Source organism: Echiichthys vipera (genome assembly GCF_963691815.1).
Source record: "Echiichthys vipera genome assembly, chromosome: 4".
NCBI lineage: Eukaryota > Metazoa > Chordata > Actinopteri > Perciformes > Trachinidae > Echiichthys > Echiichthys vipera.
Window position 1 is genome coordinate 11,267,696 of NC_139829.1, and position 72,089 is coordinate 11,339,784.

General features: G+C 42.1%; 2 protein-coding genes across 3 annotated transcripts in view; both read right to left on the reverse strand.

Annotated features, from left to right (window-relative positions):
* Nucleotides 1–43,700: 43,700 nt before the first annotated feature.
* Nucleotides 43,701–52,407, reverse strand: ubac1 (UBA domain containing 1). The gene is made up of 10 exons (XM_083911758.1): nt 51,971–52,407; nt 50,768–50,888; nt 50,598–50,671; nt 50,343–50,450; nt 50,074–50,176; nt 49,039–49,147; nt 48,657–48,918; nt 48,044–48,130; nt 47,648–47,786; nt 43,701–46,086 (listed from the first exon to the last, which is right to left on the reverse strand). The coding sequence occupies exons 1-10, from the start codon at nt 52,106–52,108 to the stop codon at nt 45,971–45,973; spliced, it is 1,257 nt and encodes a 418-aa protein (XP_083767884.1). The 5' UTR covers nt 52,109–52,407; the 3' UTR covers nt 43,701–45,970.
* A 1,258-nt stretch (nt 52,408–53,665) lies between these two features.
* The window catches only part of notch1b (notch receptor 1b), a 44,123-nt gene continuing 25,699 nt past the window's right edge, over nt 53,666–72,089 (reverse strand). The window contains exons 14-34 of one of the 2 annotated variants that reach the window (XM_083912632.1): nt 71,938–72,083; nt 71,663–71,776; nt 70,812–70,931; nt 69,681–69,833; nt 69,303–69,531; nt 68,620–68,821; nt 68,144–68,297; nt 67,836–68,020; nt 66,747–66,879; nt 65,457–65,714; nt 64,638–64,750; nt 63,817–64,391; nt 62,801–63,235; nt 62,513–62,661; nt 60,064–60,277; nt 59,654–59,744; nt 59,205–59,367; nt 57,440–57,738; nt 56,834–56,984; nt 56,619–56,716; nt 53,666–56,491 (exon numbers count right to left, since the gene is read on the reverse strand). In XM_083912632.1, coding sequence (XP_083768758.1) covers nt 55,154–56,491; nt 56,619–56,716; nt 56,834–56,984; nt 57,440–57,738; nt 59,205–59,367; nt 59,654–59,744; nt 60,064–60,277; nt 62,513–62,661; nt 62,801–63,235; nt 63,817–64,391; nt 64,638–64,750; nt 65,457–65,714; nt 66,747–66,879; nt 67,836–68,020; nt 68,144–68,297; nt 68,620–68,821; nt 69,303–69,531; nt 69,681–69,833; nt 70,812–70,931; nt 71,663–71,776; nt 71,938–72,083 — 5,320 coding nt within the window. In that variant the 3' untranslated portion in view covers nt 53,666–55,153. Of the gene's footprint in view, nt 56,492–56,618; nt 56,717–56,833; nt 56,985–57,439; nt 57,739–59,204; nt 59,371–59,653; nt 59,745–60,063; nt 60,278–62,512; nt 62,662–62,800; nt 63,236–63,816; nt 64,392–64,637; nt 64,751–65,456; nt 65,715–66,746; nt 66,880–67,835; nt 68,021–68,143; nt 68,298–68,619; nt 68,822–69,302; nt 69,532–69,680; nt 69,834–70,811; nt 70,932–71,662; nt 71,777–71,937; nt 72,084–72,089 lie in introns of both variants that reach the window. The other variant, XM_083912631.1, reaches the window with a different exon arrangement.

A 72,089-nucleotide genomic window follows, 5' to 3' on the forward strand; every position in this document is an offset into this window, starting at 1 on the left:
GGTGTTTTTTGGGGGGGGGGGTGGGGGGTTCAAGACTTTATTATATATGACAGACAGGAAATGGGCTGAGAAAGAAAGGGGGGGGGGGGCCATGCAGCAAAGGGCAGCAGATCGAAGTCGGACCCGCGGCCGCAGCCGCAAGGACCTTCATCCTCTTTACATGGGGCGACTGGTCTAACCACTCAGCTACCGGCCGACCCTTGAAAAAGTATTTCGACAAAATGAATATGAAGGGGCAGGGGTTAGATGGATCTCTTTTTTCTTCCTTGCCTGGACCAGTGTCTCCTTGGATGCTTAATAAATCTTTCTGAGAAATAAGACAGTATCTGCAGAAATATTGTGAGAAACTGAAATTTTCAGTAAATCCAGCAATGCAATGTGAGCCCAAGTTGACTCCAGCAATGCAGTAAATAGTCCCTTTAACAACAGTTTCATCTGCCATTGTAATCCCGTCATCCTCCAGTACTTTAAAGTCGGCTAGCAACTCTGAGAAAATGGCTTGGCCAAATTCTGTGTGTCCTTCTCTCTACACAGCAAAACTAGCAGCATGTGATCAGTATTTGTTTGAACATGGGAGGGCAAATTAAGTAGTGAGAAGTAGGGATGCTCCGATTGATCGGCAGCCAATTTTTATCGGCCGATATGGACCCTAAACAGGTTGATCGGTGGGCTATTTTATACCCCTGACGTAAATTACCTGCGACTGTTTTTCCGCGCTCATGAATGAGGCTGGCAGTTGCAGCATGAGTTCTCCGGTCTGGAATTTTTTCACAGTTTCCGAAAAAGATTTAAACTTGCTGTTTGCGAGGGGGTAACCAACAACGACAATTTAACACAACTTACCTCATCCAACATTTGAGAATGCGCCAAACAACAGAATACGGCGAGTATGAGAAACAAGCCCGGGCAAAACAAACCCCAAAGACAGCCGTCACTCAGCTCACCGTGAGTGAAGCGTTTAGACGCCTGGAGCCTTACAGCAGGGACAGTAAAAGGTGGAGGGATATAACAACAAAGCTTATGGAATTCATTGGACTTGATGAGCAGCCTCTTTCTGTGGTGGAAGACACAGAGTTCGATGGTTAATGTTAATCCTGGAGCCACGCTATGCCCTCCCCCCACCCCCCCGAATGTAAATACCTAACGGATGTAAGTCTCCCTCAGCTTTACGAGACCGTTTACACACACACAGACTTTTGAAAGACAATGTCACATCAATCCGTTTCACAACTGATATTTGGACTTCGAGTGCACGTCCCATGTCGATGTTTAACTTCACTTAAAGGAATGACTCCTGACATTTGTTAGCTTCCTTTGTCCAATTTTTTTTTTGTGTAATCAAGTGTAGCAATTATAGCAGTATGGCTGGGACTGGGTGGGGTAGGGAAGGGTACACAACCTTGAGTCAGTGTGAGTGGTTGGCTGGGTAAGAGGGTGTTCACATCTACACTCCAATGGGGGAATGATGGCTGACCTAGAGTCGTAAGTGAATCTTTCTGTTGGTCTTCCTCTTCGCCGGGATCTTCTCACATTGTCTCTTTCTCCTATGCTGCCATCATCAATCTCTTCAACTTGATCGGGACCTCTCTCCCCTAACTTAGGCATATCATGAGCCTCCTCTATGTCCTCAGGACTCTCAGCTTCTTGCCTGACAGAAGGACAGAATTATCTCGCTGTTGCACAGAGCTTAGGTGGATTTCAAGGACCCTGTTGTGGCATGGTAGGTCCTTGTTGCTGAGGCTTTACCAGTCCATAGCATGGGAATCTGCCCCGGACGTCATGATGGTAGGTATACTCTTCTTCATCATCAGAACTATCTCTTACTTGTCTGTCAGCAGCGATTTGATAAGCTGCTCGCATCCTTTCTGCCCACTGCTGTGCAAAGGTCTGATAGTTGTGGGCCTCACTCTGTCTTCTTGGGCTAAAGAACAAATCGATAGATAGACGTGGTGCTCTACCATACAAAAGAAAGAACGGAGAGTATCCGGTGGCTTCATGCCTCGTGCAGTTGTAGGCATGCACAATATGAGGCAGATGATCTTTTCATTCACTCTTCTTTTCCTCTTGTAGGGTGCGCAGCATTTGAAGAAGTGTTTAATCTTTCCATTGGGTTGTGGATGGTAAGGCGTTGTGCGTGAATGAGCAATTCCTGACAGTTGTTGTAGTCTTTGGAACAGGTTATCCTCAAACTCAGGTCCTTGGTAGTGATGAAGCTTCTCAGGGTACCCAAAACGAGGGATAAAGTCCTGAAATATCTTTTCAGCTCCTGTCTTTCCTGATTTGTTCTTCGTTGGGTACGCCTGAGCAAAGCGCGTGAAGTGGTCGACTATGACAAGGATATACTCGTACCCTCCCTTACTTGGCTCCAGGTGTAAGGAGTCAATACAGACTAACTTAAACGGTGCACTGGTCATGATGGATCCCATCGGGACCTTCTGAGGAACATTGGGACGTTTTTGTTTGATGCAAACACATCTCTTTGTCACATAGTCCTCGACGTCTTGCTCCATTTTGGGCCAATTAAACCTTTCTCGGGCAAGATAGGTCACCTTCTCAGCCCCTACATGCCCCATGTCATCACGTGAATTCTTCAGCACCACAGGTTTTAGTTTTTCAGGGAGGACCAGTTGTCTGTGTTGCTCCGTTTTGCGGTAGAGTATCCCATTATCCACTTTAAGCTTGTTCCACTCATAGAGCAATCTTCTTGTCTCTCTCTGCATGGCTCTTTCATTGGGATTCCATACATTGAGTTTCAAGGACACAACTTCTTTGATTGCTGGATCTTCTTATTGAGCAACCCTGATGTCTTTGGGTACGACATTAGAGACACTATCTGGCATCCCAGCATTTTCATCTTCACAATTCAGCTGCAATGCAGCCACCCAAGGAACATCATTGTCTTGGACTGCTTTGTATCCTTGCCACACTGCAGACACCACCTCTGGCGGCACTATTTCTGTATGCTCACTCATTTAATGTTGAAGGTTCAATGGCCACCTGCACAACATATCAGCATCTGCGTTCATTTTCCCTGGCCTATACTTTATTATATATATATTTATATATTTAACCTTGGGATACTCAGGATATAGGTCAGGGGACTATTATCTGTATAGACTGTGAAGGTTGGGGCGTAATACAGATAATCCCGGAATTTGTCACATATGGCCCATTTGAGTGCCAGAAACTCAAGTTTACCAAAGTGAAGGTGGTAGTTCCTCTCGGCAGGTGTTAATGCTCTAGACCCATACCCAATGACACACAGTTTGTTTTCCTGGCGTTGATATAATAAGGCACCCAGGCCTGCATTTGATGCATCTGTGTGCAATACGAATGGAAGACCAGAGTTTGGGTAGGCTAGGAGGGGGGGGTAGTCAACATCTCCACAAACCTTAATACCACACTCTGACGTTCCATAGTCCAAATAATAGGTGTGCGGGAGGAAAGTTGTCCTTAATTGCTCTTCTTCACTCGACCCTTACCCATGCTGCTCTGGGTTTTGGTGGTATCACTCACCTCTGCTGGGCTCTGGAGGAGTTCAAACAAGGGCCTTGCCATTCGTGAAAATTCTTGGATGGATGCCCGGTAATAGCTTAAAAATCCAAGCAGCGTCCGGACCTCTCCAACTGTGCAGGGTTTCTTCTCCTTCAGAGCAATCACCGCTTCCAGATCCTTCTGATCTATCTGGATTCCTTCACCTGACACCATACGCCCAATGTAGCGGATCTTCCTCTTAAAGAGCTCACATTTTGCAGGACGGAGCTTGATGCCGTGCTGCCTCATCAGGCAGAGAACTTGTCTGAGGTGGTCCACGTGTTCATCAGAAGTTTTGGAGTAGCAAAGTATATCATCCAAATATGGTACACAGCACTCATCTCTAATGCCCTCTAATACTCCCTCCATGCATCGCTGAAATCGCGCTGGTGCATTCGTCAGTCCAAATGGGCTTCGCACCCATTCATAGAGCCCCCAAGGGGTGCTAAAGGCTGTTAGGTATCTTGATTCCTCACTTACAAAACCCTCATGGTAGGCACTGTCCTGATCCAGGATGGAAAACCACATGTTGCCTCCCAAGTTGTCCAACAGATCCTGTATCTGTGGTAAGGGATGTCGGGTATGGTCTTACGGTTGAGCTCACGAAAGTCTACACATAAGCGCAGGCTGTGGTCCTTCTTGTGCACGCACACCACCGGGGAGGAATTAGCTGACACAGATTTTCTGACCCAGCCTCTGTCCAGAAGATTTTGCACATACTCCTTGACCTCCTTATACAAGGGTTTTGGAATAGAGTTATAACATTTTCTGACCGGGTTGTCATCTATTGTGCTGATTTTCAACTTCAAGTCAGGAATACAGCCAATTTCCCCCTCCTCTTGAGTGAACACGTCAGATTCTTCAAAAAGCATTTGGCGTACCACTTCCTGCTCACACTCGGTAAGGTGGTCTAAAGCTACTGGGGGATGCCATTGACAGGGTATTATGTGGGCTTCTTTGTTCCCATTGTCATGATCAGCAGCAGTGGCACTTATTTGTGTTGAGCATAGGTGAGTAGCACCAGCCTGGTTAGTTGGTGTCTGGGAAGCTGGGAGAACACTCACTGGTTTGATGCTCATAACCTCTTCAATGAAGCCCAATACTGTTTTTGGTGGTAGGAATATGTCGTGCTGTGTGGGATTTTGAATTGGGACTCTCACAGTTTTTGAAGCACCGGAACATCAACAAGGGCAGAAAACAGCTCCAATCCAACTGGTAAGCTGCTTTCCCAGGCTGGCTCAAATAACATGGTCCATCCCTCTGGCAACATCCTGAGACGACAATTCACCTCAAAGATTTGGCCGCTTTGAACAATGAGTCCTTTCTTCCCAACTTTCAGTACAGGATTTGATGGTTCTTCCTGAAATGACATTTCATTAAGAGCAGAGACAAGAGTTTCAACAGTATGCTTTCGGACACTCATTGCCTCCGACAGCAAGTCCAGTATGCCGATGCAATTTGGCTGTTCATTGTTTTCCATGATGATCTGCTCAATCACATTAAAACCCAGGAGTGGGTTAGTCACACGCTTCCACTCACTAAAATGGGGACATGAATTGCTACTCTCCCGTGTTTTTGACTTTTTATCTCCAACAGGACTTCAATCCACCCTCCAAATCAAAGCCGCTAATGGTACAACTGTCCCATTAGCGGCTTTGATTTGGAGTAGGATGTCTGACAGTAGGCTTTCAAGGGATTGAATTTTGGCATTTGGTAGGGTTTGATCCACCCAAGACTTCCCCACCATGCTAACCTGCGCTCCACTATCCAGCAACATCTGAACTTTGACCCCATTTAGATGACAAGAGAGCATACATCTACCACCAATCAAATTAGCTATGCGTTTCCCTTTTGCTGTGTGGTGTTGTCCGTGTGACTGGGTTGCTGGTTGTTGTTTATCTTCAAGACATGAGTTTATGGTGACAAGGGACTCTTCACTTGCTCGGGTCACTCCCTCCCCAGTGACCTCGCTCGGTTTCCCGACAAGCTGTTTTTCAGGAGACAACCAATTGCTCTGTGCCCCTCTTGTCCACATTGAAAACAGTGAGTGCAGCTTTCATTTCCTTGTGCAATACACTGCTGCCATCTGCCTTCAGTTTCTGGCTTAGCTGATTGTTTTGGGTGTGATGGTGTGGCACAGGTGTTTTCTAGTGCTACATTCGCAACTGGTGTGAGACCTTTCTCTAGACTTCTGGCTAAAGATGAGACTTGTACTGTCAGCTCATGTATTGCAGCACGATTCCGTGCAGACATCCGCCTGCATCTGGACAGCATTCTGTTTGTCCCTGTCCTGCTGTGCTGCGTTTACACTGACTGCTTTTTGTTTGTGTGTCTGTCCTAAGTGGTTTTGTCTTTCTGTGACCTCACTGACTGACCGTGTTATCATCTCTAGAATGAAGTCATCAGTGATACTCATGTTTGAGAGGTGTGGTTTGATATCTTGTCTGATGTGTGAGCATTTCTCGTTCATCCCCTGGTAAAGTGAATGGAGGAACACTCCCTGCACAAGCAAACAGTACACGTTGTTTTAAACCCATTAGCCTGTACATAAACTGTTGTGGGCTTTCTCGGTCATATTGTTTTGCGTTGCTCAGCTCCTAAAACAATTCTGTACTGCTTTTGTCTCTGAGGTGTGCCCTGAGAAAACGCTTAAGTTCGCTTACAGTTAGGCCATCTTTGGTAATGAGCATGTCTTTAAAGGTACCATGCTTAATTATCTTGAGCACTGTTCTAATTATCTCAGACTCTGTGAACCTTTCAGCTAGCCTTTCATCAATTTGTTTACACAGATTGTTAAAACTCAAATCAGAATCTAAATCAGACATTTGACCACCATGAATCTTGTATTCTCTACGCAACAATTATGCAGCAACATCTGTCAATTTTACCAAACCAGTTACCTGATCAGCACCTACAGGTATAAGTACTGTCATACTCATCACTGGTGCCACTACTACTGGTTCAGGCTCTGGTGTTAGATCAGTGTCCTCCTCATCAGGTGCTTGATCATGTCCATCAGTTGTCTGAGTCGCTTGCAGCTCATCACTGAGGTCATGCAAGGCAAGCAGGCAAGCCATCCCTTGGTCCTCAAGACTCCTCAGTTCTGTTCACTTCTCAAAAAGTCAACAATAAAGTCAAAGAGTTCCACATTTGTCAATTCAGCGCCGGGCACCTCTTCATCCAACTCAACTTGGCATGCTATTGTGAGATTGTAGAGTAGGCCTGTGTTGGCAGAGCTGGCAAGCTGATGTAGTTGTTGCTGAATTTCCCATCGCAGTTCTCGTAGAGCGGCCATCTCTGGATACCTGAAGTCCGTCACTTAGTTCGCTGGCTCAGGAACAGGACCTCAGGATCCCGCAGTTCTTCAATAATTAGCACCGTCCACCAGGAGTCGCTTATCCCGGACGAGCCCCCAAAATTGTTACCTCCCTTACTTGGCGCACATGGAAAGCTACAAGTTATTTTCCTGTAGTGAAAATAACAGAGACACACAGGAGTTGGTGTTAACTTCACAGCAGAAGGATTTATTCTTCCCCTCACAAAATCATACTTCAGGTATCAAACATCTTATGTGCCTGTAGACTTACATCTTTTAACTAATGGCCTTGACTTTAGTCCTTAAAGTTAACATGGCCATTCAACAACACTAAGCTGGAGCAGTAACAATTGCTTCACATTCTCATTTAATGCACGGTATAATTACAGTATTAATCAGTTAGGCTGCTTAGACCTTATACACATACACTCAAAAATCAGATAAACAAATAATCATTTTTCACATCAAGAAAATATAATAGATGCACTTGTTTTTGCGGTCTCAGTATCTGTCTTACAGTGCAAAAGTTTATCTAAGTCCATCAAATAATAATAATAACTTCCTGGATGAAAACTGCTTCATCGATTGCATGCATTCTGCGTAACGTGTGTTCAGTTTAATCAGGAGTATTCCTGTTGCTTCGAATTGCTTTTCCCGCTTGCTGACACACACGTACACATATACACACAACCTATACAGGTCCGCTAGCATTAGCAAGTTAGCTTACAGTCCTCTATCACCATTTACACAAGATTCTCACAACAACTATCTCATAACTTACATGTTTCAACTCTTGAAAAATTGCATTCACTTGTTTTAAGACATGGAAAATAACAGAGACACACACAAGCTGGTGTTGACTTCACGGCAGGAGAATTTATTCTTCCCCTGTGCGTGGTAGGAATGCTATTCTCTGCCTAAGCGCAATGCCCCACTAAGCGGCCTGGATGTGCAATGTTATCAGTACAACCGTGAATGGTGTGTGCTTATCTGCAGGTAAATTATATAGGTGAGGAAGCAATTACATTAAATAGAAAAGACGAAATAAGAGATAGAAAATGATTTATGAATAAGGAAAATAATAATAAAAAAAAATAGGGGTGTGACTGCCCCCATTAACTTATTTATACAGTTAGCTGTTTTCAAGCCTCTACATTATAATTAAGAATATCTCAGAATAAATGTGTGCAGTCAGTGCAACAGACTTCAATAACCTGACAAAAATGTTGAGTATCTGTGTGCCGCAGGAATAGCTGCTTAAAGCTTATTGATGTCCGCTACATTTACAGCCATTAGTGTTTGGGGGCGTTAATTATCCTGACAGCAGGTCACTCACTTGTTGTTCATGTTGTCTCTTAGCTGATTGAAATGCATCTGTCTGCTCTGCCTCTACATGGTAGACGCTTATTTCTTTAAATAATTTCTTCATTGCTTTTAATCTGTTTAAACAGACTAATTTTACTCCATCACTAACATGGCGGCGTATTTACATCAAGTCCCCACAACAGCGACTTCCTGGTTCAGTAAGGAAGGGCAAAAAAAATGCAGTTCTATGAGTGTCCACTAGGGGCCGGTTTCATAATAGAGCAACAGCATAATTAAACCAAATTAAGGCCTGGTAAAAAAAAACATTCTAATCGGTATGTTTAGGTGATATCTCCATGACAACACTGAGGTGGGTGATTACTTTTGTGTAAGGCTAGTTTTTATTTTATTGGAGAGCAAAGTTTATGAATAATTAGGGCGTGGCCTCTTGACTGACAGCTACCCGCTGGCTCTCACTTCTCCTCGGAGGCTAGTTGTCAGGATTAGGATGCTAACTCTGTCATTTCAACCTCAACTGCGGTCATTTGTGTAGTGGTGTTACTAGGAGTGATATGGTTTGCTCCTTGATCATCTGTATCAACAGAGGATTTAGGAACACAACGTGTTAGCTCTGTTATGCTAATTAAATAGCTGCACTTGCACAATGACATGCAATATAACCTACTATCTATGTGTGGAGGAATGGGGAGAGAGGGGGGAAGTTGCTCGACAACGCCACCTGGGGAATTGCACTTGAAGAAACACACCCTTGGCCCTGTAGATTCATTACACAATTTATGTAGCGAACGAGAGACAGACTTCGAAAAGTATCAAGTTTATTTGCAATAAATGATCAAAGTTAAGAGCCCAAAAACAAGTGAAGTGTCAAATCAAAAACCACAAAAATCACAGTAAAGATAAACATAACAGGCACAGAGCTAGGCTTTAGCGAGGCTAAAAACGACTCAAGCCACAAAAGAAAGATAATCACTACAAACCAAATCCCCCCGTGCCATTCCAAGCTTAAGGAGGGAGTGAGAAGGGGGACCACCACGAGGGAAAGCTGCCGCCCGCTGCACCAGCTCCTGTCCTAAAAACACAAGAGATACAGTTTTGGCTGTTCTCAATATCACTGTCGCTATACTGCGTTATTATGTTGTGTTATTGTCGCAGGATAAGCATATTGTCTTGTTTCTGCTCTTGCCTTTTTTAGTTTACATTTGGTTACTATGGTTTCCACTAATTTCCGCTATGCATTGGGGTGGGCCGGTACAAAAGGGGTAATCCGCCCGCCGGTTCGTCCTCTGCGCTCCCATCGTCATCTGCGTCATTTCCGGGTCAGCGGTTGTGTGCCCGACAGGTATGGCCGCACGCTTTGTGCTTCCTGTCCCTGTGTGCCGCTGTGATTGTTTGGCGGTGGTAAGTGTAATCTCTCTCTCTCTCCGTTGTGGTTGATGCTACTAGGCAAGGCAAGGCAGCTTTATTTGTATAGCACTTTTCATACACAAGGCAGACTCAAAGTGCCTAATGCTAGTGTGGTCACAGGTAAATGCTGGTGGCTGCCTTGAGTCCTTTCTCCCTCCCTTCTCTCGTGAGTGTTTGAGTGTCTGTGCTACTAAAAAAAGGTATGTAGCCTATACGTTAATGCATAACCATCATTTTAACTTACTTAGCCAATGCTAATGATGGATTTCCTTAATTGGGTGTTACTGTAGCCACCTCCTTGGGCCGCTGCTGCTTTGTGTGTTGTATTTACTACATGTTTTTCATATTTGTTGCTGCTGCATGCCGTACGGCGCTGTCCTGCGGTCATCGCAAGTGTCGCCACGTCGGCTTGTACAGGACAATTGGTCGGCCGAACGCTGCAGGGCAGGACTATCTGTTTTACTGGAGACTGGTGCCCCTTATGTTGAATGAGCGTGTGTGGATCCTGTTTCATTATTTTTGAGTGTGTGTGTTGGAGTTCATTTTGAATTCTGTTTATGTAAATCTATTTTGTAATTCTATGTTGTAAATCTTGTTTATTGATATATTGTGATTTTAGGTAAGGGGTCTGTCTGTTATTGTTTTGTTAGGTTTTCTTTCTTTTTGTGTGTGTGTGCAACACCACTAATTTGTTTCCTCCCTTTTCAGCTGCTGGTGACCTGGTGGTGGAATCCTCCCTTGTCTTGTTTTGCTGTGTCCCTTGGAGTGGGTTTTTCTTCACTGAGAGTGTGTCCGCCACGTGTGCTTGTTTCTTTATTTTGGTGGTTTCCTCCCCTGCACTAGCCTTCGTCCATCCACTTCGGCCTCAGCACTGATTAGGTTTTTTTTTTTGTGAGATTGAGTTTATTGATTTTTAAGCATATATTAAAATAAAAACGTAAGCAATGGAAAACAGCGACATTTCAGTTAAAGTTGTCTCCACTACGAGCCTCGGTTAAATCTTTGTCTTCTTACAAAAAAGAATATCAATGTTCTGGAAGAAATAAAAATTAGGAGAAAAGAACTAAAAAGATGAAACAGCCATCCTCAAACGAAGAAACTTCTCCAGAATCCTTTTCTTCCGTAGATAGTGTTTTAACTATCTGTCTAGCTGTACGTGTACAAGGCTGCACACGTATTGCAAGGGCAGAATAGTAAGGAGACAGTAACACATCGGATTCATTACAGAGCTGTTCAACTGCTAAATCACTACTAACCCATCAGTTGAAACGATGGACGACCTACAAAATGTACAAGAAACACGGTCCTTAAAGACTAGATCAAAGTGTACAAGCCCCAGGTCCTCTTGACGCACAAGTAAGGCATCAGCAAACTCAGCTGCAGTCAAGGCCCAGGCAAAAGCTGAAGCCGCACGCACTGAAGCCTCTTGCTGAAAAAGAAGCAGCGATGACGGTCGAAGAAGCGGCATTCAAAGCTTAAATGCACGTTCTACAAGAGCAGAGATATATGTGGCCGCCTTGGAAAATCTAGACATCCAGTCTCATCTAGACATCGACCTACCGTTCACCCCTCTTGATGCAACACAGAAAACTAGTGAGTATGGGCAGCAGCACAGTCTTGATGTACCAGAGCAGAGAGCGGTGTCCAGCAAGATGCCTGAGCCTCCGGCAAACCCAGCAGTAGAGAGAAACAGTCAAAATGTGGATAACCGCAGAGATGAGAGTAATGACACGGACTGGGTTGCCGCACGCACTGAAGCCTCTTGCTGAAAAAGAAGCAGCGATGACGGTCGAAGAAGCGGCATTCAAAGCTTAAATGCACGTTCTACAAGAGCAGAGATATATGTGGCCGCCTTGGAAAATCTAGACATCCAGTCTCATCAAGACATCGACCTACCGTTCACCCCTCTTGATGCAACACAGCAAACTAGTGAGTATGGGCAGCAGCACAGTCTTGATGTACCAGAGCAGAGAGCGGTGTCCAGCAAGATGCCTGAGCCTCCGGCAAACCCAGCAGTAGAGAGAAACAGTCAAAATGTGGATAACCGCAGAGATGAGAGTAATGACACGGACCTGCCCAACACTCACAAGGATGTGAATTTCCGGAAAACAGTGAGTACCAAACAATACTCACCAGACTACATCCCTCACAAGTGTGCGCAAAAAATCAAACATATAGATCCATATGCTAATTCAACTAACCTGAATCAAACAAAGCCAGTCCAAAAGTGGGAAAACTCTTCACGACAGCTACAGGTCATGCCAGACATCACAAAATACTTCATACGATGAGAGATCATCACATCCAGTCTAGCGAAGTTTGATGCCCATCCAGAAAATTACTAGGCATGGAAATCTTCCTTTAACAGCGCTGTCAACGAACTAGTCTTAACTCCAAAAGAGGAGCTAGATCTCCTAGTGAAATGGCTTGGACCAGAGTCCGCAGAATATGCAAAAAGAATTCGAGCCATACACAGCCACAACACATCCGCAGGGCTAAGCATGGTTTGGCAAAGACTAGAAGAGACATTTGGATCTCCGGAAGCGGTCGAACATGCATTTTTAAAGAGGTTTAAAAAATTTCCCCAAATCTCAAATAGAGACAATATGAAATAAAGAGAACTTGGAGACCTCTTACTTGAACTGGAATATGCAGAAGCAGAAGGATACCTACCAGGTTTAGCGTATCTCGATACATCACGCAGAGTGAATCCTATTGTGGAAAGACCTTCCTTTCAGCTTCCAAGAAAAGTGGATTAACAAAGGAGCAAAGTACAAAGAGGATAACCAAGTCTCTTACCCACCTTTTGCTTTCTTTTCAAGATATGTGCATGATACCCTCGGCTAACAACTTTAATCTCAATAAAGTGGAGAGTCCTTCAAAATACAACCACAAATCTCCGTTGTCTGTGAAAAAGACTGCAGTGTCTTATGAAGCGATGATGACTCCTACAGACTATGATGAAAGGAGCTTGGATAATCCAGACCGTCAGTGCCCCTTACACAAAAAGACTCATCCATTGAGGAAGTGCCACACGTTCCGAAGTAAGCCTATATAGGAGCATAAAATGTACCTGAAAGAGAACAATATCTGCTTCAAGTGTTGTGGAGCGACCAATCATAGAGCTAGAGACTGTAAAAAAGAAGTGATGTGCCAAGAATGTGGTAGCAGCACTCACATATCGGCTCTACATCCAGGTCCTGCACCATGGGACACCGAAGTTTCAACGAAACAAGGCGTGGGGGAAGAAGCACATGAGACAACTCCTGTAAAAACGTCCAAATGCACAAAAATCTGTGGGAGAAATGCAAAGGCCAAATCCTGCTGCATGATAAGTCTAGTGAAAATCTACCCTGCAGACCATCCAGAAAAAGCTATTCTGACATACTCAGTGTTAGATGACCAGAAAAAGAAGCTATTGATCACTGGCACAGAACTCAAGAAATGTTTGCAAGGTCCAACCTAAGGCTTCACAAAATCGCCTCCAATAGTAGCACAGTAATGGAATCGTTTTCTTCAGATGATCTTGCCCAAGACTTAAAGGATCTTGACTTTGGAGCCGATCCACTGCGACTGCAACGGAGCCTTGGGCTGATTTGGAACTTGCAGAGTGACACCTTCGGTTTCCAAGTATCCAGGGAAGAGAAACCTTTCACAAAAAGAGGCATCCTGTCAACAGTTCAAAGCCTTTACGATCCTCTGGGCTTTGTGTCTCCGATCACTGTACAGGGGAAAGCCCTAGTCAGAGAGCTGTCGTCCAAAGAATATGACTGGGATTACCCACTCCCAACAGATAAAGAAAGTTTGTGGAAGTCTTGGAAAGAATCCCTCCTGGAGTTGGAGAAGCTAAGCATCGAGAGAAGGTATGTTCCTATTTCTCCCAAAGACGAGCACTCTGTGTCTTTGCAGATGCTTCCACACAGGCCATCGCAGCTGTAGCATACCTGCGGGTCACCGATGATCCAGAGCTGAAAAGCTACCTTGACAACCAGGGTTGGTACATGGACTTTCAACCCTCCACTTCCTTCTCATATAGGAGGCTCCTGGGAAAGACTGATAGGAGTTGCACAACGGAGTCTAGATGGAATATTACTGCGCTCTGCAGAAGCTGTTTCACACACGAAGTGCTGACCACATTGATGGCAGAAGTCATGGACATTTTAAATGCCAGACCTCTGATTCCGGTGACAACTGACCCGGAAATGCAAACTATTTTGACACCTGCGATGATCCTCACTCAAAAGATCAATTCAGTGGCAGCTCCTCATGGGGACTTCAGTCAAATTAATCTGCACAAAAATCAGTGGAGACAAGTCCAAAGTCTAGCAGACAGCTTTTGGAAACGATGGAGACAGGAATATTTGGTGACTCTCCACAAACGCCGAGAGTGGATAGAGGATAAGCCAAATATACAAGTCGTTCAGAACTGTTTTTTCTTCTGTCTAAGGACTCTTAGTTGATGGACAATTGAATGTAGAACAGAGATGGTATATAACACTGATTATTCTTCTTTGATTATTGTTTTTGGTTCATTAATGCTTAAAAAATAAAAGGTAATGAAAGTGGTATAATAGTATACCAGGCAAGGAGTGTTCTGCCCTCCGGAGCTTTAGGTTTTGTCTCAAGTGGGACACTTTTCAGTGAAGGACTAGTCTGACGTAAGCAGCTGAAAACAGCGACATTTCAGTTAAAGTTGACTCCACCATGAGACTCGGTTAAATCTTTGTCTTCTTACAAAAAAGAATATCAATGTTCTGGAGGAAATAAAAATGAGGAGAAAAGAATTCAAAAGATGAAACAGCCATCCTAAAATGAAGATTCTTCTCCAGCATCCTGTTCTTACGTAGATAGTGTGTTAACTATCTGTCTAGCTGTACAAGGCTGCACACGTATTACAAGGGCAGAATAATCTGCTTGGTTTTGATTTTACCCTACTAGCCTCTGGCTAAAATATTAATTGGATAAATTGACTAAAGCTGACAGACTAGCAGCTTTCCTTCCTCCTTTATTTCTTTATTTAACTTTAAACATCACAATAGGCCTATAGATCCAGCTTTCCATTTTGTTGTAGTACTGTATTGTCTTGTGACATTGACCAATGCTGCCATCTAGTGATGAAATGAAAAGCATCAGAAATTGAAGCAGTTCACTGGTTTTGTTATTGCCAACAATAATTTGTATTCTTTGCCAACATTTTGTATTATTTTCTAATGACCACATATAAAAGTATATAACTGAAATACAAGTATAAACTGAGAATGTAAATTAAAGTGTGTTTTGGCAGTCTTTTTGTTGTGGATTGTTGTATAATTAGAAATATATAATGTATAATGATATATGTAATAATATAATAAATAATAGACAATATAGTATAACACAGTATAGTATAGTTCAGCAGTATAACGGAATATCAGATTTAATATGATGTAGTGCTGGCACTATAGTATGTACGTAACATAATATAAAGTTGCATTGTATAGGAAATCAAATTAATAAATGATAATGATGAAAATGATAATAATAAAAACAATAATATTGTTATTGTTTTTACATTGAGATGCACCAATATAGTGAAGACATCAAATAAGTATTAAATATTTTAATTGTATTAATAATAATAATGAGTATTATTATTATTCTTATTATTTGTAGTAGTATAAAATAAATACATGAAAAAATAAACAAAGAATAAAGTAATGGATGCAGGGGTGTTTATGTGTGTGTGTGTGTTGGAATCTGTCAGTCAAATCAGAACAAAGGAACATTCTCTGCATTTATGATGTCACAGTTCTCTGCTGGTATGATGTCACAGTTCCCTTCTTAACTACATGTTGAAGACATACATTCACAGGACAGTTGTAGCAGTTGCAGGAATCTAAAAGGCTAGGATTTATCTCAGCTACATTGAAACCACAATATCAATAACGTGCAGTCATTTCTTGAGAAAAAGAAAATGGACAAAGCTAGATCAGGAGGAGCTTTCTCCCAGCACTACATGGGCTTTTCATGGTGCCCACAGAATACCCCCTCTGAGGACGATTCTGTTGAAGAGGAGATTGAAGAGGAGATCGAAGAGGAGATTGAGGAGGAAATCATAGAGGAGGTACAAGAGAAAGCTGAGGAGTCACTGAAAGAGGGTGATGAGGTCTATTCTGACGATTTTGAACCAAACACTGAGGAAATTCAGGAGTTTGAAGATGAGTTTGAGGAAGAGATTCTGGAGGAAATTCAGGAGTTTGCAGGCGAGTCTGAGGAAGAGATTCTGGAGGAAATTCAGGAGTTTGAACATGAGCCTGAGGAAGAGATTCTGGAGGAAAGTCAGGCGTTTGACGATGAGCCTGAAGAAGAGATTCTGGAGGAAATTCAGGATTTTGTAGACGAGCCTGAAGAAGAGATTCTGGAGGAAATTCAGGAGTTTATAGAGGAGTCTGAGGAAGAGATTCTGGAGGAAATTCAGGAGTTTGTGGACGAGCCTGAAGAAGAGATTCTGGAGGACATTCAGGAGTTTGTAGACGAGTCTGAAGAAGAGATTCTGGAGGACATTCAGGAGTTTGTAGACGAGCCTGAAGAAGAGATTCTGGAGGAAATTCAGGAGTTTCTAGAGGAGTCTGAGGAAGAGATTCTGGAGGTAATTCAGGAGTTTGCAGAGGAGCCTGAGGAGGAGATCCTGGAGGACATTGAGGAGAAGTCCTCTGCATACAGCAGAGAAAACAACTTCTACACCCATTTCAATGAATCTGACACATCTGAGAAATCAGCTGGAAATCGTCAGAAATCGGCTGGTCGTCGCAAGAAATCAGGTGGTCGTCGCAAGAAATCAGCTGGTCTTCCAGTAGAGGAGGAGAGAAGGGACACAGCTGCTCTTCAGGAAGCCCTAAAGGAAGAGAGACAAACCTCAGGTGCTCTTAATGAGGCTCTTAAAGAGGAGAGACAAACCACAGGTGCTCTTCAGGAAGCCTTAAAGGAGGAGAGAAAAACCACAGCTTCTCTTCAGGAAGCCCTAGAGAAGGAGAGAAGAGCCAACGCTTTTCTACAGCAAGATGTTGTAGAGAAGAGAATAGCCACGGGTGATCTTGAAGAGGCCTTGAAGCAGGAGCGAAGTGAAAAAGACACTCTTGCAGAGGCTCTGAGTAAGGAGCAGACTGAAAAAGATGCTCTTGCAAAATCTCTGAGTAAGGAACAAGCTGAAAAAAACAGCATTCATCTTGAAATTGAGGCACAAGTGGCTGATCTCAATAAGAAGTCACAGAAAGAGCATCAGCGCCGCAAAGAAAAGCTGAAAGACAAAATCACCAAACTTTCAGCTGAGCTCGAAGAGAACAAAAAGTTGATCGAGAAGTTCCACAACGATCTGGAGGTGTCTTCTCATCGGCACAGGGAAGAAATGGCAGATCGTGAGAAGGTGAAATGTGTTGAAATCAATGCATTAAATGACCACCTCACTGAACTGCAGGTGAAAAGTCTAGAAAAAGACAAAGAAATTGAATCCCTCCACTTGAATCTCCAGCAACTTCAAAATAGCATTGAAGCCAAGGACAGCATTGTTTCCTCCCTGCAGGATAAAGTGGACCAGTTGGCCTCAGACCTCAAAGAGGAACGAACTAAAAACTGTTCACTTCAGAGGGACTTTGAGGCTGCTGTCTCCCAGCAGCAGAAGGAAGCAGAAGAGCTGCAACATCTGACTCATGAGAAAAAACAACTGGCTTCTGAGAACAAGAGACTGGACGTTGAACTTGAGGCTGCTCTGAAGAGGCAGCTTGATCAAAAACAGCTTCAGAAAGACCAAGAGGCAAGCAGACTCGAGGAGGCCATAAAGGTGGAGAAGGTTCACTTCACAAGAGCATTTAAGAAGGTCAAGAGCCAAGAGAAAGAACTCTCTGAGAAGACTCTTGCTTTGGAAAAGAGCCTGCACACTGAAAAACTCTTAAAGTCGTCTCTCCAACGTGAGAAGAAGCGCTTTGAGCAGATGGTTAAAGAAAACCAACAGAGAGAAGCATCTTTGTCCAGAGAGTCTCTGATGTATGACATGCAGACATTAAGAATGTACAATGCAGACATCACAGCTAAGTTCAATGCTATGAACACAGAACTTGACAGAGTAAAGTCTAAATACCACTCTCTCTCTGAGCGCCATGAAGAGATGAAGTTGCAGAGAAATGATACCATCTCTGAGAATCAGCGTACCATCGAGAAGCTCCAGCGCATGGTAGATGGATTCAGAGAACAACAGTCAGAGAGCAAGACAAGTCAGGCAGAACTTAGAGATGCTTTAAAACTGGAAAAGACAACAAACTCCATGTTGCAGCAGAGAGTCGCTCAGCTCACCTCTGGTCTTGAAAAAGCAAGGACCACTTTAGAGAATCAGCATGCAGAGCTCAAAGAAGCCTTGACCAAGCAGATCGAAACACTGGAGGAAAGGCAGAAATTGTCCGTGCCTCTGCAGAAAGCTCAGGAAACCTTCCCAAGGCTTCAAGAACAACCGCTGCCAGGGTCAAACTTTCAGTTCAGGCACGCCGATAACACTGAGTTCAGACTCAACCAACAGACAACTGCCCTGGATGAGAGCACAAAGGCTCTATACCACCTGCAACAGGAATACACACAGCTCAGCAGGAGGCATTGTGACATGAATTCTGAGTACCATGAGCTGCTCAAAACTCACAGTGCCCTCCAAATCAGATATGAGAGACTCAGCTATTCACAAGGCAACCCCCGAGCAGACTTTAGCACACCTCAGTACAGAGTATAACTGTCATTTTTCTGTACACACAACACCTGCTCCCTGTCTGTCCATGCTGAGAAACAACCAAAAGACCACAAAGAAAAATTCAACATCTACAAAGCGACGCAAAATGTTGACAGGAACACACAAGGTGGTGTGGGTTTCCTCTGGGTGATCCAGGATCCTTTCACCACCAAAAAAACATGTTCCTGTCGCTGTCCCTGACCAAGGCACTGGCCCAATGCTCCTAGTGATTAGGAGGGGTTAAATACAGAGGACGAACTTCGTTTCGACGTATGTGTTTGCTGAGAAAGGACAAAAACATGGATGCAAGTCCTAAGCTACTGTCTGAGAATCAGGCAAGTCAAGTGGAGTTGACTGGATCGTGAAGACCCAACGTCTTGACTACTTGAAGTAGTAAATCAACTTGAGAGAGACTGTGGGCTGTTAAACCTCAATCTCATCGAGTATCATTGTCAATAAAATGCATTAAATAAAAATAAAAAAAAGACAAAAATGCTTGTTAAGTATTTCCAAATTAAGATGCAAGCAGAAAAAAGTAAGAAAGGTGAATGTTCTTATTCGTCCAGGTCATCGTTTTCCTTGAAGCAATTTCAGTCAAAAGCAACTGGACTTGGTCATGAACTGAAGATGCCTCTTAGATGAGAGCTGGAATGTCTTCCTAGATAAATAACCAAGTCCAGTTGCTTTTGAATGAAATTGCTTTGGGGATAAAAAAGTAAGAAAGGTGAAGTTGAGTGAGCATTTTACCTCAAGGTCATTTTAGCTTTTATTCATATCCCATGAACTTTATTAGCAGATGGAGGTTTTTGCTCATGTTGAAAATGTTTCCAATGTCAAGAATAAATGTCGGACTTTTTTTTGCAGAACAAATGATGAAACCTAAATTGACTAAATGGACCTAGTGGTGAGATATTTTTCTCTAATGGAGTTCTATAGATTAGCATTCCCATTTTCTATTGCCAAAATCTTACTATGACCTTTTATTCCTTCTGTAATTGGCAAGGAAGTGCTACAATACTTTGGCTGAGGGTTGAGATGAATATCCATTTGTTCCAGACTCAACTGACATTTCAATAAAAATGTCGCTTTCAGTAAGCCAACCTTGAGATACATAAAAAAGTAGTAGTAAAGTAGTAAACAAATATATAACAGTTCACTTGAATCAAATTTAAATCGTAAACATTATAAACATGACAAAACAGTGCAAATAGAAACAAAATCCTTTCATATCCTGACAACACCTGGCGTGCAGGCTATATATATTGTGGTCGACTCTCCTGAAGGTCAGCTGATAAAATAACATAAAATACAAACCTGCAGCTGAGTGAGAGTTCACACACCAGAGCTTTGTGCGCTCCAAAAACAACCTCCTTGCTTATCATAACACAATATGTTTCATATCCACCTTACAGTCAGAGCGGGATGATTCAAATGTCTACCAGATTTTCTATTTAGTCGTACACTGCCAAACATGGAACCTGTCTAATGTTTTTTTTCTAATGTTTGCATCAACTTAAAGAAAGACACAGAATCCAAAGATTACAGCCACAAAGAATAACTTTAATGCAATGGTGATTTAAATGCCAGTAGCCATGAGGCTGTCTGAATGAACAGACTGTGAGAGTATATTGCATAGGTTGTTAATCGGGGACCGTCCTGCATGAAAGCTGAGTGGAAACAAAAACCTGTGACCCAACAATTCCGCCTTAGTTCATTTTATTTCTTTTCTGTTTCTGTTGACCATTTTGAAAGGTGTCTGCATTTCCTGTGGTCCTTTTTTTTCTTTAAACAATCTCCCAATGTTTGTTTCAAGATATTATGGCATAGTTTTTTCTGTGTGCATACTAATGCAAAGCATGGAGGTGGAGAGACAACTGGTCGCTGTGGCCAGGATGAAGGTCCACTGCAGTGCAGAAAGTGTGCAGAGGGGCTTCCAGAGACGTGTGCCGAAATCCTTCTTCATCCAAACATTGGACTATGTTAAGTCATACTGAGACCTACCAGTCCATAAGCACATTTTACAGTGGTTTGTAAAAACAACATTTGAATCGTCTATTTTTTTTTCTTCACATTTGTAGATTAGCTTTGAGGTTTGCCAAAAATGTTATAAATAAGCACAAGTTACTAGTTTGGCTTTGATATAAATAATGTAATACCACATAGTTCAAACAGACACTTTGCTCTAAAAACATTTAAATATTTTCAAATATTGCATTTACGAAACCATGTCTTGTAGTGCTCCTATTCATAAAGTCCTAGACAGATTAGTTAAAGCCATTTTCAAATGCCAAACTAGAAGGGGGTGAGCAGAGGTTTGCCATCATGACAGCTTTAGAAAAACAATCTCAGCCTCCCTGAGCAGAAAGTCACATCGATACCACATTTTAAATATTGAATAAAAACACTCAAAAGCTTGGCAAAACACAACTCCCTCCACACTATTTTAAACTCTCGGTACAACAAGGAGAGGCTAAGCTCGCCTTCTTGTTGCTGGAGATTTTAAGTACTTGATGCAAAGAAAATACAAAGGATAATATTGTAGAACACACTACCCATTGCAGTCCATACATCTCTAACACTCAAATCCATCATATTTCTTTACAGGTCGACAGAAGTCCTTGCTATTGCACAGAAATACAGGGTATTTTTCAATGGGTACAACCAATGACAAGGCAGGTTATATAGTGTCATTTTGGTTTGGTTTGACAGCATTAATGTTCATTGCTCTCAAAAGAAAAGAAAAGTCTCAAATTCTATTATTTCCTTTGTGTGTATGAAAATACTTGCACCTTCGCAGCATGAAGAGCACATTTCATCATTCAAATAAAAGTTGATTCAGCTCAGCTTCATTTAACATCCCACTAAAAAGCCTTTTCAGACGAAACACGAACCCTTCTTTTAACTTCCTCAGTGCTGCAGTGAGTGATATTCATAGAGGTGAACAAGTGCTAAATGAGCGCAACATGATAATATGACATTCAAGAGCACATTGACATTAACACACAGGCCTGATTTATAATTTTCTTGTAAAAACATGACTAATACACAAACAATTTAGTGTACAGCTTTCGTCGAAAAAGGCAAGAAAGTCAAATAAATATTCTTGAAGAAGCTCCACGACAAATGTTCTCCGATTTAAACCGAGAGGCGGTCGACTTACAGTGACCTCACAGGTGTTAATGGAGAGAGAGGTAATGTGTCTAAAAGCCTGTTTTCAACACGCTTAACAAACACTCAACTTTGACCACCAGCCTCTCAATTACAAGCAGTTACTTTGATAAAAACAAGATGAAGGGGGAAGAAAGACAAACCATGATACTAACAGAAGTATCCCACACATTCACCACGGGTAAAATGTCACAATTTAAAGAGTCGGACAAAACTGTAATTGATATTTAAATATTGCAAAACATACAAAAACAGTTTTCTTTGAAGTGTAAACATTAAACTGATGTCTGATGTAATTTCTGCACACGGAGAAATTATATAAAATAAATCATGTCTGTCATGACTATAAATTGTTCTCATTAAAATGTAAAAACAACATACTAAATCTCTTTTTTATTATTACTGTAATAATGTTTATGTTAACATTTGTTTTCTATAAGTGTTTTTACTGTTATAAATAGTTATATGTGTAACATCTCAATTCATACTTTAACTCCTCCAGCTTTGTCTTTACAAGGCAAAAACAATACTTGTGTCTCTGCCACACTCAAATACACACACACCGCAATATGTTTTCAAACACACACACGCACACACACACACAAGCTGCCACAGTCACACAGGGGGTCACCAGGAGGCTCTATGTGCGATTGAGTGTCTGGAAGATTCTGGATATCTGGAGCATGACAGGGCCGGTCTCGGGGTCGTTCATCCACTGGGTGCTGTTCAGAGGGTTCTCCAGCATGTCTTCAAACGCTGCGTACAAACACAAAGCACGCTGGTGAGAAATATAATCCAAAAACAGCAACTTTTTAAATCTCTTAAGAATAAAATGTATAAGCGCAGTCTCTCCTATTCTGTCAAGATACTTTCATTTGGTTTGGGGTAGCACATTTGCAGTACTCACACCCAACGCTTCACCTCACAGGAAAAACAGGATACCGGTTTGGTTCAAATTTACACCGGTGCCCGTTTGGTCCAGTTCGTTAGGCAAGTGTGCACCGTGTGACAGATGTCAATCAAACTCTGGTGCAGATCACACAACTGGACTGAGACCACAGGAAAAGGGTGATCTGAGGCAAGAGATTTTAGCATCAATTCAAAATTCAAATAGTCCTAGGGAAATTTGTCAAATTTTAGCAGTTCCCCAATAAAAAGTGAGTTGCTTGACGACCACACAGGAACTATCCCACAGTTACAGTCCAAAATACGCTTTTTTTGTCCTGTGTTTATCTGCTTTTCATGATTTCTGATAGACGAGTTCTAGTTACAGTCTTGAATAATATTTCTAAAAGTTTGTTTGTGAAAAGTGCAACGATATATCATTTTTTTCATTGGTCCACAGCAAATGAACTATAATGCAGGTGTGGCGGTGCGCTCAGCTGTCTCACTGTCTGCAAAGTTCAAAACATTTACTAAAAGAAAACACTACCAAACAACAAAAAAATGTGAACAATAGTTTTTGATATTATTTGGGCTAGAATGTTCCTTTAAAGTATCATTTCACAAAATGTATCCTTTTAAAAAATCACCTACTGTTAACTATTAATTAGGCTAATTAATTATTCCTCGTCAAAAAGGGCCACCACCACCGAATAGACAGGTAATGTTGACTAAGCCCAAAGGAAACTTAGTCACCGGCAAGAATTAAAAGAATACTTTTCTATCCGTTTCTCTTATCAGTTAAATTGATCAATTAATTGTATTAATCAATTTCTATCAATCTCAATCTGAAAACGTTTATTCTCGTAAAACAGTTAACTCAAATCTTTGCAAAACAGAATGAAAGCTCACAGAAAACAGCTGGGGTTTGGGGGGTTTTACTACAAAAAAAGAGATATATTTAGAAACGTAATATACATGATAGATTATGACATGAAATGACAGATGAGAATAACACAGAAAACGAATGGGCATGGCAAAGCTAAATTATGAAATGCAATTTCTAATCACACCTTTATGGAAAGTAAAGTTTAATATCAAATGGCCAGTGGTCACCAGATCTGCTCATTAAATAACCAACAGCGTCATCTCACCAACTCAGGTTTGTAGAAGGGGGATCCAAGAGGAAAGAGGTGTATTTCACAGCTTCAGAGCAGTTGTCCCGGCGTGCAGAACACCGGGTCTCTCCCGAGGTGCAGGCCAATCAAGCGGCATTTGACACCCTCTCGATAAGGGACGCTTCACCATGGCAATGGATATTCAGTGTCAAGGGTCACTTTCGTTGTGAACCCTAAATCTTTAGCTTTAAGCCAAAAAGAGTCTTTCTGGATTCTTCAGCTTCGACAGATTTTAGTTAGATGAATGAGAGTGTCAGTTGGTGTCTTCTTGCGTGCTCTAGGTGAAAACGGGATTTTGATATAAGCTTCAAAAGAGTAACTTTGCGCTGTTGACTAAAGCTTGATTTCTTCGGCCAAGATAAACTAAGCTAACTTAAGACGACGTTTGACTGATAAATAAAAGTGAGGCAAATAGTTAATTATAAAAATAAAGCAAGGAAAACTAGATAGATGTTACAAAATAAAAGACTGTACAATAGACAAGACTAAGTGGAAGAGAAGGAGTGAGAAGTCTGACGAAATCATCTCATGAAATCTTCTAGAAATCTGTAGAGACAGCTTGGGCTTGCTATCTTTAAGTCCAAAGCTGGGGCCTAAATAATGAGATGCATTCATTTTCCTGCCTAAAGTGGGGGAAACACCCTCTATCCTTTGTCTGTAAAGACAAGAGATCAGTTTTCAAACAAATTAGGCAATGTATAGGAATTTAAACAGTGAATGAACACAGTAACGCATAACATTAGCTTTCTCTTAGGGCGCACTCACACTGTCAGTCTGTACCGTGCCCCGTGATTTAAGGTACTTGTCCCCCCCTCCCTCTTCCCCCGTGGGCCAGGCCCGTTTGTACTCACACTGCCTGGGCCTCGTGCGAATGCTTCTTCCCTGCCTATACGTCATCACGCCGTAACAGGTCACACGCTTTGATTGACGGCATTGCGATGCGTCTCTTTGTTTACAAATCTTTCCATGGACCTCTGAGTTTTTGTGCGTCTTGTCCGACTGTTTTGGAATATTTTTATCTGACCAAATCTGCAGTAAACACTCCACCTCTGCATCACAACAACATGAACCTTTCGCCGCCATTGTTTTTAATGTCCGCTCATGGTCCGTCCTTCTTTTTTTCTATGTCTGAACAGGCGCACATAAAATGACATCAGAACCGCCATAGGCCTCGTGCTTGTACACGTGCGCACGCTCATGCTCGTACATGTAGAAACGTGCTTTACAAACGCCCACCTCTCCCAAACGGTCCGTGGCCGGCTAGCGTGCCGCAACTAGGTGCGGTATGGTTGCACTCACGCTTGTCAAACAAACCGGTACGGATGGACAGTGTGAGTGCGCCCTTAGTTAATCCTGTGGGGAATGTTCTCAGTGACACAATAACATAAAATTATAATATATTCATATGTTAAAATAATCATTCTATGACAGTAGTCGAAATATATTTTGATAATGTGTTATAAAATCCTCAATGATAATATACAGCAGGGCTATTCAATTGGCGGCCCCCAGCCGGATCTGGCCCCCGAGGGAATATTTAGTGGCCGTTTGAGTAGAGGCCTGTGTGAAACAGCAATTCATGACCGCTGTCCTTTCTCGTATCCATCTAAGCGCTACCGTCTCAGTGCGTCAAGTACCAGCGCGCTGGGAGACTTGCTCCATTCGCTCCTTGTAGGAAGGTGGCCACAACGCTCTTGCTACGCTCTTCTTTGTGGGTTTCTGAATCCTCTTGGCAACAGCTCGCCAAGCTCCGCTCTGTTGTTGTTCTCAATCCGTGGTTAAATCACAACTGCTGTCTATTTCTTCTGTGAAAAAAGAAAGGGTGACACACAAAACCGTCACCGTTCACCAGCGAATGTACAGAGAAGTTTTTGTTTCTGTTACTGTGAAGCCTGTTTACTCTGCAGCCATATCTGTGTTTTTAGAGTATACATTGAGGCATTTTCAAAAAAAATCATGCAAACTTTAACTTACTTTACGTTTTTTGATGAATAAACTAATATTTCATATGTGCTTGAAAGCCTGGTAAAGTAACTAGTAACTGAAGTAATCAGATAAATGCCGTGCAGTAAAAAGTAAAATATTTCTACTGATTCATAGTGGAGTAGAAATATAAAGTAGCATGTAAATAAAATACTTAAGTAAAGGTATTAAAGAGCCTCAAACTTGTACTTTAGTTCAATAATTGAGTGAAACCTCTGGTTCACAGGTTTGTTAGATTCATAAGGATTGTTTTTTTACAAGGTTGTTGCACTTATATGGCTACTATTTACATTGATAAAATAAAGACAATATATACTCCTATGTTGCTGCATTGTTTTACAATATCCATTAATGTTTTTGCTCATATTTTCCTGGCCCCTCATTTTGGATAATTTTCGTCACCCGGCACCAATTCCAAATTAATTGAATAGCCCTGATGTACAGTATGACTGAATGATACATTTATATATACTGGGACAAAGTTAAAATATAATCCTTGGTTGATCCTTAATGTCATTACTTACATGATTAGGTTAAATATCATCACATTTCTGTAACTTTGGCAATCTTGATCATAGAACGACCAGAGTCGTTTCAAACAAGACTAATTTCTTTACAGATCAACAAAATACACATTATAACAGTTTATACTTCCTATAATAGTTTTCTTTAAGAACATATTAAAGTGTGAGTCTCGGGTCTTCTTATCAGATCAGGTCATTAGGTTTCTCAGAGTCGTAAAAAGTGTCAAAGTTTTCTGTGAGGAATTGCGGGGGGTCTTGAATTAGAGTCAGGGGGCAATAAACTTAAACTAAACTAAAGTATTTTCTCCATTAGTTAACAGATAAATTTCACCTTTTGACAGTGTCTGTTTGTCTAACATAAATAAGTCTTACATGGTTCTTCATTTAATGACATTGACATCATTTTGTTCACTCTTCAATGAGTTTGAGGTTCCTCCAAAAGGTCCTGAGAGTGGAGAAGTAGTTTGTAGCTGGGCCAAGGAACAGAGATAAGGCAAAGACAGGCCAGAGAAAGATGATATGTCTGATAAAGCACCATGGATTTCTGATCAGAAATACACGTGGCACAGGAGGTCTCCAGTGTTAGCAGGCGCTCGCCTTGTAAATTTGCATTTACCTCGAGGGAGCCTATCTTCTGAGCGTGGTCGGACCCTGTGGCATGGACGTGGTTTAGCTTTGCTTCAAGCGTTGACATGGAGGCTTGAAATAGGTGGAGAGGGCTTTGCGGTGCTCTTCCCAAAGGTTAACAAGGGCTGCCATGCTGGGCTAACCTTCGCCCCCTGGTCTTTTCCAGTCTATCTAGTCGCATACGTCAACATATTTTGGTGGTGTGTCTGTCAAACGAGACAAATATTACTATTTGCTGTGACTTTCAGGGTCCTTCAAACCGGAAACATCATAGAGCTAGTTTTGATCCATCATCAATGACTTTTCGTTACTTAAAAAAACCTATGGAAAAAACAAAATACAAAGTTAAAGTTCTACAAAATACCACAGATTTAACTAGACTGAAACGACTGCAAGAACAACAATAGGGTGGCAAGATTGGCGAGCTGTTGCCAAGAGGATTCAGAAACCGACGAAGAAGCGTGCAGAGAAACTCAGAGCATTGTGGCCGTGCGCCTACAGGGAGCGAGTGGAGAAAGTCTCCCAGCGCACTGGTATTTCACGGGCTGAGACAGTAGTGCTGAGATGCTAGAGAGGACAGCAGTCAACATCGGCCACTATGTCCATGAACTACTTTTTCCCGGAGACCTTGGGGGCCGGATTTGTCCCATGGCTGCCAGTTAAATAGCCCTGTATTAGAGTATCTATCTATACATGGTCACATTATGCTTTATAAGAAATGAGACTGACAACTTCTATCATGAAATGCGCTACAGCGCAACTTATATAGCGCAATCTGCCGCAGAATGAAAAGAGCAAGTCCTTTAGTAAGGACTTTAAAGGTGTTTTTTTAGGGGGTGGGGGATTCAAGACTTTTTTATATATGACAGACAGGAAATGGGGTGAAAAAGAAAGGGGGGGACATGCAGCACGGGAAGCAGATGGAAGTCGAACCCGCGGCCGCAGCCTCAAGGACCTTCAGCCTCTTTACATGGGGCGACTGGTCTAACCACTCAGCTACCGGCCGCCCCTTGAAAAAGTATTTTGACAAAATGAATATGAAGGGGCAGGGGTTAGATGGATCTCTTTTTTCTTCCTTGCCTGGACCAGTGTCTCCTTGGATGCTTAATTACTTTTTCTGAGAAATGAGACAGTATCTGCAGAAATATTGTGAGAAACTGAAATTTTCAGTAAATCAAGCAATGCAATGTGAGCCCAAGTTGACTCCAGCAATGCAGTAAATAGTCCCTTTAACAACAGTTTCATCTGCCATTGTAATCCCGTCATCCTCCAGTACTTTAAAGTCGGCTAGCAACTCTGAGAAAATGGCATGGCCAAATTCTGTGTGTCCTTCTCTCTACACAGCAAAACTAGCTGCATGTGATCAGTGTTTGTTTGAACATGGTAGGGCAAATTAAGTAGTGAGAAGTAGGGATGCTCCGATTGATCGGCAGCCAATCGTTATTGGCCGATATGGACCCTAAACAGGTTGATCGCCGGGCTTTTTTTTTACCCCTGACGTAAATTACCTACGACTGTTTTTCTGCGCTCATGAATGAGGCTGGCAGTTGCAGCATGAGTTCTCCGGTCTGGAATTTTTTCACAGTTTCCGAAAAAGATTTAAACTTGCTGTTTGCAAGAGGTGGTAACCAACAACGACAATTTAACTCAACTAACCTCATCCAACATTTGAGAACGCGCCAAACAACAGAATACGGCGAGTATGAGAAACAAGCCCGGGAAAAACAAACCCCAAAGACAGCCGTCACTCAGCTCACCGTGAGTGAAACGTTTAGACGCCTGGAGCCTTACAGCAGGGACAGTAAAAGGTGGAGGGATATAACAACAAAGCTTATGGAATTCATTGGACTTGATGAGCAGCCTCTTTCTGTGGTGGAAGACAAAGGGTTCGACAGCTGATGTTAATCCTGGAGCCACGCTATGCCCCCCCCCCTCCCCCGAACGTAAATACCTAACGGATGTAAGTCTCCCTCAGCTTTACGAGACCGTTTACACACAAATTGACAGACTTTTGAAAGACAATGTCACATCAATCCGTTTCACAACTGATATTTGGACTTCGAGTGCACGTCCCATGTCGATGTTAAGTTTAACTTCACTTAAAGGAATGACTCCTGACATTTGTTAGCTTCCTTTGTCCAATTTTTTTTTTAGTGTAATCAAGTGTAGCAATAATAGCAGTATGGCTGGGACTGGGTGGGGTTGGGAAGGGTACACAACCTTGAGTCAGTGTGAGTGGTTGGCTGGGTAAGAGGGTAATCTACACTCCAATGCCGGAATGATGGCTGACCTAGAATATCGTAAGTGAATCTTTCTGTTGGTCTTCCTCTTCGTAGGGATCTTCTCAAATTGTCTCTTTCTCCTATGCTGCCATCATCCATCTCTTCCACTTGATCGGGACCTCTCTCCCCTAACTTCGGCATATCATGAGCCTCCTCTATGTCCTCAGTACTCTCAGCTTCTTGCCTGACAGAAGGACAGAATTCTCTCGCTGTTGCACGGAGCTTAGGTGGATTTCGAGGACCCTGTTGTGGCATGGTAGGTCCTTGTTGCTGAGGCTTTACCAGTCCATAGCACGGGAATCTGCCCCAGACGTCATGATGGTAGGTATACTCTTCTTCATCATCAGAACTATCTCTTACTTGTCTGTTGTTGTCTTGTTCAGGTTGTCTCCGTCTCTTCTGTCTTGTCTTTTTGTCCAAGGGAAATTCTTCTTCAAGAGGTAGGTCATTCACTGGCAGGAGCAGGTTTCTGTGGAGTACACGCAGGGACTTGCTACCTCTCTCTGGCTGTATTTTATAAACTGGTCCATCTCCCAATCTTTCCACCACACGATGTACAATTGTCTCCCAATAGGAGCGCAACTTGCCTGGACCTCCCCTCTCTGACAGATTTTCACCAGTACCCTGGCACCTGGCTGAAGAGTAACACCTCTCACACCTCTGTCGTACTGTTTCTTGCCTTTAGCTGAAGGCTCAGCAGCGATTTGATAAGCTGCTCGCATCCTTTCTGCCCACTGCTGTGCAAAGGTCTGATAGTTGCGGGCCTCACTCTGTCTTCTTTGGCTAAAGAACAAATCGATAGATAGACGTGGTGCTCTACCATACAAAAGGAAGAACGGAGAGTATCCGGTGGCTTCATGCCTCGTGCAGTTGTAGGCATGCACAATATGAGGCAGATGATCTTTTCATTCACTCTTCTTTTCCTCTTGTAGGGTGCGCAGCATTTGAAGAAGTGTTTAATCTTTCCATTGGGTTGCACTGTGGATGGTAAGGCGTTGTGCGTGAATGAGCAATTCCTGACAGTTGTTGTAGTCTTTGGAACAGGTTATTCTCAAATGCAGATCCTTGGTCGTGATGAAGCTTCTCATAAAGTCCTGAAATATCTTTTCAGCTGCTGTCTTTCCTGATTTGTTCTTCGTTGGGTACGCCTGAGCAAAGCGCGTGAAGTGGTCGACTATGACAAGGATATACTCGTACCCTCCCTTATTTGGCTCCAGGTGTAAGTAGTCAATACAGACTAACTTAGATGGTTCACTGGTAATGATGGATCCCATTGGAGCCTTCTGAGAAACATTGGGACGTTTTTGTTTGATGCAAACACATCTCTTTGTCACATAGTCCTCGATGTCTTGCTGCATGTTGGGTCAATAAAACCTTTCACGGGCAAGATGGGTCACCTTGTCAGCCCCTACATGCCCCATGTCATCATGTAAATTATTCAGCACCACAGGTTTTAGTTTTTCAGGGAGGACCAGTTGTCTGTGTTGCTCCGTTTTCCGGTAGAGTATCCCATTATCCACTTTAAGCTTGTTCCACTCATAGAGCAATCTTCTTGTCTCTCTCTGCATGGCTCTTTCATTGGGATTCCATACATTGAGTTTCAAGGACACAACTTCTTTGATTGCTGGATCTTCTTGTTGAGCAACCCTGATGTCTTTGGGTACGACATTAGAGACACTATCTGGCATCCCAGCATTTTCATCTTCACAATTCAGCTGCAATGCAGCCACCCAAGGAACATCATTGTCTTGGACTGCTTTGTATCCTTGCCACACTGCAGACACCACCTCTGGCGGCACTATTTCTGTATGCTCACTCATTTGATGTTGAAGGTTCAACGGCCACCTGGACAACATATCAGCATCTACGTGCATTTTCCCTGGCCTATACTTGATATCAAAATGAAAATCCGCTAACTTGCCAACCCACCTGTGCCCCACAGCATTTAACCTTGCGATACTCAGGATATAGGTCAGGGGATAACTATCTGTATAGATTGTGAAGGTTGGGGCGTAATACAGATAATCCCGGAATCTGTCACATATGGCCCATTTGAGGGCCAGAAACTCAAGTTTACCAGAGTGAAGGTGGTAGTTCCTCTCGGCAGGTGTTAATGTTCTAGACCCATACCCAATGACACGCAGTTTGTTTTCCTGGCGTTGATATAATACGACACCCAGTTTGGGTAGGCTAGGATGGGGGGGGGGGGGGTAGTCAACATCTCCACAAACCTTAATACCACACTCTGATGTTCCATAGTCCAAATAATTGGTGTGCTGGAGGGAAATTGTCCTTTATCGCTCTTCTTCACTCGACCCTTACGCTTGCTGCTCTGGGTTTTGGTGGTATCACCTACCGCTGCTTGGCTCTGGAGGAGTTCAAACAAGGGCCTTGCCATTCGTGAAAATTCTTGGATGAATGCCCGGTAATAGCTTAAAAATCCAAGCAGCGTCCGGACCTCTCCAACTGTGCAGGGTTTCTTCTCCTTCAGAGCAATCACCGCTATCAGATCCTTCTGATCTATCTGGATTCCTTCACCTGACACCATACGCCCAATGTAGCGGATCTTCCTCTTAAAGAGCTCACATTTTGCAGGACGGAGCTTGATGCCGTGCTGCCTCATCCGGCAGAGAACTTGTCTGAGGTGGGCCACGTGTTCATCAAAAGTTTTGGAGTAGCAAAGTATATCATCCAAATATGGTACACAGCACTCATCTCTAATGCCCTCAGTTCTTCAATAATTAGCACCGTCCACCAGGAGTCACTTATCCCGGACAAGCCCCCAAAATTGTTACCTCCCTTACTTGGCGCTCAGGGAAAGCTACAAGTTATTTTTCCTGTAGTGAAAATAACAGAGACACACAGGAGCTGGTGTTAACTTCACAGCAGAAGGATTTATTCTTCCCCTTACAAAATCATACTTCAGGTATCAAACATCTTATGTGCCTGTAGACTTACATCTTTTAACTAATGGCCTTGACTTTAGTCCTTAAAGTTAACATGGCCATTCAACAACACTAAGCTGGAGCAGTAACAATTGCTTCACATTCTCATTTAATGCACGGTATAATTACAGTATTAATCAGTTAGGCTGCTTAGACCTTATACACATACACTCAAAAATCAGATAAACAAATAATCATTCTTCAGCTCTGTATCCTCATACATGTCCATCACATCAAGAAAATATAATAGATGCACTTGTTTTTGCTGTCTCAGCATCTGTCTTACAGTGCAAAAGTTTATCAAATATTTAAGTCCATCAAATAATAATAATATCTTCCTGGATGAAAACTGCTTCATCGATTGCATTCATTCTGCGTAACGTGTGTTCAGTTTAATCAGGAATAGCATTGCTTCGAATTGCTTTTTTCGATTGCTGACACACACGTACACACATACACACACAACCTATACAGGTCCGCTAGCACCTATTTTAGTTTAAATAATTTCTTCATTGCTTTTATCTCTTTAAACAGACTAATTTTACTCCATCACTAACATGGCGGCGTATTTACATCAAGCCCCCACAACAGAGACTTCCTGGTTCAGTAAGGAAGGGCAAAAAAATGCAGTTCTCTGAGTGTTCACTAGGGGCCGGTTTCATAATAGAGCAATTTCTCATTGTCAAACAGGCCATTTTCCCAGCATAATTAAACCAAATTAAGGCCTGGTACAAAAAAACATTCTAATCGGTATGTTTAGGTGATATCTCCATGACAACACTGAGGGGGGTGATTACCTTTGTATGAGGCTAGTTTTTATTTTATTGGAGGGCAAAGTTTATGAATAATTAGGGCGTGGCCTCTAGTCTGACAGCTAACCGCTGGTCTCACTTCTCCTCGGAGGCTAGTTGTCAGGATTAGGATGCTAACTCTGTCATTTCAACCTCAACTGCGGTCATTTGTGTAGTGGTGTTACTATGAGTGGTATGGTTTGCTCCTTGATCATCTGTATCAACAGAGGATTTAGGAACACAACGTGTTAGCTCTGTTATGCTAATTAAATAGCTGCACTTGCACAATGACATGCAATATAACCTACTATCTATGTGTGGAGGAATGGGGAGAGAGGGGGAAAGTTGCTCGACAACGCCACCTGGGGAATTGCACTCGAAGAAACACACCCATGGCCCTGTAGATTCATTACACAATTTATGTAGCGAACGAGAGACAGACTTCGAAAAGTATCAAGTTTATTTGCAATAAATGATCAAAGTTAAGAACCCAAAAACAAGTGAAGTGTCAAATCAAAAACCGCAATAATCACAGTAAAGATAAACATAACAGGCACAGAGCTAGGCTTTAGCGAGGCTAAAAACGACTCAAGCCACAAAAGAAAGATAATCACTACAAACCAAATCCCCCCGTGCCATTCCAAGCTTAAGGAGGGGGTGAGAAGGGGGACCACCACGAGGGAAAGCTGCCGCCCGCTGCACCAGCTCCTGTCCTAAAAACACAAGAGATACAGTTTTGGCTGTTCTCAATATCACTGTCATTTTATTTCATTAATGGTAGACGCTATACTGCGTTATTATGTTGTGTTGTTGTCGCAGGATAAGCGTATTGTCTTGTTTCTGCTCTTGCCTTTTTTAGTTTACATTTGGTTACTATGGTTTCCACTAATTTCCGCTATGCATTGGGTTGGGCTGGTACAAAAGGGGTTATCCGCCCGCCGGTTCGTCCTCTGCGCTCCCATCGTCATCTGCATCATTTCCGGGTCGGCGGTTGTGTGCCCGACAGGTATGGCCGCACGCTGCTTCACCTTGCTGCGCGTCTTATTTCAATCATTATGTTTTAGGCATTTGTGTTGTGTTTCAGGGCGATCGTGTGATGCTTTCCTGTCCCTGTGTGCCGCTGTGATTGTTTGGCGGTGGTAAGTGTAATCTCTCTCTCTCTCTGTTGTGGTTGATGCTACTAGGCAAGGCAAGGCAGCTTTATTTGTATAGCACTTTTCATACACAAGGCAGACTCAAAGTGCCTAATGCTAGTGTGTTCACAGGTAAATGCTGGCGGCTGCCTGGAGTCCTTTCTCCCTCCCTTCTCTCGTGAGTGTTTGAGTGTCTGTGCTACTAAAAAAAGGTATGTAGCCTATACGTTAATGCATAACCATCATTTTAACTTACTTAGCCAATGCTAATGATGGATTTCCTTAATTGGGTGTTACTGTAGCCACCTCCTTGGGCCGCTGCTGCTTTGTGCGTTGTATTTACTACATATTGTTCATATTTGTTGCTGCTGCATGCCGTACGGCGCTGTCCTGCGGTCATCGGAAGTGTCGCCACGTCGGCATGTACAGGACAATTGGTGGGCCGCACACTGCAGGGCAGGACTATCTGTTTTACTGGGGACAGGTGCCCCTTATGTTGAAGTTGTCTCCACTACGAGCCTCGGTTAAATCTTTGTCTTCTTACAAAAAAGAATATCAATGTTCTGGAAGAAATAAAAATTAGGAGAAAAGAACTAAAAAGATGAAACAGCCATCCTCAAACGAAGAAACTTCTCCAGAATCCTTTTCTTCCGTAGATAGTGTTTTAACTATCTGTCTAGCTGTACGTGTACAAGGCTGCACACGTATTGCAAGGGCAGAATAGTAAGGAGACAGTAACACATCGGATTCATTAAAGAGCTGTTCAACTGCTAAATCGCTACTAACCCATCAGTTGAAACAATGGACGACCTAAAAAATGTACAAGAAACACGGTCCTTAAAGACTAGATCAAAGTGTACAAGCCCCAGGTCCTCTTGACGCACAAGTAAGGCATCAGAAACTCAGCTGCAGTCAAGGCCCAGGCAAAAGCTGAAGTCGCACGCAATGAAGCCTCTTGCTGAAAAAGAAGCAGCGATGACGGTCGAAGAAGCGGCATTCAAAGCTTAAATGCACGTTCTACAAGAGCAGAGATATATGTGGCCGCCTTGGAAAATCTAGACATCCAGTCTCATCAAGACATCGACCTACCGTTCACCCCTCTTGATGCAACACAGAAAACTAGTGAGTATGGGCAGCAGCACAGTCTTGATGTACCAGAGCAGAGAGCGGTGTCCAGCAAGATGCCTGAGCCTCCGGCAAACCCAGCAGTAGAGAGAAACAGTCAAAATGTGGATAACCGCAGAGATGAGAGTAATGACACGGACTGGGTTGCCGCACGCACTGAAGCCTCTTGCTGAAAAAGAAGCAGCGATGACGGTCGAAGAAGCGGCATTCAAAGCTTAAATGCACGTTCTACAAGAGTAGAGATATATGTGGCCGCCTTGGAAAATCTAGACATCCAGTCTCATCAAGACATCGACCTACCGTTCACCCCTCTTGATGCAACACAGAAAACTAGTGAGTATGGGCAGCAGCACAGTCTTGATGTACCAGAGCAGAGAGCGGTGTCCAGCATGCCTGAGCCTCCGGCAAACCCAGCAGTAGAGAGAAACAGTCAAAATGTGGATAACCGCAGAGATGAGAGTAATGACACGGACCTGCCCAACACTCACAAGGATGTGAATTTCCGGAAAACAGTGAGTACCAAACAATACTCACCAGACTACATCCCTCACAAGTGTGCGCAAAAAATCAAACATATAGATCCATATGCTAATTCAACTAACCTGAACCAAACAAAGCCAGTCCAAAAGACGGACACTGAAAACTCTTCACGCTACAGGTCATGCCAGACATCACAAAATACTTCATACGATGAGAGATCATCACATCCAGTCTAGCGAAGTTTGATGCCCATCCAGAAAATTACTAGGCATGGAAATCTTCCTTTAACAGCGCTGTCAACGAACTAGTCTTAACTCCAAAAGAGGAGCTAGATCTCCTAGTGAAATGGCTTGGACCAGAGTCCGCAGAATATGCAAAAAGAATTCGAGCCATACACAGCCACAACACATCCGCAGGGCTAAGCATGGTTTGGCAAAGACTAGAAGAGACATTTGGATCTCCGGAAGCAGTCGAACATGCATTTTTAAAGAGGTTTAAAAAATTTCCCCAAATCTCAAATAGAGACAATATGAAATAAAGAGAACTTGGAGACCTCTTACTTGAACTGGAATATGCAGAAGCAGAAGGATACCTACCAGGTTTAGCGTATCTCGATACATCACGCAGAGTGAATCCTATTGTGGAAAGACCTTCCTTTCAGCTTCCAAGAAAAGTGGATTAACAAAGGAGCAAAGTACAAAGAGGATAACCAAGTCTCTTACCCACCTTTTGCTTTCTTTTCAAGATATGTGCATGATACCCCAGGCTAACAACTTTAATCTCAATAAAGTGGAGAGTCCTTCAAAATACAACCACAAATCTCCGTTGTCTGTGAAAAAGACTGCAGTGTCTTATGAAGCGATGATGACTCCTACAGACTATGATGAAAGGAGCTTGGATAATCCAGACCGTCAGTGCCCCTTACACAAAAAGACTCATCCATTGAGGAAGTGCCACACGTTCCGAAGTAAGCCTATATAGGAGCATAAAATTTACCTGAAAGAGAACAATATCTGCTTCAAGTGTTGTGGAGCGACCAATCATAGAGCTAGAGACTGTAAAAAAGAAGTGATGTGCCAAGAATGTGGTAGCAGCACTCACATATCGGCTCTACATCCAGGTCCTGCACCATGGGACACCGAAGTTTCAACGAAACAAGGCGTGGGGGAAGAAGCACATGAGACAACTCCTGTAAAAACGTCCAAATGCACTCAAATCTGTGGGAGAAATGCAAAGGCCAAATCCTGCTGCATGATAAGTCTAGTGAAAATCTACCCTGCAGACCATCCAGAAAAAGCTATTCTGACATACTCAGTGTTAGATGACCAGAAAAAGAAGCTATTGATCACTGGCACAGAACTCAAGAAATGTTTGCAAGGTCCAACCTAAGGCTTCACAAAATCGCCTCCAATAGTAGCACAGTAATGGAATCGTTTTCTTCAGATGATCTTGCCCAAGACTTAAAGGATCTTGACTTTGGAGCCGATCCACTGCGACTGCAACGGAGCCTTGGGCTGATTTGGAACTTGCAGAGTGACACCTTCGGTTTCCAAGTATCCAGGGAAGAGAAACCTTTCACAAAAAGAGGCATCCTGTCAACAGTTCAAAGCCTTTACGATCCTCTGGGCTTTGTGTCTCCGATCACTGTACAGGGGAAAGCCCTAGTCAGAGAGCTGTCGTCCAAAGAATATGACTGGGATTACCCACTCCCAACAGATGAAGAAAGTTTGTGGAAGTCTTGGAAAGAATCCCTCCTGGAGTTGGAGAAGCTAAGCATCGAGAGAAGGTATGTTCCTATTTCTCCAAAAGACGAGCACTCTGTGTCTTTGCAGATGCTTCCACACAGGCCATCGCAGCTGTAGCATACCTGCGGGTCACCGATGATCCAGAGCTGAAAAGCTACCTTGACAACCAGGGTTGGTACATGGACTTTCAACCCTCCACTTCCTTCTCATATAGGAGGCTCCTGGGAAAGACTGATAGGAGTTGCACAACGGAGTCTAGATGGAATATTACTGCGCTCTGCAGAAGCTGTTTCGCACACGAAGTGCTGACCACATTGATGGCAGAAGTCATGGACATTTTAAGTGCCAGACCTCTGATTCCGGGGACAACTGACCCGGAAATGCAAACTATTTTGACACCTGCGATGATCCTCACTCAAAAGATCAATTCAGTGGCAGCTCCTCCTGGGGACTTCAGTCAAATTAATCTGCACAAAAATCAGTGGAGACAAGTCCAAAGTCTAGCAGACAGCTTTTGGAAACGATGGAGACAGGAATATTTGGTGACTCTCCACAAAAGCCGAAAGTGGATAGAGGATAAGCCAAATATACAAGTCGTTCAGAACTGTTTTTTCTTCTGTCTAAGGACTCTTAGTTGATGGACAATTGAATGTAGAACAGAGATGGTATATAACACTGATTATTCTTATTATTATTGTATTATTATTATTATATATTATACTCTAATTATTATTGTTTTTGGTTCATTAATGCTTAAAAAATAAAAGGTAATGAAAGTGGTATAATAGTATACCAGGCAAGGAGTGTTCTGCCCTCCGGAGCTTTAGGTTTTGTCTCAAGTGGGACACTTTTCAGTGACGGACTAGTCTGACGTAAGCAGCTGAAAACAGCGACATTTCAGTTAAAGTTGACTCCACCATGAGACTCGGTTAAATCTTTGTCTTCTTACAAAAAAGAACATCAATGTTCTGGAGGAAATAAAAATGAGGAGAAAAGAACTCAAAAGATGAAACAGCCATCCTCAAATGAAGATACTTCTCCAGCATCCTTTTCTTCCGTAGATAGTGTGTTAACTATCTGTCTAGCTGTACAAGGCTGTACACGTATTACAAGGGCAGAATCATCTGCTTGGTTTTGATTTTACCCTACTAGCCTCTGGCTAAAATATAAATTGGATAAATTGACTAAAGCTGACAGACTAGCAGCTTTCCTTCCTCCTTTATTTCTTTATTTAACTTTAAACATCACAATAGGCCTATAGATCCAGCTTTCCATTTTTTTGTTGTAGTACTGTATTGTCTTGTGACATTGACCAATGCTGCCATCTAGTGATGAAATGAAAAGCATCAGAAATTGAAGCAGTTCACTGGTTTTGTTATTGCCAACAATAATTTGTATTCTTTGCCAACATTTTGTATTATTTTCTAATGACCACATATAAAAGTATATAACTGAAATACAAGTATAAACTGAGAATGTAAATTAAAGTGTGTTTTGGCAGTCTTTTTGTTGTGGATTGTTGTATAATTAGAAATATATAATGTATAATGATATATGTAATAATATAATAAATAATAGACAATATAGTATAACACAGTATAGTATAGTTCAGCAGTATAACGGAATATCAGATTTAATATGATGTAGTGCTGGCACTATAGTATGTACGTAACATAATATAAAGTTGCATTGTATAGGAAATCAAATTAATAAATGATAATGATGAAAATGATAAAAATAATAATAAAAACAATAATATTGTTATTGTTTTTACATTGAGATGCACCAATATAGTGAAGACATCAAATAAGTATTAAATATTTTAATTGTATTAATAATAATAATGAGTATTATTATTATTATTATTATTTGTAGAAGTATAAAATAAATACATGAAAAAATAAACAAAGAATAAAGTAATGGATGCAGGGGTGTTTATGTGTGTGTGTGTGTGTGTTGGAATCTGTCAGTCAAATCAGAACAAAGGAACATTCTCTGCATTTATGATGTCACAGTTCTCTGCTGGTATGATGTCACAGTTCCCTTCTTAACTACATGTTGAAGACATACATTCACAGGACAGTTGTAGCAGTTGCAGGAATCTAAAAGGCTAGGATTTATCTCAGCTACATTGAAACCACAATATCAATAACGTGCAGTCATTTCTTGAGAAAAAGAAAATGGACAAAGCTAGATCAGGAGGAGCTTTCTCCCAGCACTACATGGGCTTTTCATGGTGCCCACAGAATACCCCCTCTGAGGACGATTCTGTTGAAGAGGAGATTGAAGAGGAGATCGAAGAGGAGATTGAGGAGGAAATCATAGAGGAGGTACAAGAGAAAGCTGAGGAGTCACTGAAAGAGGGTGATGAGGTCTATTCTGACGATTTTGAACCAAACACTGAGGAAATTCAGGAGTTTGAAGATGAGTTTGAGGAAGAGATTCTGGAGGAAATTCAGGAGTTTGCAGGCGAGTCTGAGGAAGAGATTCTGGAGGAAATTCAGGAGTTTGAACATGAGCCTGAGGAAGAGATTCTGGAGGAAAGTCAGGCGTTTGACGATGAGCCTGAAGAAGAGATTCTGGAGGAAATTCAGGATTTTGTAGACGAGCCTGAAGAAGAGATTCTGGAGGAAATTCAGGAGTTTATAGAGGAGTCTGAGGAAGAGATTCTGGAGGAAATTCAGGAGTTTGTGGACGAGCCTGAAGAAGAGATTCTGGAGGACATTCAGGAGTTTGTAGACGAGCCTGAAGAAGAGATTCTGGAGGACATTCAGGAGTTTGTAGACGAGCCTGAAGAAGACATTCTGGAGGAAATTCAGGAGTTTCTAGAGGAGTCTGAGGAAGAGATTCTGGAGGTAATTCAGGAGTTTGCAGAGGAGCCTGAGGAGGAGATCCTGGAGGACATTGAGGAGAAGTCCTCTGCATACAGCAGAGAAAACAACTTCTACACCCATTTCAATGAATCTGACACATCTGAGAAATCAGCTGGAAATCGTAAGAAATCGGCTGGTCGTCGCAAGAAATCAGGTGGTCGTCGCAAGAAATCAGCTGGTCTTCCAGTAGAGGAGGAGAGAAGGGACACAGCTGCTCTTCAGGAAGCCCTAAAGGAAGAGAGACAAACCTCAGGTGCTCTTAATGAGGCCCTTAAAGAGGAGAGACAAACCACAGGTGCTCTTCAGGAAGCCTTAAAGGAGGAGAGAAAAGCCACAGCTTCTCTTCAGGAAGCCCTAGAGAAGGAGAGAAGAGCCAATGCTTTTCTACAGCAAGATGTTGTAGAGAAGAGAATAGCCACGGGTGATCTTGAAGAGGCCTTGAAGCAGGAGCGAAGTGAAAAAGACACTCTTGCAGAGGCTCTGAGTAAGGAGCAGACTGAAAAAGATGCTCTTGCAAAATCTCTGAGTAAGGAACAAGCTGAAAAAAACAGCATTCGTCTTGAAATTGAGGCACAAGTGGCTGATCTCAATAAGAAGTCACAGAAAGAGCATCAGCGCCGCAAAGAAAAGCTGAAAGACAAAATCACCAAACTTTCAGCTGAGCTCGAAGAGAACAAAAAGTTGATCGAGAACTTCCACAAAGATCTGGAGGTGTCTTCTTTTCAGCACAGAGAAGAAATGGCAGATTGTGAGAAGTCGAAATGTGTTGAAATCAATGCATTAAATGACCACCTCACTGAACTGCAGGTGAAAAGTCTAGAAAAAGACAAAGAAATTGAATCCCTCCACTTAAATCTCCAGCAACTTCAAAATAGCATTGAAGCCAAGGACAGCATTGTTTCCTCCCTGCAGGATAAAGTGGACCAGTTGGCCTCAGACCTCAAAGAGGAACGAACTAAAAACTGTTCACTTCAGAGGGACTTTGAGGCTGCTGTCTCCCAGCAGCAGAAGGAAGCAGAAGAGCTGCAACATCTGACTCATCAGAAAAAACAACTGGCTTCTGAGAACAAGAGACTGGACGTTGAACTTGAGGCTGCTCTGAAGAGGCAGCTTGATCAAAAACAGCTTCAGAAAGACCAAGAGGCAAGCAGACTCGAGGACGCCATAAAGGTGGAGAAGGTTAACTTCACAAGAGCATTTAAGAAGGTCAAGAGCCAAGAGAAAGAACTCTCTGAGAAGACTCTGGCTTTGGAAAAGAGCCTGCACACTGAAAAACTCTTAAAGTCGTCTCTCCAACGTGAGAAGAAGCGCTTTGAGCAGATGGTTAAAGAAAACCAACAGAGAGAAGCATCTTTGTCCAGAGAGTCTCTGATGTATGACATGCAGACATTAAGAATGTACAATGCAGACATCACAGCTAAGTTCAATGCTATGAACACAGAACTTGACAGAGTAAAGTCTAAATACCACTCTCTCTCTGAGCGCCATGAAGAGATGAAGTTGCAGAGAAATGATACCATCTCTGAGAATCAGCGTACCATCGAGAAGCTCCAGCGCATGGTAGATGGATTCAGAGAACAACAGTCCGAGAGCAAGACAAGTCAGGCAGAACTTAGAGATGCTTTAAAACTGGAAAAGACAACAAACTCCATGTTGCAGCAGAGAGTCGCTCAGCTCACCTCTGGTCTTGAAAAAGCAAGGACCACTTTAGAGAATCAGCATGCAGAGCTCAAAGAAGCCTTGACCAAGCAGATCGAAACACTGGAGGAAAGGCAGAAATTGTCCGTGCCTCTGCAGAAAGCTCAGGAAACCTTCGCAAGGCTTCAAGAACAACCGCTGCCAGGGTCAAACTTTCAGTTCAGGCACGCCGGTGACACTGAGTTCAGACTCAACCAACAGACAACTGCCCTGGATGAGTCCACAAAGGCTCTATACCACCTGCAACAGGAATACACACAGCTCAGCAGGAGGCATTGTGACATGAATTCTGAGTATCATGAGCTGCTCAAAACTCACAGTGCCCTCCAAATCAGATATGAGAGACTCAGCTATTCACAAGGCAACCCCCGAGCAGACTTTAGCACACCTCAGTACAGAGTATAACTGTCATTTTTCTGTACACACAACACCTGCTTCCTGTCTGTCCATGCTGAGAAACAACCAAAAGACCACAAAGAAAAATTCAACATCTACAAAGCGACGCAAAATGTTGACAGGAACACACAAGGTGGTGTGGGTTTCCTCTGGGTGATCCAGGATCCTTTCACCACCAAAAAAACATGTTCCTGTCGCTGTCCCTGACCAAGGCACTGGCCCAATGCTCCTAGTGATTAGGAGGGGTTGAATACAGAGGACGAACTTCGTTTCAACGTATGTGTTTGCTGAGAAAGGACAAAAACATGGATGCAAGTCCTAAGCTACTGTCTGAAAATCAGGCAAGTCAAGTGGAGTTGACTGGATCGTGAATACCCAACGTCTTGACTACTTGAAGTAGTAAATCAACTTGAGAGAGACTGTGGGCTGTTAAACCTCAATCTCATCGAGTATCATTGTCAATAAAATGCATTAAATAAAAATTAAAAAAAGACAAAAATGCTTGTTAAGTATTTCCAAATTAAGATGCAAGCAGAAAAAAGTAAGAAAGGTGAATGTTCTTATTCGTCCAGGTCATCGTTTTCCTTAAAGCAATTTCAGTCAAAAGCAACTGGACTTGGTCATGAACTGAAGATGCCTCTTAGATGAGAGTTGGAATGTCTTCCTAGATAAATAACCAAGTCCAGTTGCTTTTGAATGAAATTGCTTTGGGGATAAAAAAGTAAGAAAGGTGAAGTTGAGTGAGCATTTTACCTCAAGGTCATTTTAGCTTTTATTCATATCCCATGAACTTTTTTAGCAGATGGAGGTTTTTGCTCATGTTGAAAATGTTTCCAATGTCAAGAATAAATGTCAGACTTTTTTTTGCAGAACAAAATGATGAAACCTAAATTGACTAAATGGACCTAGTGGTGAGATATTTTTCTCTAATGAAGTTCTATAGATTAGCATTTCCATTTTCTATTGCCAAAATCTTACTATGACGTTTTATTCCTTCTGTAATTGGCAAGGAAGTGCTACAATACTTTGGCTGAGGGTTGAGATGAATATCCATTTGTTCCAGACTCAACTGACATTTTAATAAAAATGTTGCTTTCAGTAAGCCAACCTTGAGATACATAAAAAAATAGTTAAAGGTAAAAACAAATATATAACAGTTCACTTGAATCAAATTTAAATCGTAAACATTATAAACATGACAAAACAGTGCAAATAGAAACAAAATCCTTTCATATCCTGACAACACCTGGCGTGCAGGCTATATATATTGTGGTCGACTCTCCTGAAGGTCAGCTGATAAAATAACAAAAAATACAAACCTGCAGCTGAGTGAGAGTTCACACACCAGAGCTTTGTGGGCTCCAAAAACAACCTCCTTGCTTATCATAACACAATATGTTTCATATCCACCTTACAGTCAGAGCGGGATGATTCAAATGTCTACCAGATTTTCTATTTAGTCGTACACTGCCAAACATGGAACCTGTCTAATGTTTTTTTTCTAATGTTTGCATCAACTTAAAGAAAGACACACAATCCAAAGATTACAGCCACAAAGAATAACTTTAATGCAATGGTGATTTAAATGCCAGTAGCCATGAGGCTGTCTGAATGAACAGACTGTGAGAGTATATTGCATAGGTTGTTAATCGGGGACCGTCCTGCATGAAAGCTGAGTGGAAACAAAAACCTGTGACCCAACAATTCCGCCTTAGTTCATTTTATTTCTTTTCTGTTTCTGTTGACCATTTTGAAAGGTGTCTGCATTTCCTGTGGTCCTTTTTTTTCCTTTAAACAATCTCCCAATGTTTGTTTCAAGATATTATGGCATAGTTTTGTCTGTGTGCATACTAACGCAAAGCATGGAGGTGGAGAGACAACTGGTCGCTGTGGCCAGGATGAAGGTCCACTGCAGTGCAGAAAGTGTGCAGAGGGGCTTCCAGAGACGTGTGCCGAAATCCTTCTTCATCAAAACATTGGACTATGTTAAGTCATACTGAGACCTACCAGTCCATAAGCACATTTTACAGTGGTTTGTAAAAACAACATTTGAATCGTCTATTTTTTTTTCTTCACATTTGTAGATAAGCTTTGAGGTTTGCTAAAAATGTTATAAATAAGCACAAGTTACTAGTTTGGCTTTGATATAAATAATGTAATAATACATAGTTCAAACAGACACTTTGCTCTAAAAACATTTAAATATTTTCAAATATTGCATTTACGAAACCATGTCTTGTAGTGCTCCTATTCATAAAGTCCTAGACAGATTAGTTAAAGCCATTTTCAAATGCCAAACTAGAAGGGGGTGAGCAGAGGTTTGCCATCATGACAGCTTTAGAAAAACAATCTCAGCCTCCCTGAGCAGAAAGTCACATCGATACCACATTTTAAATATTGAATAAAAACACTCAAAAGCTTGGCAAAACACAACTCCCTCCGCATTATTTTAAACTCTCAGTACAACAAGGAGAGGCTAAGCTCGCCTTCTTGTTGCTCGAGATTTTAAGTACTTGATGCAAAGAAAATGCAAAGGATAATATTATAGAACACACTACCCATTGCAGTCCATACATCTCTAACACTCAAATCCATCATATTTCTTTACAGGTCGACAGAAGTCCTTGCTATTGCACAGAAATACAGGGTATTTTTCAATGGGTACAACTAATGACAAGGCAGGTTATATAGTGTCATTTTGGTTTGGTTTGACAGCATAAATGTTCATTGCTCTCAAAAGAAAAGAAAAGTCTCAAATTCTATTATTTCCTTTGTGTGTATGAAAATACTTGCACCTTCGCAGCATGAAGCGCACATTTCATCATTCAAATAAAAGTTGATTCAGCTCAGCTTCATTAAACATCCCACTAAAAAGCCTTTTCAGACGAAACACGAACCCTTCTTTTAACTTCCTCAGTGCTGCAGTGAGTGATATTCATAGAGGTGAACAAGTGCTAAATGAGCGCAACATGATAATATGACATTCAAGAGCACATTGACATAAACACACAGGCCTGATTTATAATTTTCTTGTAAAAACATGACTAATACACAAACAATTTAGTGTACAGCTTTCGTCGAAAAAGGCAAGAAAGTCAAATAAATATTCTTGAAGAAGCTCCACGACAAATGTTCTCCGCTTTAAACCGAGAGGCGGTCGACTTACAGTGACCTCACAGGCGTTATTGGAGAGAGAGGTAATGTGTCTAAAAGCCTGTTTTCAACACGCCTAACAAACACTCAACTTTGACCACCAGCCTCTCAATTACAAGCAGTTACTTTGATAAAAACAAGATGAAGGGGGAAGAAAGACAAACCATGACACTAACAGAAGTATCCCACACATTCACCACGGGTAAAATGTCACAATTTAAAGAGTCGGACAAAACTGTAATTGATATTTAAATATTGCAAAACATACAAAAACAGTTTTCTTTGAAGTGTAAACATTAAACTGATGTCTGATGTCATTTCTGCACACGGAGAAATTATATAAAATAAATCATGTCTGTCATGACTATAAATTGTTCTCATTAAAATGTAAAAACAACATACTAAATCTCTTTTTTATTATTACTGTAATAATGTTTATGTTAACATTTGTTTTCTATAAGTGTTTTTACTGTTATAAATAGTTATATGTGTAACATCTCAATTCATACTTTAACTCCTCCAGCTTTGTCTTTACAAGGCAAAAACAATACTTGTGTCTCTGCCACACTCAAATACACACACACCCCAATATTTTTTCAAACACACACACGCACACACACACACAAGCTGCCACAGTCACACAGGGGGTCACCAGGAGGCTCTATGTGCGATTGAGTGTCTGGAAGATTCTGGATATCTGGAGCATGACAGGGCCGGTCTCGGGGTCGTTCATCCACTGGGTGCTGTTCAGAGGGTTCTCCAGCATGTCTTCAAACGCTGCGTACAAACACAAAGCAAGCTGGTGAGAAATATAATCCAAAAACAGCAACCTTAAAAATGTCTTAAGAATAAAAATGTAAAAGCACAGTCTCTCCTATTCTGTCAAGATACTTTCATTTGGTTTGGGGTAGCACATTTGCAGTACTCACACCCAACGCTTCACCTCACAGGAAAAACAGGATACCGGTTTGGTTCAAACTTACACCGGTGCCCGTTTGGTCCAGTTCCTTAGGCGGGTGTGCACCGTGTGACAGATGTCAATCAAACTCTGGTGCAGACCTCACAACTGACCACAGGAAAAGGGGGATCTGAGGCCATATTAACAAACATGATGTTTCCCAGATAATGCTCATCCGCCTTAACTGATTATTCCTTTTCTGCCTAGATAATGAGAAGAGCCCTAGTTTGACCAGTACTGTCCATTTTTTTTCCAGGTTCTTCAGTGATGAAATGATGCTGCTGCAGCCATCTCCCCACCCAAAGATTTTTGACTCCGCCTCAGACCACTGTTAGCCCTACATGGTCCATGGGTTATCGGTGGACTATATTCACCTGTAAACTGGCCCTGACATGGCCCCACCACGGCGTCTTAGACTGAAAGTGCCAATGAAAATGCAACTGGCCTTGGAATGCACAATAAGGATTTTGGTACAGAAAAGAGATTTTAGCATCGTAACAGTGCATACACAGATGTAAAGTACATAGCACAGACAGGTGCCGACATCGAGACCCTTCAAATACGTGCAACACAGCCCCTCATTTCACACCCTTTTTATGACCTGAGATGAAGAGATTCATTGAGTTCTTATATCTATTCAGGCATCCTCTCCTATATATAATAACCATAACAAAACCATAACATCTATCTAATGGAAGCAGGGTTAGGGTGGACATTGATGGGGTCTGTAATCATTTTAATGGCCTTTTCTGAAGGGAAGGTTCAGGAACAAAAATCTGCTGGTTACGAACTTGAAGCAAACCTCTGATCCGTGTAGTCTATACTTATGCAAGAATGATTTATCAACCATGGTAACGCATATGTGTGTCACTACGTGAGTGCAGGGCTTTCCTTCAATATATCAGAAAGTAAGTGTTAAAACAGGTATGTTCAGCTTGTGTCCTACTGTCTATTTGAGCAGTTCCCCAATAAAAAGTGAGTTGCATGACGACCACACAGGAACTATCCCACAGTTACAGTCCAAAATACGCTTTTTTTTGTCCTGTGTTTATCTGCTTTTCATGATTTCTGATAGACGAGGTCTAGTTACAGTCTTGACTAATAATTCTAAAAGTTTGTTTGTGAAAAGTGCAACGATATATCATTTTTTTCATTGGTCCACAGCAAATGAACTATAATGCAGGTGTGGCGGTGCGCTCAGCTGTCTCACTGTCTGTAAAGTTCAAAACATTTACTAAAAGAAAACACTACCAAACAACAAAAAAAATGTGAACAATAGTTTTTGATATTATTTCCTTTAAAGTATCATTTCACAAAATGTATCCGTGTACAAAATCACCTACTGTACCAGCTTTTTCACTAAATTCTATAAGACTATACCTAGCAGGGTCTTGGGATTAGTTAGACCCAACTGGACCACTGGATTCTCCAGAATGGCTTGGAACAGCGGGCTGTTGGTGTCGATGCCTTTGTCCAGATCTTCTGGAGAAGGTTTCCTGTCTCCCAGCAGCCACTCACACTGCAGGATGAAAAAAAAATACAGTTAGAACAAAGACTTTCCATTCTGCTTCTGAAAATACACTTATATCCTCTGCAACAACACCTCTGCAACATACACTAAATAGTTTTTATACAATGGCCAACTTGGGTTATTGTTCTTAAACTAATGAATATTCCTTAAAATTGATTTAGTAAGCCCGATTGCTGTGGTACTGCTGTAGTTTTTCAGGACTAGCTCCGCTTGCAGACCCTGCTGTTGGCGATTTGTAAACTTACCGCAGCATCCTGTTGGTTGTTATTCACCCTCAGAGCATCCACCACCTCCTTCTCATCAAACCCCATCTCCATCAATGCAATGACAGCCTGCAGAAACAAATAAACAGACGATGTGTTTATCTTAATAAGAACATACACAGTCACAGGAGTCTTGGGGAAAATCACAATTTGTGCACAGTGGAAGAAGTAGCTAAAACGTGTTGCAACCTCTCAAATGGTGGTGAGTGGAGGTTTTTAATCAATTTTCTATTTTTGAAGATACTGTGGAGCAGTGTTCCTTAGAAAAAATAAGATACATTGAGCTCTACAATCAGGGAAGTGAGAAGGTTGTGTGAACACAACCAATGTAATATATAAAAAAAAAAACTATTACTAAACATTTCAGTATTCTCGGTATCTACTTATCATTCCCATTCCTGCATGCTGTATGCTAGATGAAGAAATTACAGACTGAATTCCTTCAGTCATCACAGTTGTATCTGAGCTGTCTGTATATGGGCTGTTGAATAGCATCTTCCTACCAAATAAAGACCAATGGAAATCTCTGAGATGAGTTACAGAAAACAAAGTAATAGTCAAAGTATCAAAGCTCAGACAGGATAAAGCCACCCACTCTTGAGTCTGGTCTGAACTCCCGTTTCCTGCGGATCCTCTTGAAGATCTCTGTGAGCTCGTCCTGCCTGACGATCTCTTCTGTGCTCGACTGGCTGGAGAGGCTGCGGAGAAGATTAGGAACGGAGGCCGAAGAGGAGGGGCCTGGTGTGGCAGCCGCAGCTCCTGCTGCCGCAGAAGAGTCCTGGCCGGGTATAGGTGTGTCTACAGAGGGGTCATCTACATGCTCGATAAGCCACTCCATTGCCTGGGTGACTGACATGCTGCAGAAAAAAAGGACAAGATGAGAAAAAAGGTTTATTTTCTAGATAAATGCTGTAAACATTCAAAATAGATTGGCTCAACATCAGTTGTGAGTGCGTTGTTATTAAACTGAGACTTACTGGTTCAATCTTAGAGCTTTGATGGCTCTGCTTTCAGGGAAACCCATCTCTGTGAGCTGCTGAAGGGCTGTTTCATCTACCCGATCCTCTTCATCTTCATCCAACATCGCTACAAGATGCAGAAACAAAGAGATTAGAGAACTAAAACTAAGAAGATTGGCAATAAGTGTGAAACATCTACAACAATAAACATCAGGATCTATTTTCCCGGCAACAATCGATACCCAAATAAGGCTCAGATATATAAAAGACATATTCTAAATGAAGTTCAGCTCGTCAAGATTTATGGCATGAACTAAAACAGTGTATAAAGACAGAACATACAATATTTCACACATCATTTTGTTAGTATTAAAATTTAGTACTTTATCAATTCAGAGAAGTGGCTGAGTGGTTTGCCCTGCTGCTTCAAGGCAGCCAGCAGTGGCTTTTCTGCATTTGCATGTTATCATCAACTCTCAACCAATGTCCAGAACAGGCAATGTTCTGCCCTTGGATGTGAATGAGTTTGTGTTGTAGTACACTGCCAACTTGACCAGGCTGTACTCCGCCTCTTGCCCAATGTGAGCTGAGGTTGGCTAAACAATTCTTCAACATCTACTATCATCCTAATCTTGGAACCCATCGGCTATCTGTCTGACGACAATTAAGCCTCTAGGGGCAACGGCTAATATTTCAGGATTTCCAGTGTGGCCAGACTTCCTCTTACAAACAGCAGTGATTGTTTACAATCTGATTAGCAACTTGGGATCAAGAATGGAGTCGTTGTTAATACAAACAGATATCTGCATATGAATGCAGAGAAATTATTAAAAAAAGCTAATGAAGTGCTAAATCGCTAGTACAATAGCCGATGGGTTCCATGATTGTATGACAGCCAACGCATTCTACGCTGTTTGCTGCTTGGACTACAAACAGAAACCAAATCTTGTCCCGTTGCCCAGTTTCTATATTCCTATGGAGGATCCCTAGTTTCTTCACTTTAGGGTGATTGATATAGACCTGGGAATAGTTTAAAGGAATTGAAAGTTTTACCATTGGCCTTTTTGAAAAGATCAACAGCATCAGGGTTCAAGGCAAGAAGCTTCTGGGCGACTTCGATGAGAGAAACCAGGATTTTTCTTAGCTCCGTCTGAAACTGAAACCACACAAACACGTTCATAAAAACGCAACTGAAATCACTAACATCTTTGCTACCCTCCCACATTCTGAACGGTCTAAACTGGTAGAAAAATTCATGTTCATAGAAGTATAATTATATTTATAAACCCAGTAAACTAAATCTATTCCACCAAGAACCTTACATCTCTGATGTTATGTTGCGTGACAGTACGATCGGTGTGGCGTGTGGACAGGTTGCCGGTGGCTTTCAGAATTGCATCTTTATCTGGAGCCTTGTTATCTTGTTTTTTCTGTGACAACCAGGATAAACAACAAACAGAGGTCATTAAAAGCAAACTAAATAAAGAAACCACATCCATGATTGTGCAGAATTTAGAAATAATAACAAAGGAATACTTTTAGTTCCGTTTTAATGACCAAAGGTTGATTTAGCTTACCTTTTCATCTGTACTAACTTCTGCCATCTTGGGAGGGGTTGGTGGTGATCTTTTCTTTATGAGCAGCAAAACCTCTGCAACATATATTGAATTACATCAGACCTTGGAAAAAAAAAAAACAGTGTGTGTATGTTGGAATCACGAAACTTGACAAATAAGGCGATACATACCTTTATCTTTGAGATTTTCCTCAGCGACAGTTTTAGTGTCTGTGAGGACTCTTTCTGTAGCAGCATGTATGAGTTTATGGTGGGTAAGTGTTTTGGGGTCCTCCAGACTTCCGTGCACATACTATAAACCAAGCACAATACAGAACAAATAAACGGGAACAGTAAGGATGCAACTACTGACTCGTTCATTATTGCATAACCTGCAAACATTTTTAATAACTCATCAGACCTAAGTCTAGTAAATGTTAGAATTTTTTTTCTCCAACTAAGTGCATAAACCTAAAATATTTGATTAGCAATTATATAAAACTGACAAGCGGCACATTAATGAAGCTAGAAGTATGCCTGGCCTTTTGTGCAATAAATAATTCAACCATCCAAATAGTTAACTGCTTTTCTGTCAATCAATTGGAGCTGAAACAACAAGTCAATGAGTTGACTGGAAATTTATCTGCAACAATTTTGATAATTTAACAATGTTTGAAGTAAAATATCAAGCAGAAAAATATTCTCCACTGTGAGTATTTGCTGAATTTCTCAGTCATATTGTAAATGTAATACACGTTGGTCGAATAAAACAAGACATTTGAAAAAAAAACCTAACCTGAGATTATCTTCTTTATTTTCTGATGTTTTATAGATTGAACTATTGATTGAAATAGGCAACTAATCACCAACTTATTTCAGCACCAAACCTATAAAATGTAGATTAAATACAAGTGTTAAAATATATGTGTTGTATGATCATCATACATTTCATCTTTCATCATAATGTTTGGGCTCGTGTGTTGGTGTTACACAAAATATGACATCGAGTTCAACAGTTATAGACTTTCTCTATGTTGTCATGACAAACAAAAATGAAGTCTACAACTTGAGGTTATGCTATAGGCCATAGAAGGAGAAGTGAGGTGAGCTGTGTAATAATAGACAGCCAGTACAGCAGCATGCCTCTCAAGCTAAGCCACTGGGAGCAGAAAAGGGACAGAGTAGTCGGACTGTTAGCTCGCTTAGCTTCAGAGGGGCAGCCAACCTGCTAAATTATAAATAGCAAGGTCTACCCAGTTACTATAAATACAAAGCCAGTGACACTGACACTGACAGTTTGCACACAGGCGCATATTGACTGTAAACACCCCAGGGCAGAAGAGTGACAGGGGAAAAAAACTACCAAGGGAGACACAAACAACCCCAAAAACCTACATGTTTTAAGCACTTCTCCTTCAGTTTCTCCACAGTGGTGTCTTCCGTGACTTCCTCCAGCCACTCCGTGCCGTCCATGGTGCAGATGTGTATTTTCAACACTTTCCCAGCGAATATCTTCTCCTCCTGGACGAACATAGCTGCAGTCTTGGGGACTAAAAGAGTACCAGTCCAGTGACGTTAGCTAGCAGCAGCAGTTGCTATGTTGCTCCTGGCAGGCTAGCGTGCTAACGTTAGCATCTAGCTAGCCCGTCGTTCTAGTAAATCCGCCGACAACAGAGCGAGAGAAGTTTCCAATTAGCTGAGGGCCATCTTCGGTTTCCTCTGCCGGTTTTCGGTGCGGTGGCAGCCGACTACAGTGTTCAGTGACCACCAAGTTGTTTATTATTCCCAGGGAACATACAGGCAGCCCAGCCAGCAAGTACCCTATTTTTACTGTAATGTTTGAACTTTGAACTTCAAACGGTGCTACCACCGGTGCATCAAGGGAGCCGTAGTTCTTTTGAGTCACATACTATCCCATGGAAAACAAAAATAAAAATAGCTCCTTCTTGTACATTTTGTTGTGCTTGGTGTTTTATTTAGAAGTTTATTTTTAAAGGGCTCTCACTTAATTTTACTGAAATCCCCCCTGGTCATTTGTATTGTATTTTTTCCCCTTGTCTTCTTCGTATTGTGTATTTGTTATAATCGTACATCCTCTTCGAGATATTGTATTGTTCAATGTTCAATACAAATGCAATTAATTAATACATTTTAAAAAATCCCATGGATACAAATATACAAAAACGTACCCCCGATTTAAAAACACAGTATGGCTAACAACAAAACGGTGCAATGTCAGCATCTAAGGCATTACCATTAGCGCCTGTACCTCCAGGGGCCCCACAAGCTCCAGACTTACTGTGTACCAGCTGGTTTGTGCTATTATAATTTTAAAAAATGTTTGGGAATATGCACCAAAAGCACAAAAACTGACACTTTTTTTTAACATTAATTAATTAATTTGTCTATTAATCAATTAATACAAAATGACATAAAAGATTTTCAGCACAATTATACAAAAGAGAGATAAACAGGAAATCCTTGCAATGGACATTTTGCCACATTTGACCCTTTTATTTTGGGTCTTGCTTTTTTACCCGGTCACATGTTACACACCGTGTAAAAATATTATTAAGACTTCATGATTTCTGTTTTGTTTGTGTTTAATAGCAGATCTGGTGTCATATGTTATTCTAGCTCAGAAACTGTTAAAAACTTGGGATGACTTGGGACCCGTTTTCCACAATATACACAAGTTGCTAAAACAGTGCAGCATGACCTTTCATTTAGGTGAGTCACTTGTGATATTTAATGCTTATAATTACCACCATTAGAGGGAGACACACTAGCTAAAATATTTGTACTTGGCCCCTACAGCAAATGTAAAAAGATCAAATGAATTGCTTTACTGAATAAAGGTCATTTTTATTTCTAAAAAATGCGACTTATACTCTAGTGCGACTTATATGTTTTTTTCCTTCTTAATTATGCATTTTCGGCTGGTGAGACTTCTACTCCAGAGCGACTTTTAATCCGAAAAATACGGTAAATCTATCATTATTAAGCTAACCTATTGTTTTACACAAATACAATGATCTATGAGATTTTGTGAAGTGAATCAAAGACACAAAATAAAGTCATAGGTTCAAGACACAAGTGCCCTTTATTATAACAAAGAAACCTTTTTACAGATTGAAAATGAAAAGGGGAAATACATTTCTTGCAAAGTATAACTTTATAAGAGGAAGGAAACATATTGCAGATATTACAATTTCACTATGACCTAAAACATTTTTTATTAATCATAACATTTTGCAAACTATAGCAGGAAACGCCTCACAACGTATTGAAGCAGAGACAACTGAGAACTTAGCCAACTGTTTTTTTTTCCATTTATCCAAAGTATAATAAAACATTTAATAATATGCACAAATGGTTGCCTCAGTGGATTTGTATGTGTTACAGAACAGTAAATAAATATGAATTTATAAAACTTCAATATATATGTATTTTTCCTTTTTATGACAAAATGTCTCCTAACAATATATTGTATCTATTTGTATATAGTTCAAATTTATTTATGCATAAGGGACAGTAAAATACAAAATATATATTCTGTTCTGTTTGACATTTTAGAGGCTGTTGACCGGTGCGAGACCTATCAAAATTGCATGCTTAAGACATCAGATTTCTTAAACAAAATCTTGCTTACAAGGGAAATGCATACGATATTTACAAAAGGAAGAACACAGCCACAGGCTCAAACTAATAGGAGGGAGAGGGGAAATGAGGTTTCCTTTTCCCTCTGCACAACAACATACACTGTGGCCGACGGCCAGTTCTCAAACACCAACAGATACTCAAGCCTGTCTTAACTGCCAATCTCCAAGATGGCGGTATACTGTACAACATATCACATCTCCACCACATCTCTACACATGAATGCAATCAAATCTAGAGGCACAACATGAAGCTGTTCCATTGATTCAAGAATGTACACAACTGTAGAGAGTGCAACTAAGAATCACATGATATTAAAAAGGGGAAATTGTGAAAACAAACAGGACCTGTGTATAAAATACAGGACACGTGTTCCGTTAAAATTCACAACTTGTTTTTCATCGACTGACTAGAATATTTCCCACACTTACAACAAAGTGAAATAACACTGAAACTTAAAATGTGCTATATAAAATGCCCCATAATCACAAGTTTATTTATAAACAAGATTATACAAAAAAAACAAAATATAAACAAAGGTTGAGAAATCATATGAAAAAAAGCAAAGGCTAGAAGTCTTTAAGGAAATAAATACCCAGTGTGTATGTTGCGGCTTCACTGCAGAAATGAAAATGCTAAAAGAAAAGAGTCTCTAAAGGACTCGGTCCTGCGTTTGACCCAGCGCCACGGATCCCCAAAATTTCTGTAAGCAGGCAATGCGTATAAATAAGGCATTAATAAATAAAAGAGAATTGGATGAAACACAGATGTTGCTGTTAGTATAAAAGCGTATAAAAAGTTCTATTAAATCCTGTTTACAGCTTTGCCCGTTTACTTTTTTTTTTCCACAAAGAGCGCCTTTTCTTTAATAAAAAAATAAACAGCAGCTCATCTGGGCGCAAAGATACAAGCCTTTTTTTATTTGAACTTCTCAGGTATATGTCCAATTTGGGACTGCATGCTTGTCGGTGGACTTGAAATGCTCTCTGACCAGTCGGACATGTTGGAATGAGGAGATGAACTTGACCATTGATCGGGGGAGCTGGGGGAGGGGGTCAGAAAGGGGTGGTCAGGCACCTGGACCTGATGGTTTGGAGTGTTGTCCATGGGGCCTGAATAGCTGTGCTGGGAGGGTGGGGTGAGGAACTGGGTGCTGGGCATTGACTGGTTGATTGAGGAGGGCATAATCTGGGTCTCCTGCGGCAGGATGGTGTGGATGGGCATGCCGGAGTTGCCTGTGCCTTGCTGGAGCTCCGGGGAACTGAGCTCCCCACTGATGAAGTTCTGGCTGTTGGTCGTGTTAGAGTTCTGGTGCTGCAGCTGGATGCTCTGTTGTTGTTGTTGCTGCTGCTGCTGCAGCTGCTGCAGGTTCTGCATCTGCTGAATCTGCTGAGCCTGCTGCTGCATGATGTGCGTCTGTGGACCAAGTCTGGTGCTTTGGATCCCCTGGTAGGTCATCATCTGAGACAGGCCGTTGTGGAGGGAGGTCATCATCCCATGCTGCCCTCCCGGGTGCAGACCTCCCTGACTGCCAGGTGCTCCTCTCATGGGGTTGAACTGGCCGTGCATCCTGGAAAGCCAATCGCACTGGCCGTTTATGGCGCCCTGACCTCCAGAGCCAGACACGGGCAGATGGGTAAGACGGGGAGGCAGCGGGTCAAACTGCATCCGAGCCAGCTCCTGCTTGTTTGCCATCACCATGTGGTTTACAGACAGGTGTGGATCAGACATACCCTGCAGGTGGTTCAGGGATACAGATGGCGACTGCTGGAAAGGTGAGGTCATCATGGGCGGTGAGGCCACATCAGAGACATATCCGTGGGGAGACTCCAACGAGTCAACTGGTGACAGAACACCTGAGGTGTCTAGGAGGTTCCCAGACTTCCCATCATGCGAATTCTTCTTCTTCACCTTCATGTCTTTGCCATCCTTGCAGCCGATGCCCTTGGCGCTGGGCTTGCGTGCCTTTTTGCCCTGGCCTTGAGGCTGAGGCTGCTTCATGCTGCCTAGGTAGCCGTTGGGCGAGCAGAGAGGGGGTGACAATGCGGTGCTGAGTGATCCATGCATGTGAGGACTCCGTACCAGGTTGTAATCGTCCATCAGTCGCACAATGTCGTGATGCATTCGCTCCTGTGCAATGTCTCTGGGTAGCCGGTCCATGTGGTCAGTTATTTCTCTGTTTGCAAAGTGGTCCAGTAAGACCTTGGCGGTGGCGTAGCTTCCTTCCCTGGCAGCCAAGAATAGAGGGGTTTCCTCCTGAAGCAGACACAAAGGAGACAACACGTTCAATCCTCTTCAGATGGGCGAGGAATGTTGTTTCGGAAAATAAGTTTCACTATTGTTTTACAGAAGTAAGAGCAGGAAGAGACAGACTAAATTTTACCTTGTTGTTTTGCATGTCCTTATTGGCACCGTTCTTGAGAAGCACAATTGCAGCCTCCACGTTATTTACTGCTGCGGCCCAATGTAGAGCTGATTTACCTGAAGGGACAAACACAAGGTCATAAGATCTAGTGTTCTTTTCATGCATCTGACGCTCCTTATACATGTTCTCCTTATATGTCCTCACATAAGTGGATTAAAAGAGAGAAACTTTACCGAAATCATCAATTGCGTTGACATCAGCGTGACAGTTTATGAGCTCCTCCACCATGCCCTCCACTGCTGCCAGCCTGGCAGCCAAGATCAGGGGTGTAGTGCCATCATGCATGCGGGCATCCAAGTCTGTGGCGCGATTTCTTATCAGAATCTATAGAGATATACAATAGTTTACTACTTTTGAGCTAAAAAATATTCCACTTTTCTACAATGGTTGACTCAAATATTTCAATGAGTGTACAATATGAGTAACTTTAAGTCCATCTGGTACCTCTGGTAATTCTGCCTTGCAGTAGTATACAGATTGTTTGGCAGCTGACCCATTTATTCTTTAGTCCATAAAATATCAGAAAGTAGTAAAAAATGAAAGAAGTTTCCTGATGCCAAAAGTGAAAATGTCTTGTTTTGTTTGACGAACCATCTTAAAAAATATATAGTCAATTAAATGACAAAGAAAAGCAGCAAATCTATTTAAGAAGCTGTTTGATGAATGAAAATTGGGATTGACTGACAAATGGACAAATCCTTTTTTAATTTCAGCAATGCGACTTCAACTATAGCACCAAGGAAATAATGAGGAAATAAATGAAGCGTATGAGAACCCACCTGGAACACCCCCTGGGCATCAGCCGCCACAGCAGCATGAAGAGGCGTCCTGCCCATGTTGTCCTGGACGTTGGCATCAGCGCTGGCCTCCAGCAGGCGTTTGGCGGCGTCAGAGCGAGCGTAGCGGGCGGCCAGGTGGAGAGCTGTTTCACCTGTGCGGTCAGTCTGGTTGTGAAGGTTAGCGCCCTGGTAGATGAAGTCGTTTATCACATTTGCAGAGGCGTCCTCCTCTTCCTCGCTGTTGCCTGTTTCTAACCCGCCCCCACTGCAAGATGCAATCATCAGTGGTGTGAATCCATCTGAACCGAGAGAGGGAGAAGGAGAGATGTATATGAAAGACAGTTACAGACTACGTGGTCAGCACCACACACCGTCGGCAGTTACTGCTACAGAATGACAGGAGCCTGCACTTCAAAGCAGCGTGCAGAGATCAAAACAAAGTAACAAACAAATCGAATGTGGATTTGACACTTTTGCTTGAGTTGAATCATCACAGCTCTCTCCTTTTCGATAATGGATTCTGATCAAGGCCCCGGCAAAGGAGAAGCTTCAGAAGGAAAGCGAAGCTAGGGGGATAGAGGCCGGGGCTCGCTAAAGCTAGACTGCAGCAAAAACGAAGCATTAATATCAAACTGTGAGAGGCAGCTCAGTCAGTCGACTTGAATAGGTTTTCTCCTCTTCAAAAGGATACCAAGCCCCAGATCTCGCAGATTTGGTCGATTCAAGTGCATCGATCCACGACGGGGGAAAAAAAGTGTGCTCTCAAGTTGTTAACCCTGTTACTTTGATTTTCATTGCTTTTCTTCAGGTATTTTGGAACTTACTACAAAATTGGGTTTTTGCATCTGATGCCTTCCTTGGTTTTTGTAATGTGGAATTAAAAAAAAAAAAAAAGACAGAAGCCCATTACTGGTCAAATGATTAATCTGATCAGGAATCAGTGTTTTCCCCAAGGCGCCATGGCTTCCAGCCGGCTGCTTTGAAGAAGATCCTTTACCCTGAGGACGTGGGGCTTTAGCAACTCCTACATGCGTGATTACACACACACACACACACACGCACACACACACACACACTAGAAATGTGAAACGTTCGCTCAGAAAAGGCATGAATCAATCCACACACACGCACGCGCACGCACGCGCACACACACACACACACACACACACACACACACACACACACACACACACAAACACACACACACACACACACACACACACACAAACACACACACACAGTGTTCTTCAAAAAGTTATGAGTCAATTTGCAAAATCCTTTTTGAGCTTGTGACCCATTAAAACAAATCACTGTCTTCTTGTGACCCCTTCCCACAACCTATGGCCTTACTGTGCATATAAGTTTTGAGCAGTTCTACCAAAGTGTAGTTTCTTTTTCAAATTGTTTAATTTGAAGAATTTTTAGAGGTCTGAAGAGAGGAAACTATCTGGTACCACACAGGAAAAAAGGGAACAATAAGAGTAAAGTTAGAAATAACGGAGATCATTTTGTGAAATCAATACTTTTCATTCTATACCTTTAATTATTTTGAATGACAAACAACTACATGTTATCTGTAATAAAATACTTGAATTTGTATTGTTCTTAATAAAGACAACCGAGTTATCAAGAATGAAAAATACCTAATAAATAGGTCCACATTCGCTGATTCAGTCCACACAGAACTCCCTACGTTCATAGAAAGTGTACAGTCCTTAACAGAAGCACTGCTATAAAACTAGTAAGTAAGGGTTCAGTCACCCACCTGGTCCCCGGACATTGACATCCATGCAGTCATTCTCAATCTCGCCCTGAGGGGGTGTGGGAGCAATGGAAGGGATGCGCAGGTCAGCAGCGTCTAGGTGCTGCTGCGTCCACTTGCGGTGGTCCGTCTGGTCGTCCACCTCCAGTATAGCCTGCTCGTCAAACTGCTAAAACACGGACAGTAAGATGTCATAAAAATGTAATATGAGAATTTAAATCACATCAAACCACAATGTAAACAATAATAATGAATCTTAATTTTAACATACGTAGATACTCAAAAACTGTCTTCAGAAATATTGAAAATGAACAAGAAAGTCATTTTCAAATCCTATAAAAGGGAATTTTGAAATTCCATAATAAGTGTTTTTAAGAAATTGTTGCTCTGATGCTAGTTTTTAGGAAAATCCTCTAAAGCTCCGTTGGTGTGTAATATTTCTGTTTCCTTACCCTGAAGCGTTTTGCATCCGAAGGCTCGTCCTCTCCCCATTCATTCTGGGTGTCATCCATGAGTGAAATGTCTGAAGTGTTTTTCAGTGGCCTGTGATGAAGCAAAAAATCCAGTAAAAATCCATGTTCTCTGCTGCTTCCATCTCATCCGAGCCACTCATCATTTATGGTGCAGCAACTCAGAAAAACAAAAGCATTGATTGAATCCATACCCCACCCCTCTGCCCTAACAAGTCAATTAATGCGCACCTAAACCCGCTATATCATTATCATTACTGATCCAGGCAAAACCCCCCTTCCCCAAATTTGACTGATCACCAGTTACACCCATTTTGACCATCAGAACTAGCCCTTCACCTGATCCGCAAAGAAAGGTATCCAAGCACGCTGTTGAATAAACGGAAACTTACTTTAATCCTACCGAATCCTCTCCGACAGGCTCACGTCTCTTCTTCTTGCTGGTCTCTGTGGTCTTGAAGCCCTCGGGGAGCCAGAGGCGCCCGTGCTCATGGCGGCGCTTACGGGCAGCCACCATCCCCACTCCGAGGAAGGCCAGTATCCCTATGCCGCCCAGGACCAAGTAGATTGGGTAAAGTTCCTGTGAAGGCTGGGGGTCCACACCGCCTGGTAGGAAAAGGGACAACATGGTCAAGATGGGGCCGAGGACCGGACGTGGACCGACGGAGGAAAGACCGGGAAACCCAGGATCAGCCTGAGTGTTCGAGCAGAGCTAGTCCGGCTCTTCTTCGTGCAACGGTTCCCGCTCCAAAAACAAACCAACAACCAGCAGCAAGTGCCAGAAACTGACTGACGATCCTCACCGTTTGTAAAGCTAGCTCCACTATCTATTCAGTAATAATCACAATTGCTAACCACTTTTCATCAAAAAAGAAAAAAAAGGGATGGGGCGTGATAAAAAAAAAAAGAAAAGAGGGGAAAAAAGAACACCAGCACCTCCTCTCTCCCTTTTCAACCCAGGGTACCAAGAGACAACTTTACCATTTCTTCTTTAAGAGAAAAAAAGGAGGGGGATTAATGAACTTCAAATTACTGCACGCGCTTTAAGCTGTAAAGACGAAGGATTTATTAGGATTTTCGAGATAACAAAGACTCCCAACTTCTAGCACACTCCCGATCAATTTTTCCCCTTCTCTTTTTTTTCCACTAACGATTTTGAAATGATAAACTCCCCCAACCTAAACCCTTAGAGATGCATTAAGTCCTGGTATTACATTCAGTGAGGTGAAGGTTGCAGCAGCCCCTCACACTGGTGGGATGAAGTGTGTGTGCGTGCATGTGAGAGTGTGTTATCTGTGGACGTATATGTGTACATGTCTGTGGAAGGAAGAGAGACAGACACAGAGATAGAGAGAGAGTGTTATATTTTGTGATTAGGGGGGTTGGATGAGTTGATTTGCAGCAATTAACCATTTTGGAGCCTGAAGCCATTGGATTTACACACAGAGAGAAAGATTGATTGTTTAGGCCATGAGATTCACAATTGCATTTGTTCACGGCTGCATAACAAATACACAATCAAAGAGTGGTAGGGTTAGGACCCGACCAGAGGGCGCGGCGGATACTTTGAGTGTGCGTGGAGGAGCACGTGTCTTATCCACTCGTGTATGAATATGCATGTGTGTTACATTACATCCAACCATTATGCCAACCTTTCAGCTGTGTTTTGAGATTTTGGGCTGTATTTTTTACAAATATACCCTTTTGGTTTCCAATCGAAAATCAATTACCAGACTCTTGGAAGTCATTTGGGTGGTGCTGCTGTCGGAGAGGACATCAAGTCGGTTTCAAAGTTACATTATTGTTGCGTGGTAATAAGTGAATTCATTCTCTCAATAGTCTCTCAATTTAATCCCCAAACCATTGTTCTTTCGGCTGAAAAACAATATATATGGGTATTTAATAGTGTTGTTGATGGTTCTGTTACTGTATTTCCTATTTCCTGCACAAATATTTGCAGAAAAGCATTTTAGTGTACTGTTAAGCTGTAATTTGAGAAGGTTTGTGACCTGGTTGCCATTGTTTTCCACTGAGAAAGCACCACCGTTTCACTGCTCTGATTGGTTGTAGGTTTATCCATTTGCATCCAGAATCATTTTGCTCTGGACCATTGATAACACCTCTTGAAACTTGAAAATGAGCTGAGAGGCTGGAGTAAAGGCACTTCATCCAAAACTCTAGTGTTTAGTTACTCTTTAAAAAAACACATCTATACATAGTTTTATTTACAATAAAAATAAATAATAAAATAAATTCCTTTATTCAGCTAGGCACTGATGTTTTCAGCAAATGGAACTCAAATAGAAATAAAAAGACATTTATTCAGGACTTGTATTAGTGCCATTAACACACATTTGGTGCTCTAGTGAGTATTTCCAGCAGAAAGGTGGTTCCTGTGGAATTGACTCAAAATAAACTGCAGCGTCCAGGCTCATCATGATGAAGGAACATGTCACCCGGTCATGGACGGATTATGAGACAATGGGCCCCTGGGCCCCCACTCTATTTACTGGGCCAGTGTCTGGTAGGCCCGTTCAGTAATCCATCCATCCATCCATCCCCCAGAACAGAAAAGTGCAGATTACCACACAATGACACAACTTGTGAAACTCAAGCCAGTTTCAGAAATATGCTAATGGTTTGAAATACCATACAGAAATGACAAAAAATACAATCGATGTTAAGGAATCACTGTGAAAATGTATTAAAAAATCTAGAACTGGGAAAAAGGACCAGTTGTTGTGGAGTTAAAACCTGCAAACACGCTGGTATGCTCCTTTAACTCTGGTATGATATGTATGTTTCCTTTTAACACTGAAGACCTGTATGAGGTGTACTCACTAAAAACTGCTTCGATGGTGTAGGGAACATCCAGTTTGCCACTGGAGGCCAAAGCCCCGAGGAACGCTGCAGCATCATTGGTGCTCTGGAAACACTCAGTGGACTGCTGGAAACACTGCCGGTTGTCCACCTCCATGTGGACGACTGAACTGTAGAAAGAAGAGAAAACACATACAGAGGTCATGTTGAATCGAGAGACGGTCCATTGTAAAACCTATTTTGTAAACTAAATCATTTAAACTGTCACTAGAGTTAATGACTGAAACGTTTCTGAGTATTCTGGCTCACCCTTTGATCTGCAGGTGATCCAGCTCCCTCCTCACTCTCCTGCTCCCGTCTGTTGCATCATGAAGGCTCCTCTTCACCACGTCCAGCACTTTGCCAGGAACCTCCGACCAGGAATCTACTGAACGCTTAACATTGTACTTCTTCAGCTCGTGTTCATTCCCGTAGTACGGGTACACCATCAGCTCGCCCTTGGAGTCCTTCCTGAATACCACATTAGTACGGAGGACGCGGCTCAACTCGCGCAGGAAGCCAAAGGAGTTATTAAGGAGCTGTTCTGGGGTGATGTGGACGACAAGGACCAACTGGCCCACGGCGAGCTTCTCGGGCATGTTGTTGGCACAGTCCAAGCCGTCCCACTCGCACTCAGCATTGTTGCAGCCCCGGTCACAGTGGCCATCAGCGTAGTGGTCCTTGCAGTACTGGTCATACAGAGGACTGAGGAAAAAAAGGTGAAGTTAGCGAGTGATGAAAGGTAAGGCTGTGCAAATATGACACAGGAACACAAATATAGTCAGGAATAACCCCTTTGTAAAGCAGAGACATTTTATTTTGTGACATTCTTTTTTATTAATGTCATAAACAGCAATACAGTTACAGCGATCTAGGCACTTCAATTATATGTTTGCAACATCGAGTAGGGTTTTATATTACATTTTAAAATATCTGTATGCAGTGCACTTTACATGGAAGTGTTATTTATTTATTTTTGCTGCAAATATACACGTTGTTATTTGTTAATAAATATAAAAAGTACATTTATATCTGTGTTAATTTGTTACCTTTTTTAACAAAGCTGAATGTTTATGTCAAGCCTGATGCCTTCACTCACATGGCAAGATATACGCTTCATTTATTCAACAGTAGGATAAGATCGGGTATCGGTACACTAAGTCCAGGTATTCAGATTGGATCGAAAAACCTGGATCAGTGCATCTCTACACTACACTTCCAGAAATATCACCCAACTTGTTTTAAAATCTGAATTCTTGTCTTATTTAGATACAACCACTACTTACTTGCACTGTCCCTCCAGATTCTGGCAGTCGAACCCATCATAGAGACATCCAGCATTGTCACACTGCGAATCACACTTTCCGTCGTTGAAGTATCGCCAGCACTGCAGCGAGGCTGAGCAGTTCTTCCACGGATCGTCAAAGTTGAGCGAGCAGTCCCCGTTGTCCCAGCCGCACGCGTGGTTGTTACAGAGGACATCGCAGTACTTGTTGTGCTTAGCTTCCTCGCATAGTGGGATGTCGCAGCTGACCTCCACCTCCGACGGCGGCGGCGGGATGTCGTGGCCGAACCCTCCGTGGAAGCTGTAATCCAGGATGTGGCATCGAAGGCCGTTGAAGTTTGTGGGGCAGACACAGTTGTAGTACGGCGCCTCAGTAGTGTATTCACACGTGCCACCGTTGTAGCAGGGGTTGGAATTACAGGGGCTGTCGGTGGGATACTGGCACTCAGGCCCGGTGAACAACGGTGTGCACAGACACTTGGGACTCTTGTGGCCGGAGATGCAGGTGCCTCCATTGCGGCAGTGGAGGCTGCCGCAGGCCTGGGCGTCATATTCACATGTGGAGCCAGTAAAGCCCTGGAAAAAAACAAAAAAAAAGATTAGAATATTATTTATAAATATATTTTAGAGCTCTTTTGTTGGGTGAGTGTCTGTGTTTACTTAAGGATCTAGTCCCCGCAAAGTTAACCTTTTCTTATAGGATATGTAGACGTTACAGTTAAATTCAAGTAATCCTTACAAGTGACGTGTTTGTCTGTTTGTTTGCGTGTGTGTGTGTGTGCGTGTGTGTGTGTATGTGTGTGTGTGTGTGCAGGTACTCACAGGAGGACATTTGCAGATGAAGCCATGTGGGGTGTTACTGGCTACAGCACAGGTCCCTCCATTGCGACACGGTTTCCCCTTGCATCCATCAAACACCGTGTCACAGCGTCGACCTACAGAGGAGGCACAAAAGACGTTAACCAGACTTTGTAAGCATTGCAGAAATATCCTGGCATTTTTTTCACCATGATTTCAGTCCAAGGTGGCCACTTCTTACTTCCATTAGTGATTAATCTGTTCACTATTTTCTTGAGAAATAGTTTGGGCCAATATGAGTGAGTAACAAGCAGCATCAGGAAAATCCTCACGTTTGAGAAGCTGGAACCAGAGAATGTTTGGTATTTTGGCTTGAATATTACCTACTGTAAGGAATTAGTAAAAGCTTCAGATTTATTTTATACATATTTATCATTTTACTATTTTTATTATTTCAAAAAATATTTCTATATTTTATTTGTTTGTTTATATTTTATTTGCACATATTTTAAAACAAAAGTAAGAAAAGTACATTTATTAAGTGAAAAAACAATAATAATAAAACCCACTACGGGCTTATCTAAAAACTTTGAATCACCCATCTTTATAGGGCCAAAAGAGGCAAATGAAAGGAATAAAAAAAACAAATAAAGTGGACAAAACCTCAACTGTTGTATTTCAAACATAATTTATCAAAAATGTGTTGTAATTCCACAATATAAAAAAATAAGCCCAACTCTATGAGTATCACATTTTACTCAGACACGGACAGGGAATCTAAACAAACGCATCAACAGGACACATGATCATGGCTGATGGTTCCCCCCCTGACTAGCTGTTTACCTGTGTATCCAGTGCGACACTCGCAGCGGTAGTTGTTGGTGAGCTGGATGCAGCTGTGCGTGCCCCGCGGGTCACAGGGGTTAGAGAGACACTCGTTGACGTCTCCCTCGCAGCGCTCCCCTACGTATCCTGCAGAGCAGATACAGTGGTAGCCTCCGACTCGATCCACACACTTCCCTTTGTTGAAGCACTTGGGCTCGTTGGTGACGGGGTCGGTGAACGGGTTGCAGTCGTCGATGTTGATTTCACAGTGCACACCTGAGGGAGGTACGGCAGGGGGAGAGGGACACATGATGTCAGCAATCAATGTGTTTATGTGTTGTCCTTTGTGATAATGTTATGTAATCTACTTTATTGTCATAACCATCTTCTCTCAACCTGTTCATCTGCTTCTACCTCAGTAAGTAACTCCTACATTTCCCAGAATGACATTCAACAACCCTCTAAAGAGAACTTTAAGATTGACTGGAGGGCTCTGTACATAAATGACTGATCTATAGCCACAGAAAAAAACAATTAGTGCTCAGTAAGTGTCAGTGTCAGTGTCAGTGTCAGTATTTTACATGTAAAAAAATTATTAGATATTTTATTATAGTACATTCATGCAGGTGAAAACTGCTGTGATCAATGTCCTCTTGCAACTTTTGGATCAAGGGATGTAAAATCCAGGTAAGATTTGGTTTCAACTGATCTGCTCCTAATCACAAGATCTTTCAGTAAAAATCAGTAAAAACAACAGAAAAGGTCAGGGGTGTGGAAACTGGACGTGTAGGTCATTATGTACAGTGTCTTGACATCTTAAAGGCTGCTTGTTACATCACTTTATAGCCTGAAGATTGAGATTAGGTGTCCAGAATGAAACACAGAAATACAAATGGAGACTTAAAAAGATAAACGCAATATCACGCTTAAGTCTAAAACAGAAGCAGGACAAGACACTGACTGTTAAGTATTATAAAAAAGTTTCCCTTTGATACTTAATGTCACAGCTGACATTTTTTAGTTTCTTCTTACGTCTCCAACAACATGTCAGTTTTTTTGGGATACACCCAACTGCGGGGGCACTTTGGGCTGACCTACACCACACACTCCCTTCATGTGCGAGAGAAAAATCGATGGCGTATTTGACAAGTAGAGGAAAGGATGGAGGCGAGAACGGGAGGAGGAGTTTCGCAGACATGCCCTGGATGCTGTTAAGCCCTAATTAATGAAGCGTGGAGACAAGGAGGAGAGGATGGAGAGGATGGAGAGGCAGAGTGGTGTGGAGGAGTGTGCGTGGGGTCCTCTGACCTTGGGTTCCCCGGGGACAGGAGCATTTGTAGGTATTGATCAGGTCAATGCAGGTGCCCCCGTTCTGGCACGGCTGAGAGAAGCATTCATTGATCTCGTCAGAGCAGTTGGTCCCCACGTATCCGGGCAAGCACTGAGAGAGGGAAGGAACAAGAGAGAGAAGAAGAAGAGAGGGCAGGAAGGAGAAGAGGAAGGCAGAGGAAGAAAAGAGGGGAAAGTTTAATCAATGTCTGACATGAAACAAAGATGTTTTTTTTGTTTACCTGGCTGTTTTCTGGCCTCCATCCTGCCAAGGCCAGCAGATCTTTTATTCCAGAGGAGATTAACATAACTGAGCTGCTTGTCTTCTATTTATAACCAAGCCTCTTCATTAGGAGGGGTTATTTTACTGAAAGGATGCATGCTGTACATCCAGGTGTTTTGACACATTCATGATACAGAACTGAGGTATTAGATTTTTAAAAAAGAAGAAATGAGGGGTGCAACTTTGCCAAAGATAGATCATCTAATAAGACCTTTGAAATAAGAAGTATAGCGGCATTTAAGACTCAGTTTTCAGTTCCAATTAAATGAAAAGAAACGGAAAATGTCTCTACACAAAATTTGATTGTTCAATTAAATCTCTACATATTGGTATAAAAGATAAAATGACATTTCCTTAGACATGTTACAATTCTGTTTAGAACTGATGCATACTAAAAGTTAGTATTCAGCATTTATTTAGCATTTATTTATTTTGAGCATGTAAAATTCCACATAAAAAAAGACAACAGCAGTTGTTGAAATTACATAATTAATTTTTCATTAGCGAACTGCTTAATTTAATGCGCAAAAAAGAGGTGGGTGAAGTATAAACTTATTTAATCCTACCCCTTAATTCAATAATGAAATTGTTATTTTCAACTACTCCTTACATACAGTTATAGAGCAGTTATCATACCCATAGTTAACTATTAGACGAAGAACCATAATTGTCTTAAAGAAAGAGCAATGTTATGTTATAACATAAAAAAAAGAAAAAAATCATATTTCAGTAGTTTTTTTTTAACAATAACATCCAAGCAGCTCAGTTTGCATTGGTGCTGTTACCTTGCAGGTGTATCCACCTAAGAAGTCAGTACAGGTGGCTCCGTTTTGGCAGGGGTTTGGGGTGCATTCGTCCACCTGCTCTTCACAGTAACTTCCAGTGTATCCAACCTGGCAGTGGCAGTAGTGAACGTTTCCTGCGTCCAGACACTGACCCGAGTTACGACACAGGTGGGTGACATCCACTCCTACACAGAGATGATGAAACAGTGGGCTGTTAATTTTCACCAACGCACTAATTCGCACTCGATGTGTGTATGTTGTGATTTTAATACTCAAAAGAACACCCTCGGCAAAACCTCCCATCTTACCTCTCTGTTTGGCCGCCACCTCACATGAGACACTTGGGACGTCACAGTAAAGTCCCGTCCAGCCGGTCTCACACTCGCAGCTGTAGGTGGTTCCCCTCTGCCAGCAAGTTCCCCCGTTCTTACAGGGGGACGAGTCGCACCAACGAACCAAGTTCTGAAAGGCGAAAACACACGTTATCTACTCAGTAATTTACTTTCCCCCACAAAGCTTTGATTTTGTGATTCTCAGGTCAAAAGTGTTTAATTAAAATGAATATTTCCGTGTTAAGCAGGTCCAACTACACAATGGGGTACAAGAACGAAATTCTGTAGAAACAACAGCTGCACAATGAAAAACTTTCTCCTTTCCTCCACTTTTATCACAGTTCATATTGAGATATCTTAGCATCATTTGACCTGCAAATCCCAAGTTTTCTTTCATAACACTTGATAAGAGAACTGACTGAACAGGCTGACTTAAAGCCCCTCTCCTCTACCTGACAGTTGAGTCCGGTGTATCCGTGCGGGCAGGTGCACTTGTAGGTGCCGTAGCTGTCCTGGCAGGTGCCGCCGTTCAGACAGGGTTTGGAGTCGCACTCGTTGATGTCATGCTGGCAGTAACTCCCAGTGAAGCCCGGCGGACATAAACATGTGAAGGTGTTGATGCCGTCCACACAGCTGCCGCCATTGAAGCAGGAGCTGCAGAAGAAAAAAATTACTGTAAAGTATTCTGCATCTTTTAAGGAAGAAGAGAGCAAATTAACAAAACTCTCATTACCTGAAGCTGCAGGCCTATTCACATCGGATTTTCCAAATAAAGTCAACGAAGAATAAATCTTTTTTTCCAGATAAACCCTACCTATTCAATGCATTGATGGTGTTGAGGGAAACGAACAACTCTAAAGTTACAAGCCCATGTAGTGTACATACTATCTAACCTCCTGTTTATGGGACAGCTTCAATAACAGAAATGTTGAAATCAGCTGGTGTACATCAATTCTCCACCAGAGGGGGCATTGGTGGACAAGAAAATGAGGTCTATATTACAAGTGGATGAAAATGAACCTGTTGATCTGAACACATGCTCTTACTCACTGTGTACACACACACAAACGTCTTGTCCCTTAAAATAAAAGATGTCAGGTTTGAATATGATACTTTGTGATAATTTGTGATCTACCTCTCAGTGCAGTCAGGAGTGTTATTTTCACAGTGGATCCCACTGAAGCCAGGCGGGCAGGTGCAGGTGTAGCTGTTGACGCAGTCAGTGCAGTTGGCTCCATTCTTGCACGGGTTGCTCTCGCACTCGTTGATGTCCTCCTCGCACTTTGTGCCCCGAAAGCCGGGCAGGCAGGTGCACAGGAAGCCATTTACCTCGTCCTTACAGAGACCTCCGTTGCTGCAGGGGTCTGTGGGAGGAGGGATGATGGAAAAAGCATTGGACTTAACTCAGTAAATGTGTTTTGAGGTTTCTGCTAGATGCAGCTTTTGATATGCAAAGAGCCTGCTGTATGTTATTAAGCAAAAAAAGTAAAGGTAGAGAGACTGGAGAACGTACTGGGCTTGCAGTCATCGATGTTGCTCTCACAGTTGCGCCCAGTGAAACCCGGTTTGCAGGCACAGCGGTAACTGCCCAAAGTGTTCTGGCAGGTTGCTCCATTGCGACAGGGATTCTTCACACACTCTTTGATGTCCACCTCACATGTTTGGCCTTAGAGAAGTAGCAAGAGGAAGAGAATGTAAATTTCCTCTCCTCTTTGGCAAAAAACAAGTACATATGGGTAACAGGATAAGATGAGACAGCACTGAGTTGATTCTTGGGAGCGAGAATAAGCAGGTAAATAAGTAAGAAACTAAGTAAGTACATGGTTTTGTCAAGCTACATTATAAATATACAATTTAAGAAAAGTGCAAATTCTCTACACAACACTATAATTCACACAGACTGTATAAAAGAACTGGACGTAGCTTCTCAAGTCTGAAAAGTAAAGCCAATGAGGCATTATTTCTAATGGCCAGCAGGGGGCGACTCTACTGGTTGCAAAATGAATCTGTTCTATTGTACGTGTTAGAAAATGACCCTATTTCTCACTTGATTTATTACTTCAGTACACACTTTCGTAACAATTTTATGGTCTCAAACGCTAAATTCAAGTCTGGGCAGTACGCACAGAAGAACGGTTCCAGCCGCAAGCTCCCCGCTCACCCGCCAAAAGTCTGCTGGATGATGGACGCTGTCCGGTTGCAAAGTTTCCCTCCTTACTAAGGGTCAGTGATCTTTAGCTTAGCACAGGGTCAATGACACCACAGACTGAAATGACACTGACTTAAAGCTCCTAAAACAAGATGACGACGGCCAAAATTTCAAACTTGAGGCTTCAAAACTGTAGTTCACCCACACCGTGGCTTCATCCACTTCTTTTATACAGTCTAAGGTCACAAATCAGAACTCTAAACCCATTCACAAAGTGTTTTTTTGCAGGTGAGTATTTGAAAAGATACTGAAATAAATGAAGATATATCTGAGACAGAAATTAAATTTAAATATCACATTCAGAACCTGGAGTTCTGCTCTAAAATTGTCTTTTCTCACTTAGAAACACACAGAAGTACTGTGCAACCTTTCCGCTGACAACTACAAATAAGTCGTTTCTGTAGGACACGCAGGTGTGCAGACATTAATGTTTACCTTGCCATCCTTCAGGACAGACGCAGGAAAAGCTCTGATAGTCCTCCGACTCCTGACAAACTCCTGCGTGCTTGCAGGGTTTGGAGCTGCAAGGTGCCATCAAGGTTTCACAGTTCTCTCCTGTCACATACAAACAAATACACACACCTTTAATTAAGCTTTATTTGTAATGTGTTTAACTTTCACTGTGTGATAAAATGTAGGAGTCATGAACTTTGAGATAACCCCACCCAAATGGACACAGAATCATCTTTCAATCAGTGCTATCAGAAGATTCTAGCCAGGTTCTGTCAGTAGCAGAGGCCTGCGGAGACATTTCCCTATCTCTTTCCATAACACAAAGCTCGCTCAGGAAGCCGGTTCCAGTTTCCGGCCATTGTGAAGCCATTTGCTGTTCTGTGAGACAGGAAGCAGGCAAACAGGAAATGTGTCAAGCACCCCGTTCCCACCCCGGCACAAGCAAAGGCCTTTTATTATTCAAAGTCCTGTCGATTTTTCCAAAAGGACGACTTGACAAATAGAAGAAAATTTGCCCTTAGCCTTTCCATCATTTTCTGTTTTGTCAAATAATAAGAGATCACATGAAAATATTTTCCAGCTCTCTTATCAGTGATATTTTGTATCACAAAGGAGCAGAGTGAGTCAAGGTTTGGTGTCTTTGGGCCCTGAGGAAGTCTTGTAGTTGAACTTTATGCGACAGCTATTTCATCCGCCGTACGTTCTTCCTCTTTGCGGAATAACTTAAAGCACACTTACCCCCCCCCCCCCCCCCCCCCCCCCACAGCACGGAAATGCCTCAACACCAGGCCAACACATGGGCGTATCAAATATTTTCAACAATGTTTTCTTACCCGTGTAAGGCAGAATACAGTTGCACTTGTAGCCTGCGACGTCGTCGATGCACGTCCCCTGGTTGAGGCAGGGGTTGGAGGCACATTCATTGATGTTGGTCTGGCAGTTTGGTCCTGCGGTTATAGAGTGGACAATCAGTTAAGGTTGAAGGTCAACAGTCAAGTGGCTGGGAAGTAAGTGTGGTTTGGATGACAAACACACTATACGAGCCAAAACTTCCCTACACACACACACACACACACACACACACACACACCCACACACAAATACTGACCGGTGAAGCCCATGCGACAGGTGCAAACGTATCCGCTGGTCATGTCCTTGCAGGTGCCTCCATTCATACACGGGTTGGATTCACATTCATTATTGTTGATGTCGCAGTTTTTACCGCTCCAGCCAGAATCACAAAGGCATTTATAGCTGAGG

What these genes read in the sequence shown, in the direction of transcription:
- ubac1 (XM_083911758.1), bottom strand. Translation starts at nt 52,108, where the DNA reads ATGTTCGTCCAGGAGGAGAAGATATTCGCTGGGAAAGTGTTGAAAATA. An exon ending in GGAAAATCTCAAAGATAAAG is followed by an intron (nt 50,672 to 50,767) that starts GTATGTATCGCC and finishes TATATGTTGCAG; the next exon opens with AGGTTTTGCTGCTCATAAAG. An exon ending in CGCAACATAACATCAGAGAT is followed by an intron (nt 50,177 to 50,342) that starts GTAAGGTTCTTG and finishes GTGTGGTTTCAG; the next exon opens with TTTCAGACGGAGCTAAGAAA.